The sequence below is a fragment of the Oncorhynchus mykiss genome, chromosome 21 (assembly GCF_057628025.1).
Source record: "Oncorhynchus mykiss isolate SJ-2025 chromosome 21, ASM5762802v1, whole genome shotgun sequence".
Classification (NCBI taxonomy): Eukaryota; Metazoa; Chordata; class Actinopteri; order Salmoniformes; family Salmonidae; genus Oncorhynchus; species Oncorhynchus mykiss.
In genome coordinates this window covers 43,841,582-43,902,529 of record NC_143042.1, presented here as the reverse complement: position 1 = coordinate 43,902,529, position 60,948 = coordinate 43,841,582, and the positions used below count along the sequence as shown (strand labels likewise).

General features: G+C 41.9%; 3 protein-coding genes and 1 pseudogene across 7 annotated transcripts; all 4 read left to right on the top strand.

Annotated features, from left to right (window-relative positions):
• Nucleotides 1-5,874: 5,874 nt before the first annotated feature.
• On the top strand, nt 5,875-18,992 carry LOC149973254 (uncharacterized). Of its 5 annotated transcripts, none has more exons than XM_090214715.1 (9): nt 5,875-5,986; nt 6,366-6,424; nt 12,538-12,644; nt 13,028-15,019; nt 15,185-15,345; nt 15,423-15,655; nt 16,209-16,338; nt 18,061-18,158; nt 18,243-18,992. In XM_090214715.1, exons 4-9 carry the CDS (start codon nt 13,060-13,062, stop codon nt 18,379-18,381), a joined length of 2,721 nt encoding a protein of 906 aa, XP_090070841.1. In that variant the 5' UTR covers nt 5,875-5,986; nt 6,366-6,424; nt 12,538-12,644; nt 13,028-13,059; the 3' UTR covers nt 18,382-18,992. The 5 variants fall into 5 exon arrangements, with proteins under 5 accessions (XP_090070841.1, XP_090070842.1, XP_090070844.1 ...); XM_090214717.1 differs by having other exon boundaries at nt 5,923-5,986; nt 12,533-12,644; nt 14,854-15,019; XM_090214714.1 differs by having other exon boundaries at nt 5,923-5,986; nt 12,533-12,644.
• Nucleotides 18,993-23,561: 4,569 nt separating this feature from the next.
• LOC118942941 (uncharacterized) lies at nt 23,562-30,765 on the top strand. Its single transcript, XM_090214713.1, has 5 exons — nt 23,562-25,893; nt 27,441-29,447; nt 29,742-29,905; nt 29,988-30,208; nt 30,547-30,765. The coding sequence occupies exons 2-5, from the start codon at nt 28,319-28,321 to the stop codon at nt 30,698-30,700; spliced, it is 1,668 nt and encodes a 555-aa protein (XP_090070839.1). The 5' UTR covers nt 23,562-25,893; nt 27,441-28,318; the 3' UTR covers nt 30,701-30,765.
• Nucleotides 30,766-42,623: 11,858 nt separating this feature from the next.
• On the top strand, nt 42,624-47,525 carry LOC110500618 (uncharacterized). The gene is made up of 7 exons (XM_036958079.2): nt 42,624-42,697; nt 43,094-45,075; nt 45,237-45,397; nt 45,475-45,707; nt 46,234-46,363; nt 46,462-46,562; nt 46,832-47,525. The coding sequence occupies exons 2-7, from the start codon at nt 43,935-43,937 to the stop codon at nt 46,980-46,982; spliced, it is 1,917 nt and encodes a 638-aa protein (XP_036813974.2). The 5' UTR covers nt 42,624-42,697; nt 43,094-43,934; the 3' UTR covers nt 46,983-47,525.
• LOC149973253 (uncharacterized) overlaps nt 47,467-60,948 on the top strand; it is a 17,405-nt pseudogene continuing 3,923 nt past the window's right edge.

Genomic DNA, 60,948 nt, shown 5'->3' with positions numbered 1-60,948 from the left:
CTACATTTTGAGTGCACCATACAGCAATGATACATTCAACACCAGTGGTGATCCATGCTGCGCAGAAAAACACATGGCAGTAGGTCAAAGCATGCAGGAAAACATGCAAGCGGTTTCATTGTTCCATCTCTGTCAATGTGTTAGAAAGGGAGGGAATTCAAAGATGCAACAACCAACTAAAACCTGAAAAAAATTTGAAACCTGTGAATTTCTGACTCAGTTGACAGCCTCGGTTATCTGTTTCAATAGTAAGCCTACTATTAGCCGACTTGCACAGTACAGCTTGGGTTGACCTGACTGTGAAAGACCAGGATGAGATTTAGTATGTTAGGTAATTCAGAGTGTATGTTACTGTTTCTCATAGTATGTTTCACACAGGGAGCCTTTCTTTCTCCGGGTGGGCTGTAGGAAATGTTTTGGCAACATCTGAGTAATACTCACTTCTCCAGGCACCACTACCTCATCGGATGTGGTCTATAGCCTAAGTAGAGGTGTATGCATATAAACCATCATTCATGAACTCAATGTTTTTATACAGCGAAAGAAAAATAGTTTATCAGATAACAAAATCATAGGTAGAATGGAGCCTGAGGGGATGGCTGCCATTTTATGTGCTCCTAACCAACTGTGCTATTTTGTTAGTTTTTTCGCGTTGGTTTTAACTAGTGTTTTTCCTAATTTTGTACAAATGTTGCGGCTACCGTCACTTATGACCAAAAATAACGTATGGACATCAGAACAGCGATTACTCACCTCAAACTGGACAAAGATTTTTTCTTTATTGACTCTGACGCAAAATATATTGCTTTCTCGGGAACAGCCCCAAATCCCTGTCATTTGTGTGAAGAAAAGACGGAGAAAAAGGAGGCTACCATCAGTCCTATTAGCCAACTTGCAATCATTGGATAACAAAATGGATGAGCTCTGATCAAGGATATCTTACCATCGGGACATAAAAAACTGTAATATCTTATACTTCACAGAGTCGTGGCTGAACGACGACATGGATAACATACAGCTGGCGGGGTTTTCGGTCCATCGGCAAGATAGAACAGCTTCCTCCATTAAGACAAGGCGTGGCGATCTGTTTCTATTTGTAAATAACAGCTGGTGCACGAAATGTAATATTAAGGAAGTCTCAAGGTTTTGCTTGCCTGAGGTAGAATATCTCATGATAAGCTGTAGACCACACTATTTACCAAGAGAGTTTTCATCTATTTTTCATAGTTGTCTATTTACCACCACAAACCGATGCTGGCACTAAGACGGCACTCAACGAGCTGCATAGGGCCATAAGCAAACATGAAAATGCTCATCCATGGGCAGAGCGCTCCTAGTGGCAGGGGACTTTAATGCAGGGAAAATTAAATCAGTTTTAACTCATTTCTACCAGCATGTTAAATGTGCAACCAGAGGTAAAAAAAAAACATATTGGCCACCTTTACTCCACAAACTCCGCCGGGCTAGAGAATCTGGATCCTCTCTTTCTAAAATGATCTGCCGAAATTGTTGCAACCCCTATTACTAGAATGTTCAACCTCTCTTTCGTATCGTCTGAGATTCGCAAAGATTGGAAAGCTGCCGCGGTCATCCCCCTCTTCAAAGGGGGTGACACTCTAGACCCAAACTGCTACAGACCTATATCTATCCTACACTGTCTTTCCAAGGTCTTCGAAAGCCAAGTTAACAAACAGATTACTGACAATTTCGAATCCCACCATACCTTCTCCGCTATGCAATCTGGTTTCAGAGCTGGTCATGGGTGCACCTCAGCCACGCTCAAGGTTCTAAACGACATCATAACCGCCATCGATAAGAGACATTACTGTGCAGCCGTATTCATCGACCTGGCCAAGGCTTTTGACTCTGTCAATCACAACATTCTTCTTGGCAGACTCGACAGCCTTGGTTTCTCAAATGATTGCCTCGCCTGGTTTACCAACTACTTCTCTGATAGAGTGTGTCAAATCGGAGGGGCTGTTGTCTGGACCTCTAACAGTCTCTATGGGTGTGCCACAGGGTTCAATTCTTGGGCCGACTCTCTTTTCTGTATACATCAATGATGTTGCTCTTGCTGCTGGTGATTCTCTGATCCACCTCTATGCAGACGACACCATTCTGTATACTTCTGGCCCCTCCTTGGACACTGTTATCTAACCTCCAGACGAGCTTCAATGCCATACAACTCTCCTTCCGTGGCCTCAATCTGCTCTTAAGCGCAAGTAAAACTAAATGCATGCTTTTCAATCGATCGCTGCCCGCACCTGCCCGCCCATCCAGCATCACTACTCTGGACGGTTCTGACTTAGAATACGTGGACAACTACAAATACCTGGGTGTCTGGTTAGACTGTAAACTCTCCTTCCAGACTCACATTAAGCATCTCCAATCCAAAATTAAATCTAGAATCGGCTTCCTATTTCGGAACAAAGCATCCTTCACTCATGCTGCCAAACATACCCTCGTAAAACTGACCATCCTACCGATCCTCGACTTCAGTGATGTCATCTATAAAATAGCCTCCAACACTCTACTCAACAAACTGTATGCAGTCTATCACAGTGCCATCCGTTTTGTCACCAAAGCCCCATATACTACCCACCATTGCGACGTGTACGCTCTCGTTGGTTGGCCCTCGCGTCATACTCGTCGCCAAACCCACTGGCTACAGGTTATCTACAAGTCTCTGCTAGGTAAAGCCCCGCCTTATCTCAGCTCACTGGTCACCATAGCAGCACCCACTCGTAGCATGCGCTCCAGCAAGTATATCTCACTGGTCACCCCCAAAGCCTATTCCTCCTTTGGTCATCTTTCCTTCCAGTTCTCTGCTGCCCATGACTGGAATGAATTGCAAAAAATCTCTGAAGCTGGAGACTCACATCTCCCTCACTAGCTTTAAGCACCAGCTGTCAGAGCAGTTTACAGATCACTGCACCTGTACTTACCCTATCTGTAAACAGCCAATCTATCTACCTACCTACCTCATCCCCATACTGGTATTTATTTATTTTGCTCCTTTGCACCCCAGTATCTCTACCTGCACATTCATCTTCTGCCGATCTACCATTCTAGTGTTTAATTGCTATATTGTAATTACTTTGCCACCATGGCCTATTTATTTCCTTAACTTACCTCATTTGGACTCACTCTGTATAGACTTTTTGTTTTCTTTTGTTCTACTGTATTATTGACTGTATGTTTTGTTTATTCCATGTGTAACTCCTATTTGTTGTATGTGTCGAATTGCTACGCTTTATCTTGGCCAGGTCGCAGTTGCAAATGAGAACTTGTTCTCAACTAGCCTACCTGGTTAAATAAAGGTGAAATAAAAAAAATAAAAAAATAAACACAGATGCGTACAAAGTTCTCCCTCACCCTCCATTTGGTAAATCTGACCATAATTCTATCCTCCTGATTCCTGCTTACAAGCTAAATCTAAAGCATATAGTACCAATGACTCGCTCAATAAGGAAATGGTCAGAGGAAGCAGATGCTAAGCTACAGGACTGTTTTGCTAGCACAGACTGGAAAATGTTCCGGGATTCTTCCAATGGCATTTGAGGAATACACCACATCAGTCATTGATTGGAAGAATCCTTCCGTTCCTCCTTGTCACTTTTTAACAACTCCCCTGTAGACCGATATGTTTCCACCGCCTGGGCTATGTCGTTGGCTGACAATGGGTTGGCTTGCCCCACAACCATTTTTAAGTCACTGGGTAATTCCCTCAATATCTTGTCCACTACAAGGGTCTCTATCACGTCCTACTCCCTTTCCAGGTTCTAGCCAGTCGTCAGTCGTATTAATGCAAAGATCTGGGCACGGACGGGTTGGTCAGCTGTATAGGTCCATTGATGGAACTTTACGGCCCTATCTCTGGCAGTCAGCTGGTACCGGGACAGGATCTCGGTTTTTAGTCGCCCATAATCCGCAGCTTCGCGGGAATCCAGGTCAAAATAGGCTTCCTGAGCCACCCCGGTCAAAAGAGGGGCTAATGCGCTCGCTAATGCGCTCGCCACTCTTCCATGAGGAAGGCCTCAATATCATCCTCCTTGGAGAGACGAGGTAAGATGGCGTGAGCAGCCGCTCTTGGCTTAACTCTAGGTTCTTCTCGCCGGCTCAGCTGTTGTTGCAGGAGTTCTATGGTTGTCTGCTGTGCCGTGATCAATTGTTGTAGTAGGGCGTTATCCATCGTTCTTGAATGGTTCCTCCGGGTCTACTGGAAGAATCTTGATGTACTCACTTATCCTTGTGTCACTCGTCCACCTAATGCCTGCATTCTCCACCAATGTGAGCGGACCAAGTAATTGGCCGTCACTCTAAAGCGGAAAGGTGGAATAAACGAGTCAGGAGTAGGTTTTCTTGATTGAACACAGTTCTCTATTGAGGGCATTTGGTCAACACAAACACTCCAACATAATCAATGAAAATCTCCCAAGGAAAAACATACATCTTCTCCAGATGAAACAGGAACACAATACGATTATCTTTAAACTATAACAAAAGTCACGAGATTGTCACCGTCTTAGTGGTTCTTCATGGATAGCTCCTCTGTCTCGGTGGCCATCTTTCAGAGATAGGTTCCCCTCCCCTCTCTCTGCTGGTTCCATACTCTCTCTTATAGGGGAATGAGAATATGTCAGCTGTGCTTAATTGCCTCTGGTTACCTTGTCTCCCATAACTTGTTGGTCTACTATCCATGAGCCCAGCCTGCCCTCTGGTGGTCCTTCCACAATATATATATATATATACAGTATATCAAGGGATGTAGCAACTACAGATTGCCCCTATAAGTCTATCAAAAGTGTGTGAGTTTAAGCATGTGTCCATTCGGCCTATGGATTTATTTTTATCATCATGAATTAGATTGAGCAATAAAAGGCCCACTTTTATTCCACAGGCTGGGATCCGCACTCTGCAGCTGTTGAAAGAGCGCATTTTTCACTGGCTGTCCACTGGTTTCAAAAACAATGATTGATATGCAGCTTAAACTTCTTGAATTCAACTATTATTGTATAAATACTAATTTAGATTTGTGAAAAGCCATCCACAACAACCACAATCCGTAAGACGTAAATCACTAAATGAGAGAGCAGCAGTGTGATTCACATCAATATGCTATGTAGATATGTAGACTACACCACTGCTGTCATCCTTACCTCCAAGCCTTTATTTAAATTGGATAATCTTTGGATGCCGACAGCTGTTGTACCATTGGAAGACATAGCTTGGACTGTAGCCTACAAAAGCCTATTCCTGTTTTTTTCCCTCGATCCATCAAACACATTTGGTGTGTCAAAATAGTGGTCTCTGATTGGTGGTCATCATTTGGTGTGTCATCATAGTGGTCTCTGACTTGTGGTCAGACTCACTCAGGTGGAACAAACTTAAACTTGCGTCTTTTTTCAATGCTGATTCGAATGTCATTGAGAAAACAGAGAAGTGTCAAATATATTTTTTTCATGCAAGCATCCTTTCCGAATTTCAAAGTAATCCTCGAAGTAATCATTTAGTTTTTTTAGGATCTGTAATCTGATTACAATATTTTTGCTGGTAATGTAATGGATTTTTTGTGTGTAATCCGCTACATGTAATCTGTTACTCCCTAACACTGGTGACGGATTTGATGTTCCAATTCAGTGGTTGTCCTCAAGTACTGACATAATCTCAATATCCACTACATGTATTGATAGTGGGGATAGGCTTGGTTGACTTTTTTTCCTAAAGTTGATTTGCATCTCTTTGGGTTTCCTTGTGTTTAGTACTGATGAGTTTTTGGTACAGTGTGGGAAATGTTGCTGTTTCCATGATAAAGATTGTGAAAACAACTGTAAGAAGAGTTGTCTAAAGCACTAAATATACCTGTTGTACCAGTCTAGGTTGGGTTTCAGGAAGAACTTTAAATGGTGTCTCTTCCGCATCAGTAGAGTGGGCACTGTGAGCTTCGGGCTGAGAGAGGACGTTTCTGCTCCAAGAACTCTAAGGGGTACGTACTTTTAAAGTCGATTTTTGAGAGTATTGGCACAGTCCAATGAATGCTGCTCTTTCCATGTTATAACAAATCCTAACTCTGCATTTGACATAATATAAAACAGCTTTAATAGTATTTCAGTCAGGTAAAGGCACCACACAGGTATGCACCAGAGATGTAAAACTGCAAGATTTATTTGAGTTATTACTCTCCTAATGAACTAAACCAATTGTACTGTACAGTATATTCACTGTATCTATTTAGACACTAATAACATATACATCATACACTGTTATTCAACATACAAGAGCATACTGAAAATATCATGTTTACTATGAATCCCATTTCAATATGATTTAATTGAAAAAGATACTCATGACTTTTTCTCCCGCAGATATCCAAAGTGATGAATTCAACTTTCACTTACCTACTGCAGCGAGCCAGTGTGAAACTGTAAGTGTCATTTTATGTATTTCTTTCAAGTTTGCTAACGTTAGCTAGACCTACTATAAGGGCACAAGGCAAGACCCAGATGCAGACACAGGAGGCAGATGATTAAGAGTACAAGATGTTTATTAACAATCCTAATGAGGTAGGCAAGAGAATGGTCCTGGACAGGCAAAAAGTCAAAACCAGTTCAGAGTTCCAGAGGTACAGAACGGCAGGCAGGCAGGCAGGCAGGCAGGCAGGCAGGCAGGCAGGCAGGTGAGAATGGAGTCCAAGAAACAGGCAAAGGTCAAAACCGGAAGGACTAGTAGAAGAGCATTTTTTAAAATTAAACCGCAGGAGCACAGGGAAAACCACACTGGTTGACTTGAACATACAAGACAAACTGGCACAGAGAGACATCAAACACAGGGATAAATACAGCAGGGAAAATAAGCGACACCTGGAGGGGGAGGAGACAATCACAAGGACAGGTGAAACAGATCAGGGTGTGACACCTACTAGTAGTTCTGTTGTGATAATTACTTCAGTTGTGTCAGAGTTCAAGCAGAACTGACAACGTTTCAACTACTTTGCCGATATGAAACAGACAATCATATCAGTCAAAAATATCAAATTCCCAGCTTATGCTTCAATACTGACTTTATAAGATGTTTTAAAAATAGTTTAATTTAATTTTTATTCCATGACGTACAGTAAGGCATCGTTGACAGAATAGATGCAGTTCAATGCATGATTAATATAATTCACCAATACATTTCTTGTTGGTCCCAAAAAATATTGCTATCAGGTTGTAAATCATAGCTGGCCTGGTATGTTGTTTGCTGTCTCCACCCATTCGGGAGGCACTGTTTCAGTTTCAATGACTCAATATTTTGAACAAAAACGAATGACTGAAACTAAGGCTGGGAATGTCAATACAATCAAACTAGCAACGGCAATGATCACAAGTCAGTCATAACGTGGCTAATAGGCTGGCGCACATGTCAAACACAAGGCCCATGGGCCGAATAGGACACACAAGTGAGTATAAATGAGTCAACAGTTAAGTCATCTGCTTTATGAAAATACAGCTTTCATGTGTCCCATTTACAGCGGAGAGAAAGTGTACAGACATGCCACAGTCTGAGCTAGGCTACTAAAATGTTGCAATCCGGCTTCGGTTTTTAAAGCTTGACAATTAACCAAAAAACAAAACAGCATGTAAAACAGAAACATGTAGACCCATTACAGCAACATTTGAGCAGTAGTCTAGATTGGCTACCCAACTATAAGGGCTACATTTTGAGTGCCCCATACAGCAATGATACATTCAACACCAGTGGTGATCCATGCTGCGCAGAAAAACACATGGCGGTAGGTCAAAGCATGCAGGAATACATGCAAGCGGTTTCATTGTTCCATCTCTGTCAATGTGTTAGAAAGGGAGGGAATTCAAAGATGCAACAACCAACTAAAACCTGAAAAAATGTTGAAACCTGTGAATTTCTGACTCAGTTGACAGCCTCGGTTATCTGTTTCAATAGTAAGCCTAATATTAGCCGACTTGCACAGTACAGCTTGGGTTGACCTGACTGTGAAAGACCAGGATGAGATTTAGCATGTTAGGTAATTCAGAGTGTATGTTACTGTTTCTCATAGTATGTTTCACACAGGGAGCCTTTCTTTCTCCGGGTGGGCTGTAGGAAATGTTTTGGCAACATCTGAGTAATACTCACTTCTCCAGGCACCACTACCTCATCGGATGTAGTCTATAGCCTAAGTAGAGGTGTATGCATATAAACCATCATTCATGAACTCAATGTTTTTATACAGCGAAAGAAAAATAGTTTATCAGATAACAAAATCATAGGTAGAATGGAGCCTGAGGGGGATGGCTGCCATTTTATGTGCTCCTAACCAACTGTGCTATTTTGTTAGTTTTTTCGCGTTGGTTTTAACTAGTGTTTTTCCTAATTTTGTACATAATGTTGCTGCTACCGTCACTTATGACCAAAAATAACGTATGGACATCAGAACAGCGATTACTCACCTCAAACTGGACAAAGATTTTTTCTTTATTGAGTCCGACGCAAAATATATATTGCTTTCTCGGGAACAGACCCAAATCCCTGTCATTTGCGTGAAGAAAAGACAGAGAAAAAGGAGGCTACCATCAGTTCTATTAGAAAACTTGCAATCATTGGATAACAAAATGGATGAGCTCTGATCAAGGATATCTTACCATCGGGACATAAAAAACTGTAATTTCTTATATTTAACAGAGTCGTGGCTGAACGACGACATGGATAACATACAGCTGGCAGGGTTTTCGGTCCATCGGCAAGATAGATCAGCTTCCTCCATTAAGACAAGGCGTGGCGGTCTGTTTCTATTTGTAAATAACAGCTGGTGCACGAAATGTAATATTAAGGAAGTCTCAAGGTTTTGCTTGCCTGAGGTAGAATATCTCATGATAAGCTGAAGACCACACTATTTACCAAGAGAGTTTTCATCTATTTTTCGTAGTTGTCTATTTACCACCACAAACCGATGCTGGCACTAAGACGGCACTCAACGAGCTGTATAGGGCCATAAGCAAACATGAAAATATTCATCCAGAGGCAGAGCGCTCCTAGTGGCAGGGGACTTTAATGCAGGGAAAATTAAATCAGTTTTAACTCATTTCTACCAGCATGTTAAATGTGTAACCAGAGGTAAAAAAAAACCATATTGGCCACCTTTACTCCACAAACTCCGCCGGGCTAGACAATCTGGACCCTCTCTTTCTAAAAATGATCTGCCGAAATTGTTGCAACCCCTATTACTAGCATGTTCAACCTCTCTTTCATATCGTCTGAGATTCGCAAAGATTGGAAAGCTGCCGCGGTCATCCCCCTCTTCAAAGGGGGTGACACTCTAGACCCAAACTGCTATAGACCTATATCTATCCTACACTGTCTTTCTAAGGTCTTCGAAAGCCAAGTTAACAAACAGATTACTGACCATTTCGAATCCCACCATACCTTCTCCGCTATGCAATCTGGTTTCAGAGCTGGTCATGGGTGCACCTCAGCCACGCTCAAGGTTCTAAACGACATCATAACCGCCATCGATAAGAGACATTACTGTGCAGCCGTATTCATCGACCTGGCCAAGGCTTTCGACTCTGTCAATCACAACATTCTTATTGGCAGACTCGACAGCCTTGGTTTCTCAAATGATTGCCTCGCCTGGTTTACCAACTACTTCTCTGATAGAGTTCAGTGTGTCAAATCGGAGGGCCTGTTGTCTGGACCTCTGACAGTCTCTATGGGTGTGCCACAGGGTTCAATTCTTGGGCCGACTCTCTTTTCTGTATACATCAATGATGTTGCTCTTGCTGCTGGTGATTCTCTGATCCACCTCTACGCAGACGACACCATTCTGTATACTTCTGGCCCCTCCTTGGACATGTGTTATCTAACCTCCAGACGAGCTTCAATGCCAATGCCACTGTATTATTGACTGTATGTTTTGTTTATTCCATGTGTAACTCCTATTTGTTGTATGTGTCGAATTGCTACGCTTTATCTTGGCCAGGTCGCAGTTGCAAATGAGAACTTGTTCTCAACTAGCCTACCTGGTTAAATAAAGGTGAAATAAAAAAATTACAAAAATAAACACAGAGATGCGTACAAAGCACTCCCTCACCCTCCATTTGGTAAATCTGACCATAATTCTATCCTCCTGATTCCTGCTTACAAGCTAAATCTAAAGCATGAAGTACCAATGACTCGCTCAACAAGGAAGTGGTCAGAGGAAGCAGATGCTAAGCTACAGGACTGTTTTGCTATCACAGACTGGAAAATGTTCCGTGATTCTTCCAATGGCATTTGAGGAATACACCACACCAGTCACTGATTGGACGAATCCTTTCGTTCCTCCTTGTCACTTTTTAACAACTCCCCTGTAGACCGATATGTTTCCACCGCCTGGGCTATGTCGTCGGCTGACAATGGGTTGGCTTGCCCCACAACCCTTTTTAAGTCACTGGGTAATTCCCTCAATATCTTGTCCACTATGAGGGTCTCTATCACGTCCTACTCCCTTTCCAGGTTCTAGCCACTGTTTCGTCAGTCGTATTAATGCGAAGATCTGGGCACGGACGGGTTGGTCAGCTGTATAGGTCCATTGATGGAACTTTACGGCCCTATCTCTGGCAGTCAGCTGGTACCGGGACAGGATCTCGGTTTTTAGTCGCCCATAATCCGCAGCTTCGCGGGAATCCAGGTCAAAATAGGCTTCCTGAGCCACCCCGGTCAAAAGAGGGGCTAATGCGCTCGCTAATGCGCTCGCCACTCTTCCATGAGGAAGGCCTCAATATCATCCTCCTTGGAGAGACGAGGTAAGATGGCGTGAGCAGCCGCTCTTGGCTTAACTCTAGGTTCTTCTCGCCGGCTCAGCTGTTGTTGCAGGAGTTCTATGGTTGTCTGCTGTGCCGTGATCAATTGTTGTAGTAGGGCGTTATCCATCGTTCTTGAATGGTTCCTCCGGGTCTACTGGAAGAATCTTGATGTACTCACTTATCCTTGTGTCACTCGTCCACCTAATGCCTGCATTCTCCACCAATGTGAGCGGACCAAGTAATTGGCCGTCACTCTAAAGCGGAAAGGTGGAATAAACGAGTCAGGAGTAGGTTTTCTTGATTGAACACAGTTCTCTATTGAGGGCATTTGGTCAACACAAACACTCCAACATAATCAATGAAAATCTCCCAAGGAAAAACATACATCTTCTCCAGATGAAACAGGAACACAATACGATTATCTTTAAACTATAACAAAAGTCACGAGATTGTCACCGTCTTAGTGGTTCTTCATGGATAGCTCCTCTGTCTCGGTGGCCATCTTTCAGAGATAGGTTCCCCTCCCCTCTCTCTGCTGGTTCCATACTCTCTCTTATAGGGGAATGAGAATATGTCAGCTGTGCTTAATTGCCTCTGGTTACCTTGTCTCCCATGCCTTGTTGGTCTACTATCCATGAGCCCAGCCTGCCCTCTGGTGGTCCTTCCACAATATATATATATATATATACAGTATATCAAGGGATGTAGCAACTACAGATTGCCCCTATAAGTCTATCAAAAGTGTGTGAGTTTAAGCATGTGTCCATTCGGCCTATGGATTTATTTTTATCATCATGAATTAGATTGAGCAATAAAAGGCCCACTTTTATTCCACAGGCTGGGATCCGCACTCTGCAGCTGTTGAAAGAGCGCATTTTTCACTGGCTGTCCACTGGTTTCAAAAACAATGATTGATATGCAGCTTAAACTTCTTGAATTCAACTATTATTGTATAAATACTAATTTAGATTTGTGAAAAGCCATCCACAACAACCACAATCCGTAAGACGTAAATCACTAAATGAGAGAGCAGCAGTGTGATTCACATCAATATGCTATGTAGATATGTAGACTACACCACTGCTGTCATCCTTACCTCCAAGCCGCTTGGAAACAGCTGTTGTACCATTGGAAGACATAGCTTGGACTGTAGCCTACAAAAGCCTATTCCTGTTTTTTTCCCTCGATCCATCAAACACATTTGGTGTGTCATCATAGTGGTCTCTTACTTGTGGTCAGACTCGCTCAGGTGGAACAAACTTAAACTTGAGCCTTTTTTCAATGCTGATTCGAATGTCATTGGGGAAACAGAGAAGTGTCAAGTATATATTTTTCATGCAAGCATCCTTTCCGAATTTCAAAGTAATCTTCGAAGTAATCATTTAGTTTTTTTAAGGATCTGTAATCTGATTACAATATTTTTGCTGGTAATGTAATGGATTTTTTGTGTGTAATCCGCTACATGTAATCTGTTACTCCCTAACACTGGTGACGGATTTGATGTTCCAATTCAGTGGTTGTCCTCAAGTACTGACATAATCTCAATATCCACTACATGTATTGATAGTGGGGATAGGCTTGGTTGACTTTTTTTCCTAAAGTTGATTTGCATCTCTTTGGGTTTCCTTGTGTTTAGTACTGATGAGTTTTTGGTACAGTGCGGGAAATGTTGCTGTTTCCATGATAAAGATTGTGAAAACAAATGTAAGAAGAGTTGTCTAAAGCACTAAATATACCTGTTGTACCAGTCTAGGTTGGGTTTCAGGAAGAACTTTAAATGGTGTCTCTTCCGCATCAGTAGAGTGGGCACTGTGAGCTTCGGGCTGAGAGAGGACGTTTCTGCTCCAAGAACTCTAAGGGGTACGTACTTTTAAAGTCGATTTTTGAGAGTATTGGCACAGTCCAATGAATGCTGCTCTTTCCATGTTATAACAAATCCTAACTCTGCATTTGACATAATATAAAACAGCTTTAATAGTATTTCAGTCAGGTAAAGGCACCACACAGGTATGCACCAGAGATGTAAAACTGCAAGATTTATTTGAGTTATTACTCTCCTAATGAACTAAACCAATTGTACTGTACAGTATATTCACTGTATCTATTTAGACACTAATAACATATACATTATACACTGTTATTCAACATACAAGAGCATACTGAAAATATCATGTTAAGTTACTATGAATCCCATTTCAATATGATTTAATTGAAAAATATACTCATGACTTTTTCTCCCTCAGATATCCCTGCGTAGAAAAAATTGATAGGAATTATGGAATACTTTTTTGAACATCTGGCCAAAATCTCAGGGCCAACAGTTCGTATTATCAAGTGCATTATTAATAATAATCTGAAGAGGCTGAAGAAATTGATTAGAGGCAAGGACATCAATGCATTGTACCCTTGTGTTGCGTTACAAGATGACGTAACCCCTTTAATTGCTGCTGTTGCATTTGCAAATCAGGAGATTTGTACATTTCTACTGGGAAAAGGTGCTGACCCCAACAAACCATCAAAGAGATGTTTAGCACCACTGCATTATGCTGGACTGTATAAAGTTCCAGTGAATATAGTGACAACATTACTGGAAGCAAAGGCAGATCCAAATGGTCTAGCAGAACAACCATTCTTTCCAATTCAATTAGCACATGACAGAGAGGATATTGTGAAGGAGCTTCTCAAATCTGGAGCTTTAATTTGGCTAAATCATGGCGTCCATCCTGCAATTGATCAGAAATTGGCCACAATAATTGGAAACTTTGCTGAAGAGAGTGGGTTCTTTTTCAAAATCAAGCTTTTTTTCAATTTTGCACAAGCAATAAAACAAACATCCCCAACAGATGTTTTCAATCACTATGGTCTTCACTTACTAGAGGAGAACCCACAAACCCACCTCACTATGATTGACATGTGCTTTAACAATGAAGGTGCAAATAAAGATGAATACTTCCAGAAAGCCATTAAATGGTTGAACGACTCCAATAAACTAGTTTCCTATGTTGAAGATGTAAGCAGACGTCTGTCCACAGTTCCTCTGAAATTTAGGGCAGGTGCATTGAAATCCTTAGATACACTTGTTTGCGCCATGAAGGAAATACCTAATGAGGTGTCACTTACCCTAATTCCTGAGTTAGTGAAACTGCTTTCCTCTAAAACAGAAGATTATCTCGTGCCATTGATCATTGTTACGCTCTATGGCATCACACAGAAGACAAAAGACAAGGATCGTTGGAGCAACTCTGACCTTGAGAAAATAAGCAAGCACATTGTCCCATGCACACAGAGGAAGGATTATTCCTCTGATTTGAAGATGTATGCTTATGCGTTGCTAGCAGATCTTTACACATTTAGTTGTGTTCCTGGTTACATCAGCTCTCTGGGACTGACTCTGGTACCTGAAGGACTACTTAACTGGGGAAGGGATGAAAACCTGAAAGTAAAGCTGAGAGATCTAAACATGTCCTTAGACAAACAACGTTCTGTCTCCAAGTCAACAAGTGAAGATTCAAAAGACAGTCATTTGTCAGAAACCAAGAAGAAGAAGAGGAAGAAGAAGAAGAAGAAGAAGAGGGGAACGGCAGAAAAACAAGACATACCAAAAGAAGAGACAGACGCACAAGAAAATAAAACCTGTTTAGCCTTCAATACTTCATCTACACCTGTTGAGGAATCTGGCCTTGATGAGTGTTCTAGTGTCAAGCCGTTCCACCCCACCACTGGCACATCACCATCACAGCGCAAATGGCACAAAGTCAGCAAGCGGTGGGAGACACAGTTAGAGAAGCTTGCCAACATGAATGAATGTAAAGTTTATAAAGTAGGAAACCTCACTCTTATATTTGATGATGATTACTTTCGCATAGCAAAGGGAAGTGATGGAACTGAGGTCTTCTTGGGCCTGAGGGATGATGGCACTGAAGTAGCTATAAAGAGAATGATCAGGTCAAACTATCAGTTTCTCAAGAATGAGGAAGGGTTTTTACGTCTTCCAGAGCTTGACAGTAGCGGTATTGTAAGATACATGGATTTTGCAGAAGACCGTTTTTTTGGTTATCTTGCTCTTCAGCTCTGTGAATACACTCTGGATGAGTACATTAATACACACCTGTCCAAGGACGACACTCCTGCCCTGATTAAAATCACTGAAGAGGTGCTCTGCAGTTTAAGTGTCCTTCATGGTCCAACTACCAAAGTCCTTCATCGGGATATCAAACCTCAGAATGTTTTGATAGGTGAGAGATACTATAGTATTGCACAGTTAAGCCTTTCACTCCCACTAAATCTAATACATGGCTTTCATCATTGTGTTAAAAATCCATATGCAGTATCTTAAAGTCATTTTCTAGTACCTATACTTATGAAAAACATGATATTGTGATATTATTTATCCTTAACAGATATCAATGGAAATGCAAAATTGGCAGATTTTGGCATAAGTCGCAGACTCACAGTGGAACAAACAACTCTACACACAGTCCCTGCGGGAACAAAATGCTGGATGGCCAAGGAGACGTTAGACAAACAAGGCTCTGGATATAAGAGGAGCTCTGATATACAGGTTGAGCAACGTGAAGATAGAATAAAGATTATTTCCTGTTTGTAGAGCGATGGACTGAATGATTGTTGTAATTTCAGGTGGCTGGGATGTTGGTATACTACGTCCTTTCTGGTGGACACCACCCCTTTGAAGGTCCACTTGGTGAGGAACTTGAACAGAATCGAAACATAATCAAGGGGACTTACACACTAGAACATGTGGCAGACGAGGTGGCAAAAGACCTCATTGAGTGGATGATCAATGAAGACCCTGATGACAGACCTACAGTGGAGGAGACCCTGAATCATCCCCTCTTCTGGAAACCACAGAGGTGAAAATCCTTATTTGTCACTTGAAAAGTTGTTTGTTAGTATGGCACCCTGTATAATGAATAATAATAATAATGAACTTTACTGACTTTATTGTCCCCATGGGGAAATTTTGTTGCTGTGTCATGTACATGTTTAAAGTGGCGTTTTAAATAACAAAGCAAATTGACCATACAACTTTCATAAGTTACAACCAATAAAGAGAGTAGCCTGCTGGCCTTACTGGGTCGATAGGAACATTAGCTCGAGCTATTTAGTAGGGATATCACACCACATTTCATACATTGCATTTAACACACAAACTAAAGCTAAACATAAGGAGATAAGGACAAAACATTTTGGGATCAGTATTCCAGTAATGGTGACAGAATGATTGACACAATGATAATACTGTACGTGCATAATGAAAATAATGAGTTAATATTATTCCGATGCATAGGATGCTTTAGCTTGGGCAAAATAAGAGACGATGGTAAAGTATATGCATTAAACTGAGTACACAAAGTACATGAATGTATGACTAGACATTTTTTACTGCATATTGTTGTCTTTCAGGAGAGTTGAGTACTTGAGAAGAATTGGGAATGAGAAGGAGGTCGGGAAGTATAGTGATGCTGACCAAAAACTTCTAGAAGCTCTGAAACAAAGTGCTACGGAGAGATCCTTCTGTCAGTGGAGATCCAAGGTGAACCAGATGTCATTTTATTAAATGTACTGTGGGGCAAACAAATATTTAGTCAGCCACCAATTGTGCAAGTTCTCCCACTTAAAAAGATGAGGCTTGTAATTTTCATCATAGGTACACTTCAACTATGACAGACAAAATTAGAAAAAAAAATCCAGAAAATCACATTGTAGGATTTTTAATGAATTTATTTGCAAATTATGGTGGAAAATAAGTATTTGGTCAATAACAAAAGTGTATCTCAATACTTTGTTATATACCCTTTGTTGGCAATGACAGAGGTTAAACGTTTTCTGTAAGTCTTCACAAGGTTTTCACACACTTGCTAGTATTTTGGCCCATTCCTCCATGCAGATCTCCTCTAGAGCAGTGACGTTTTGGGGCTGTTGCTGGGCAACACGGACTTTCAACTCCCTCCAAAGATTTTCTATGGGGATGAGATCTGGAGACTGGCTAGGCCACTCCAGGACCTTGAAATGCTTCTTATGAAGCCACTCCTTCGTTGCCCGGGCGGTGTGTTTGGGATCATTGTCATGCTGAAAGACCCAGCCACGTTTCATCTTCAATGCCCTTGCTGATGGAAGGAGGTTTTCACTCAAAATCTCACAATATATTCTTTCCTTTACACGGATCAGTCGTCCTGGTCCCTTTGCAGAAAAACAGCCCCAAAGCATGATGTTTCCACCCCCATGTTTCACAGTAGGTATGGTGTTCTTTGGATGCAACTCAGCATTCTTTGTCCTCCAAACACGACGAGTTGAGTTTTTACCAAAATATTTTGGTTTCATCTGACATTCTCCCAATCTTCTTCTGGATCATCCAAATGCTCTCTAGCAAACTTCAGACGGGCCTGGACTTATACTGGCTTAAGCAGGGGGACACGTCTGGCGCTGCAGGATTTGAGTCCCTGGCGGCGTAGTGTGTTACTGATGGTAGGCTTTGTTACTTTGGTCCCAGCTCTCGGCAGGTCATTCACTAGGTCCCCCCGTGTGGTTCTGGGATTTTTGCTCACCGTTCTTGTGATCTTTTTGACCCCACGGGGTGAGATCTTGCGTGGAGCCCCAGATCGAGGGAGATTATCAGTGGTCTTGTATGTCTTCCATTTCCTAATAATTGCTCCCACAGTTGATTTCTTCAAACCAAGCTGCTTACCTATTGCAGATTCAGTCTTCCCAGCCTGGTGCAGGTCTACAATTTTGTTTCTGGTGTCCTTTGACAGGTCTTTGGTCTTGGCCATAGTGGAGTTTGGAGTGTGACTGAGGTTGTGGACAGGTGTCTTTTATACTGATAACAAGTTCAAACAGGTGCCATTAATACAGATAACGAGTGGAGGACAAAGGAGCCTCTTAAAAAAGTTACAGGTCTGTGAGAGCCAGAAATCTTGCTTGTTTGTACCGGTAGGTGTCAAAATACTTATTTTCCACCATAATTTGCAAATAAATTCATTAAAATCCTACAATGTGGTTTTCTGGATTTATTTTTCTCATTTTGTCTGTCATAGTTGAAGTGTACCTATGATGAAAATTACAGGCCTCTCATCTTTTTAAGTGGGAGAACTTGCACAATTGGTGGTGACTAAATACTTTTTTGCCCTACTGTATATACCTGTACATGTATATTAAAACATGTATACACTAATGCAAAAGTGTGGGAGTGCCCTGTCCCCTGGCAGAGTGTAGAAAGCTGAGGCTACACAATTTACAGATTGTTTTGTGATCACAGCTGCCCTCTGAATTGATGATAAAGATGGATGGCAGAAAGCCCTACCCTGAGAACATGTTGGGGTTACTACGCTTCATACGCAACCTCCATGAGCACTAGTAAGTAAGACTGTTTTCCCCCGTACTAAAACGTTTCACTGTCTTACCATTTGAAGGTGGCTGAGTTTGTTTCTCCTTCTGCAGTGCTGAGGATTTAGAATTGGTTGACCTGATGAATATGTTCCCTGATCTCTTTGGATGTGTCTACATGTTGGCCAAGAAACAGAGCTGGAATTCAAGGCCTGGTCTGAAAAACGTGTTTCAGAGAGATCTAAGATCATGATTCTGAAATGTAAACTGTCATTTGAACTGATGAAATATGAACTATTGTAGTACTTTTGACTTTTTGTTGGTAGAGGCAATGATTTTAACTCTCAAGGACATTTTATATTCTATTTTCACTGATAGATCTAATATCCATTTGATTTTTATAAATAATGATCTTACATGGTTATAGCCTACATATTATGGGAGTTCATACAAAAATACAGTACTCACAAAGCTTTGGTGAAATGTAGTGATTACTTTTTAACTGTCTTCACTTTAGGTATATGGGATTTTTATTAATATAAATGATCTGTATGAGATTTCAGGGATGTCTGGATCAAAGTATTGACATGTATTTTTTTCTATCTGTGTTTTGCTTGATATGAAAATTAAGTCTGCCCAAGAGTGCATTGAAACATGATTGTATTTCTTAAATCCGTGATCTATCAATGGAGGAGCTGTGATCACCAAAATGACTTGTGGATAGAACTGACGGTTACAAATGTAGTGATGATCATGAACTTCTTTTTTTTTAAAGTTTTTTTTTTATATATTAATGGAACACCACAGTAAAATGTTAATGCACCTCTCTCAATATAATAAAGGCTATCAAAGAGCAATATAAAACTGCCATTTTTTTTGACACACCCAGACATCCCCGCCCACCTGCAACAGCTACTGTTGTAGAGTAAACAAACTAGTACGCAGTAGGAACAAAACATTGTCCTCTTTCTGGTATAAAGCCACACATCCAGCACCAGATCAACCACAATGAAAAACAGACCTCCGAGTCACCAGGAATTCTGACAGAGGGTAGTAGAACTACTGTCACCTGTGACGCCAGGTGGTCCCTTATCCCACCCGATTAGATGACAATCACCTCAGTAGAAGGTGGAAATCATACCAATCACACCATTCAGGTGAATGTGGTCGACATGCTATGTCGGAACTTAATGGCCCCAGACACAGACAATGTTATTGTTTTGACCTATTAAATTATTTATCACCCCCAAGAAACACATCAAAGCATAAGATATCGATTGTGATGTGTCCCTTTTTAATAAACACAAATTTATATATTAGAAACATATTTTTATCAAACAATTGTACAGACTAACAGACTTTAATTTAATTTGTTTATTGGCATCCCCATGATCTGGGGTCCAAAAACTATTACGTTATTACTATTATAATTGAGATCTCTTTACAGAACAATGAAACAGTGGTGGTAGCAGTAGGGCTTTTAGGTTCGTCTGGATCAAGTTAGGATCCACCAAAACATGAGGAAAAGTACTTTGCAAACTAAGCTAATGTGGATCAATTCAGGTGATAGAATCAAATCAAATTGTATTAGTCACATGCGCCGAATACAACAGGTATTACCTTACAGTGAAGGCTTACTTATGAGCCCCTAACTGACAGTGCAGTTTAAAAAAAATATGGATAAGAGATAAAAGTAACAAGTAATTAAAGAGGAGCAGTAAAAAAAAAAAAAAATATATACAGGGGGGTGCCGGTACAGTGTCAATGTGGAGGCTATATACAGGGGGGTGCCGGTACAGAGTCAATGTGGAGGCTATATACAGGGGGGTGCCGGTACAGAGTCAATGTGGAGGCTATATACAGGGGGGTGCCGGTACAGTGTCAATGTGGAGGCTATATACAGGGGGGTGCCGGTACAGAGTCAATGTGGAGACTATATACAGGGGGATGCCGGTTAGTTAAGGTAGTATGTACATTTATGTAGAGTTAAAGTGACTATGCATAGACGACAACAGAGAGTGGTGTGGAGAGGGGAGGGGGGGCAATGTGAATAGTCTGGGTAGCCATTTGACCAGATATTCAGGAGTCTTATGGCTTGGGGGTAGAAGCTGCTTAGAAGCCTCTTGTACCTAGACTTGGCGCTCCGGTACCGCTTGCCGTGTGGTAGCAGAGAGAACAGTCTATAACTATTGTGGCTGGAGTCTTTGACAATTTTTAGGGCCTTCCTCTGACACCGCCTAGTATAGAGGTCCTGGATGGTAGGAAGCTTGGCCCCGGTGATGTACTGGGCCGTTCGCACTACCCTCTGTAGTGCCTTGCGGTCGGAGGCCGAGCAGTTGCCATACCAGGCAGTGATGCAACCAGTCAGGATACTCTCGATGGTGCAGCTGTAGAACCTTTTGAGGATCTGAGGACCCATGTCAAATCTTTTCAGTCTCCTGAGGGGGAATAGGTTTTGTCGTGCCCGCTTCACGACTCCTGGTGTGCTTGGACCATGTTAGTTTGTTGGTGATGTGGACACCAAGGAACTTGAAGCTCTCAACCTGCTCCACTGCAGGCCCGTCGATGAGAATGGATGCGTGCTCGGTCCTCTTTTTCCTGTTGTCCTCAATCACAAGGGTAAAGTGATAACATTATGCCTGCATGTAATATTCACTGCATTTTAAGTATAACTTCCATTGTTACCTTATACACAACGTGAATGAAATCTATCATTATTTGAATAGGCTCTATCCATTATTCTGCCTTATTTTCTTTTTTAGTATTTTTTTCAGTGTTTGATTAGTAGTTTGTGACTAATCACTAACATTGAGTGGCTGCTGCCAACACACTGACTCATCTCTAGCCACTTTAATAATTAAAAATTGGATGTAATAAATGTATCACTAGTCACTTTAAACAATGCCACTTTATATAATGTTTACATACCCTACATTACTCATCTCATCTGTATATACAGTACTCTATACCATCTACTGAATCTTGCCTATGCCGTTCGGCCATCAATCATCTATATATTTTTATGTACATATTCTTCTTCATTCCTTTACACTTGTGTGAAAATGTAGTTGTTGTGAAGTTGTTAGATTAATGGTTAAGATTACTTGTTAGATATCACTGCATGGTCGGAACTAGAAGGACAAGCATTTCGCTGCACTCGCATTAACATCTGCTAACCATGTGTGTGACAAATAAAATTTCATTTCATTTGATTGATTTGTCAAATGTAGTGTGCCTGCTGAGAGGTGGAGGGGATGAGAGGCAAAAACATAATACTCTTCTTCATGTATAATTGCTGCTGAAGGTGCTTCCACAAAGTACTAATAAAAGGTCTGAATACTTATGTAAATGTTTTTTTTTATTTTTATAAATGAGCAACTTTTTCTAAAAACTTGTTTTTGCTTTGTAATTATGGGGTATTGTGTGTAGATTGATGGGGGGGGCGACAATTTAATACATTTTAGAATAAGGCTGTAAAGTAACAAAATGTAGAAAACGTCAAGGCCCTGTACATACAGTACATACTGTATAAATAAACATCAAATGTTACATACTACATTACAGGTAACACTTAACAAAACATTTACATTTAATCTGTAATCTATTGATGTGACTAAATGTATCTGCTGTTTGCTATTGTGGGAACGGAAACACTTTAAACATACTACATTTAGAATTGAAGAGGTCTTTAACCTCCTGAACTAGATCTGCTGGGCTCCTCCCACCCTCCTGTGGTCCAGTTGTGTTTACACCTATGAACAATTAAAATAACATGGTGCAGAATGACACTTTACATAATATAGGACAAGTATAAGCACCCACCTAATTATTATGATTATTATTATTTATGAAAAATATGCTGAGGAAAACAAGAAACGCAGCAACCACAATGTCTGGCTTTTACAATAATACTTTAGGCCAAGTGCTGCACCTCCTTTTGTCCTCAATGTTTATTCAAGATGAGGACAACAGCCTCCACCAGCACATCCTCCAAATCAGACAACTTAATAATGAGAACATTTATTAAACTACATGAGGAACCAAACATTACATTTAGAAGAAAGTCAATTTGACACTTTTTCTACTGAAAACAAATGACTGATTATATTTTCTGTAACACAATCGTTCTGTTTAAGTCATCTCTGAACCTCTTCTCTTCTTCAAACTTCTTATCTTACCCTATGTGAGGTTCTAAAACAGAAACACTATTAACCCTCACTTATCAGGCACTAATTTGCCGCTTTTAAGTAAGAGCCAATAGCTGCAGGGTTGCTGGTTCAAACGACTGGAGGGTTGCTGAAATCTAATTTAAGTGATACCTAATAAGGGTCCAATAAACAACATATGAAACGCTTCGAAACTACAAATTAGAGGCTAAAAAGTGTGGGCTAAAATATAGTGTTAGGCTGCCATCCTAACGTATGTTACTCTGAGCTGGGCTTTAAGTTGCTTTATATGGTCATCCACTCTCCTAGCGCTAATGTCTTCAGTCATCTGTCCTTTATCCCTTGACTCCCTGAACTCCTCAGTCATCGTCTGGAATTTCCTCCTCTAAACTCCCCAACCTGCCACTGAGAGTTGTCAGGTCACCTGAGATGACAATATTGTATACTGATGTCAACTATAACAGAAGATATTGTCGTGGTGAAAGTATCGTGAGCTATTGGCGTATTTCAACCATACAGGATCACCTTCAAACTGTTCATGCTCACCTACGAAGCACTGAATGCGCTGGCGCTAAACATACCTTACTGACCATCTGCACCCCTAGATTTCCGACCTGCTCACTGCACTTCTCTAACAATGGCCTCCTCATCATCCCTTGCACCAGGCTCCGCTCCATAGGAGACGTTGCTTTTAGCAGTGCAGTACCCCAAAGAAGCACACAAAAACTGATAAAAACTGGCACGAATCTCCAGTTTATTGTACAGAAGTGATGGTACAAGACAGTGGAGTGGGCACTGCACCGCAGGATACAGTTCTACCGTGACAGAGCCAAGGCGAGCACACCATTCGCTACCTTCTGGACTCTGATCTGAATTATTGACCTCTGCCTGAGACTGCCTGCCATTCGCTACCTTCTGGACTCTGATCTGAATTATTGACCTCTGCCTGAGACTGCCTGCCGTTCGCTACCTTCTGGACTCTGATCTGGATTACTGACCTCTGCCTGCTGTTCTGTACCGTTTGGACTCTGATCTGGATTACTGACCACTGCCTGGGCTTGACCTGTTGTTTTGCCTGCCCGCTGTTCTAGTAATAGGCTTTTGTTGCTTCGACACTGTCTGCATCTGGGTTTTCCCTAAAATGTGATACTTTCTAAATATGTTGGAATACTAATTGTTTTATGCAATGAAGAGTAAATGTGTAATGAAACAATTCACTTTTAAATTGTTCTCTAACATTATGGAATACCCAAGTTGACAGTTTTTTTTTGGTGTGACATGCATCACCTGTGATTGCGCCCAGGTGCATCTCGTTATTGGTGGGTGGGATTTTCCCTATCAATTCCCAGTTTTTCCCAGTGGCCAGAAGATTCTGATTATTTGTAAAAGTCAGTGTGCCTTGAGAGGACAAGAGGTGAAGGTGCCTTAAACTACATTTCCAGTAATGGCAGCCTGGTAGTTGAATCTTAAGTATGGCAAAAGTATGACCCCAAGCCAGGACCAGCTCTCCTTCTCCCTGGGCACATCTCCCTAAACCTGTGATCTTATATTTTTTTTAAGTGAAAGCTAATAAGTATATATTGGTGATAGGATCATTGTATGAGCATTAGAGCTGAAGATATTTTTAGATTATTGTGGAGCGCTGCAATAGTGATTATAGAGATGTGACTCTAATATTGGTGATGAAAGATATTGGTGCTTCAGAATAAATCTGTATTTGAAATATATCTCCGGCACATCAGATACAACTGATTGCATTAGGCTGTATCAAGGGCTTTGTGATTCGTTGGCCAGTCAATTCAGGTGTGATAGTGCCGGGCTGGATAAAAATGCTTTCTTACTGTTCATTAGGAAACACGGTATCATTTTGTACTTCCATAATAACTGCTATGTACTTAGTCTAGCAGTATTGGTTGTTAGATAACAGCACAACTCCAGCCAACATGTTTCAGAACAGTGTTGATACTGCATGTATTACTGTGTACTAGTTATATAGGATTGAGGGCAGCTTGATGTGACTAGATACACTCATTACTAATTACGTAGACATCCATCTCACAGCTGCTGAATGATTATGGATTGATAAGTGATTTGTAGTGAACCGCATAGTTTTAAGTAATAGATTTCTGAATATATTTCACTTATGATTCAAACCGTGGACCTCATTCCTGTAAATTACTCATGTGCAAAGACCTTGCTCAACAATGAATGTCACATCAAAGTTGACTTCCACTGCTATTCTGATGACAGCCAGCTCTACCACTCCACCAAACCCACCACTCCCCTCCCTCATCAGCTGCCTTCACGACACCCAGAGCTGGATGAGCATGAACCTCCTCAAATTCAACAACAAGAAGACCGAGGTTATGCTCATTGGCCCCAAATCCACCCTCTCCAAGCATTACCATAGATTACTTCCTGGTCCCTCTAAACACAAGTCAAAAGCCTGTCTCCCTGGGCAGTTCCCTCTCTTTCGAACCCCACATAAAAACCAACACCCGGACAGCAATTCACCAGCAATTGCAATTAATACATGTTTACTTCTGTTGCTAAAAAAAAAGTACTCTCGTAAAGCATAGAAGATCAGACAATCTGACATTTTCCTAGCATATAAAATGACATATTTACACCGGATCCAGAAGTTCAAACGTCGTCGCTAGCTAGAGTCAAAAATAGTGCCTCGACCCCTCCCATGGCCCCCTAGTGGGCATCCACGACACAAGGTGGACTTCCTCTCTGGGTGGAATGCAACAAAAAGAGTCTGCTGCCCCGCCAAAAACCGACTCCCCCCACATGCACACAGATCAAAGGAGGGCTCTTCTAGCCACCTTCACAAGCGTCCCAGAAAGTCTCGCCTCTGGGTTTACAAGCTCTTCTTTCGGGCTTCGCCTCTTCCTACAAATACTTTTTATAACTAAACCAAGATAGACCACAGCCTGTTTCCAATGGGAACAAATGAGTAACAGTGGCCAGAACAAAAAAGGAGATCGAATCCCCGAGCTGACAATATGCATCTGCATATTTCCGTTAGGGAACGCCTACTCAGAGTTCGCATGTGCAATAACTCAATTCGCCTTTGCATTCCTTCTAAACAAAGCGATGTTTTTACAACCTTAGCAAAGGTTAAATTCTACAAAACGTTGTCCACCTTCATAACAGATTATAGTTTTGGTTACAGAAAACTGGCTTCTTCTTACTACAATATTTGGTAGTGATTGGAAACGCCAAGCGGATGCTTCACATTTTTACATCCGGTGAAATATCTGTCTCATTGTTCTATCGGTTCTTCCTCTCTGATTTCAGGAAGAACAGTTAATGTCCGTGTTCGAGGTTAATGGCTAGAAGGGATACAGCTTTTGTCAAACGAGCCTTCTAGCCATGTATGTGTTCAAGAGTCAAAAGCGCAATGTATAATGGGTAAATTGTGACTGAGTGACTTTTTAGTAAATAATAATGAGTCGTTACTTATGATGCAAGGTGATTTGTAGATCAGTCAGTAGACAGTCGCCTGCAGTCGGTTTGATGCTCTCGAACGCGGCCGATGTTTCTTCCGCGTCAGTAGAGCGGGCACTGTAACTTCAGCTTTTCTCCTCTTAGAGGTATGTACATTTGAAATAGATTTAAGGCTATTGGCACAGTCCAGTGAATGTTTCTCTTTCCGAGTTATGTTATAGTGGAGACTACAAATCCTCCGCATTTGAAACTATTAAAATGAGCTTTTCCAATAGTCTCGCAATAGTACTGTAATGAAACAGGCTGAGTGCAGGCCTCGAACCTTCGACCTTCTAGCCCGAAATCCAACGCGCTATCGACTGTGCCGCAAAAGCATGCTCGTGTGGCAGAGTCGAGTCCAGGGTCGATATTTATAAACTGGTATATGGCCAATATACCACAGCTAAAGGCTGTTCTTTGCAAGCCTGTTCTTTCACGACCCTAGTGCCTGGATACAGCCTTTAGCTGTGGTATATTGGACATATACCACAAACCTCTGGGGTGCCTTATTGCTATTATAAACTGGTTACCAAAGTAATTAGAGCAGTAAAAATAAATATTTTGTCATACCTGTGGTATACGGTCTGATATACCACAGCTCTTCAGTGCTCGAACCACCCAGTTTATAATTAAGCAATAAGCCCCGAGGGGGTGTGGTATATGGCCAATATACCATGGCTAAGTGCTGTTCTTAAGAGCAACTCAACTTGCGGAGTGCCTGTACACAGCCCTTAGCTGTGGTATATTGGCCATGTACCACAAACCCCAGAGGCGTCTTATTGCTATTATCAACTGGTTACCAATGTAATTAGAGCAGTAAAAATATATGTTTTGTTATACCTGTGGTATACGGTCTGATATACCACGGCTGTCAGCCAATCAACATCCAGGGCTCAAACCACTCAATTTATAAAGAACCTTTTAGGTTGCCATATAGCCCCTTTGGGTTGTAGTAAAGCAACATAAGGTGTTGGTTTCATGAGCTGAAATAAAATACCCCAGAAATGTTCCATACACACAAAAAGCTTATTTCTCTCAATGTTTTACATCCCTGTCAGTGAATATTTTTCCTTTGCCAAGACAATCCATCCACCTGACAGGTGTGGCATATCAAGAAGCTGATTAAACAGCATGATCATTACACGTGCATTTTGTGCTGGGGACAATAAAAGGTAACTCTAAACTGTGCAGTTTTGTCAAACAACACAATGCCACAGATGTCTCAAGTTTTGAGGGTGCGTGCAATTGATATGGTGACTGCAGGAATGTCCACCAGAGCTGTTGCCAGAGAATTGAATGTTAATTTCTCTACCATAAGGTCTCACAACCGCAGACCACGTGTATGGCGTCTTGTGGCCGAGTGGTTTACTGATGTCAACTTTGAACAGAGTGCCCCATGGTGGCGGTGGGGTTATGGTATCGGCAGGCATAAGCTACGGACAACAAACACAATTGCATTTTATTGATGCCAATTTGAATGCACAGAGATACTGTGACAAGATCCCAAGGCCCATTTAAAATAGTTGTGTTTATATTTTTGTTCAGTATAAGTGTAGATTAGATATAAAGTTAGGCCTACTATAAGTCCCATAATTATTTGTTTTATTTCATTAAAAAGTTCAACTATACTCACCTCCTTGCTTTTCTTCCTCAGATGTCCCTGTGTAGATGACATCGTCAGGAATTATGGAACACAAGATTGATTTTCAAGAACTCCTGACCAAACTGGTTATCTCAGAGCCAACAGATCCTATTATCAAGTGCATTATTAATAATAATCTGGAGAGGCTGAAGAAATTGATTAGAGGCAAGGACATCAATGCATTGTACCCTTGTGTTGAGTTACAAGATGAAGTAACCCCTTTAATTGCTGCTGTTGCATTTGCAAATCAGAAGATTTGTACATTTCTTCTGGGAAAAGGTGCTGACCCCAACAAACCATCAAAAATACTTTTAGCACCACTGCATTATGCTGGACTGCATAAAGTTCCAGTGAATATAGTGACAACATTACTGGAAGCAAAGGCAGATCCAAATGGTCTAGTAGAAACAGGCCTACCTGTAAAACCAAAGTTCTCTCCAATTCAATTAGCACATGACAGAGAGGATGTTGTGAAGAAGTTGCTCGAATCTGGAGCTGTAATGTGGCTAAATCATGGCATCCATCCTGCAATTGATCTGAAATTGGCCACAATAATTGAAAACTTTGCTGAAGAGAGTGAGTTATTTTCCAAAATCAAGATTTTTTTTAATTTTGTGAAAGCAGTAAAACAAACATCCCCAACAGAAGTGTTCAGCAGCTTTGCCCAGAACCTTCTACAGGTGAACCCCCAAACCCACCTTACTATGGTTGACATGTGCTTTAACATTGAAGGTCCATATGCATAAAAATACCCCCAGACAGCCATTACATGGTTGAACGACTCCAATAAACTAGATTACTATGTTAAAGATGTAAGCAAACGTCTGTCTACAATTCCTCAGCTTTTTAGGGCAGGTGCATTGAAATCCTTGGATAAAGTTGTTTGCTCCATGAAGGAAATACCTAATGAGGTGTCACTTACCCTAATTCCTGAGTTAGTGAAACTGCTTTCCTCTAAAACAGAAGATTATCTCGTGCCATTGATCATTGTTACGCTCTATGGCATCACACAGAAGACAAAAGACAAGGATCGTTGGAGCAACTCTGACCTTGAGAAAATATGCAAGCACATTGTCCCATGCACACAGAGGGAGGGTTATCCCTCTGAATTGAAGATGTATGCCTATGCGTTGCTAGCAGATCTTTACACATTTAGTTGTGTTCCTGGTTACATCAGCTCTCTGGGACTGACTCCGGTACCTGAAGAACTACTTATCTGGGGACGGGATGAAAACCTGAAAGTAAAGCTGAGAGATTTAAACAAGTCCTTAAACGGACAACATTCTGTCTCCAAGTCAGCAAGTGAAGATTCAAAAGATAGTTATTTATCAGAAACCAACAAGAAGAAGAAGAAGAAGAGGGGAACGGCAGAAAAACAAGACATACCAAAAGAAGAGACAGACACACAAGAAAATAAAACCTGTTTAGCCTTCAATACTTCATCTACTCCTGTTGAGAAATCTGGCCTTGATGAGTGTTCTAGTGTCAAGCCGTTCCACCCCACCACTGACACGTCACCATTACAGCGCAAATGGCACAAAGTCAGCAAGCGGTGGGAGACACAGTTAGAGAAGCTTGCCAACATGGATGAAAGTAAAGTTTATAAAGTAGGAAACCTCACTATTGTAGATGATGCAGAATTCTACATAGCAAAGGGGAGTGATGGAACTGAGGTCTTCTTGGGCCTCAGGGATGATGGCACTGAAGTAGCAGTTAAGAGAATGACCAGATTAAACTATCAAGTTCTCAAGAATGAGGAGGAATTCCTACGTCTTCCTAAACCTGATAATCCCTACATTGTAAGATATGTTGACTTTGCCGAGGATACAATCTTTGGCTACCTTGTTCTTCAGCTGTGCGAATACACCTTGGATGAATACATCAAAGACCACTTACCAAAGGACAACCCTCGTGTTCTGAAGGAAATTGTACATGATGTTCTCTCTAGTCTGGGAGTGCTTCACAGTAAAGACACCAACATACTCCACAGGGATATCAAACCCCAGAATGTTTTGATAGGTAAGACCACATTTTATTATGTCTTGACTTAACCTCCTGTTTGCAGAGACCGCAGAAGACACACACCAATGAGCATCAGTCAGGGAGTAATGTGAAAAGCATTGAGGAGAATATGTTGTCATATGTACTTTATTTTGACTATACATTCAATGTCCGTTTTAAACAGCACTGATCATTGGATTAAAATATAATATGACACAACAATGTCATTCTATAATTTAACAATAATGATAATTCTGATATTTTTAAGCCACACATGTCATTATTAAACTGTTAGCATGGTTTTCTCATCAGATGTTACCGGCAGGGCAAGATTAGCTGATTTTGGTATAAGTCGACAATTGACCACGGGACAAACAACTGTAAAAACAAGAAGTGCTGGAACAAAATGCTGGATGGCCAGGGAAACGTTCGATGAGGACGGCGATATCAGATATAAGCGGAGCACTGATATTCAGGTTTGTGTAATGAAAATGGGTAACGTTATCATGGTTTCCATAATGTTTTTCTAATTGTTCAAATGCTTACTGTCATTTCCAGGTGGTTGGAATGTTGATATATTACATCCTTTCTGGTGGACACCACCCCTTTGGCAGAGGTCCTCGATGTGAGAGCAACATTCTGGATGGGAACTACAATCTGGATCACGTTGTAGATGAGGTTACAAATGACCTCATTGAGTGGATGATCAACGAAGACCCAAAAAAGAGACCTACTGTGGAGGAGACCTTGGATCACCCCTACTTCTGGGATGAGAAGAGGTAAGAAGAACTGCTAATACTAGTCAATCAAAAGGTTTGGTTAAAAATGGGCAATCTGGGATTAAAACAAAAATAAAGAGTTCATCCGGCTGTTTTTTTGTAAACTGCTGAGGGATGCAGCTGGAGAAATGTAACCACTCTTAAATTTCTAGATGGAACTACTGTATGTCTGCAAATACTGACCATCCATGATAACTTATCACACAGATAAAAATGGATAACTTGTTAAGATGATGCTAGGATGCTTGAGCACAAGAAGAGCCAATGCCCAAGTATATAAAATATGCAATATGTATGTATTGACTAGACATTTTGTACTGCACACTGTTGTCTTTCAGGAAAGTTGAGTACTTGAGAAGAATTGGGAATGAGAAGGAGGTCGGGAAGTATAGTGATGCTGACCCAGAACTTCTAGAAGCTCTGAAACAAAGTGCCATGGAGAGAACCTTCTGCCAGTGGAAATCCAAGGTGGGCCATGTGTCATTTTCTTAAATTGTGTTGGAGGCGGCTTATGGTAGAGAAATTAACATTCAATTCTCCGGTAACAGCTCTGGTGGACATTCCTGCAGTCAGAATATCAATTGCACTCTCCCTCAAATCTTGAGACATCTGTGGCATTGTGTTGTGTGACAAAACTGCAGATTTTAGGGACCTCTTATTTTCCCCAGCACAAGGCGCACCTGTGTAATGACCGTGCTGTTTTAATCAGTTTCTTGATATGCCACACATGTCAGGTGGATGGATTATCTTGGCAAAGGAGAAATGCTCACTAACAGGCATATAAATACATTTGCGCCCAAAATTTGAGAGAAATAAGGTTTTTGTGCGTATCGAACATTTCTGGGATCTTTTATTTCAGCTCATGAAACATGGGACCAAAGCTTTACATGTTGTGTTTATATTTCTGTTCAGTGTACTTACCTGTACACTGAGTGTACAAAACATTATGAACACCTGCTCTTACCATGACATAGCTTTCACCTGGTCAGTCTATGATCCCTTACTGATGTATCTTGTTAAATCCACTTCAATCAGTGTAGATGAAGGGGAGGAGACAGGTTAAAGAAGGATTTTTATGCCTTGAGATAATTGAGACATGGATTGTGTATGTGTGACAAAATATACACTACCTTTCAAAAGTTTGGGGTCACTCTGAAGTGTCCTTGTTTTTGAAAGTATCTGCAAAACACCAGTCCTTGCTGTCCCCAGTCCACCTGGCCGTGCTGCTGCTCCAGTTTCAACTGTTCTGCCTTATTATTATTGGACCATGCTGGTCATTTATGAACGTTTGAACATCTTGGCCATGTTCTGTTATAATCTCCACCTGGCACAGCCAGAAGAGGACTGGCCACCCCACATAGCCTGGTTCCTCTCTAGGTTTCTTCCTAGGTTTTGGCCTTTCTAGGGAGGTTTTCCTAGCCACCGTGCTTCTACACCTGCATTGCTTGCTGTTTGGGGTTTTAGTCTGGGTTTCTGTACAGCACTTTGAGATATCAGCTGATGTACGAAGGGCTATATAAATACATTTGATTTGATTTGATTTGAACAGGGAAGAGGAGACCCGGGATGCTGGCCTTCTAGGCAGAGTTGCAAAGAAAAAGCCATATCTCAGACTGGCCAATAAAAATAAAAGATTAAGATGGACAAAAGAACACAGACACTGGACAGAGGAACTCTGCCTAGAAGGCCAGCATCCCGGAGTCGCCTCTTCACCATTGACGTTGAGACTGGTGTTTTTCGGGTACTATTTAATGAAGCTGCCAGTTGAGGACTTTTGAGGCATCTGTTTCTCAAACTAAACACTGATGTACTTGTCCTCTTGCTCAGTTGTGCACCGGGGCCTCCCAATCCTCTTTCTATTCTGGTTAGTCAGTTTGCGCTGTTCTGTGAGGGAAGTAGTACACATCGTTGTATGGGATCTTCAGTTTCTTGGCAATTTCTCTCGTGGAATAGCCTTCATTTCTCAGAACAAGAATAGACTGATGAGTTTCAGAAGAAAGGTCTTTGTTTCTGGTCATTTTGAGCCTGTAATCAAATCCACAAATGCTGATGCTCCAGATACTCAACTAGTCTAAAGAAGGACAGTTTTATTGCTTCTTTAATCAGGACAACAGTTTTCAGCTGTGCTAACATAATTGCCAAAGGGTTTTCTAATGATCAATTAGCCTTTTAAAATGATACACTTGGATTAGCTAACACAACGTGCCATTGGAAAACAGGAGTGATGGTTGCTGATAATGGGCCTCTGTACGCCTATGTAGATATTCCATACAAAATCTGCCGTTTCCAGCTACAATAGTCATTTACAACATTAACAATATCTACACTGTATTTCTGATCAATTTGATGTTATTTTAATGGACAATGTAAACTGTATGTCATTTTAAACTGATAAAATATGAACTAATGTCATACTCAAGACTCTTTGTAAGTAGAGCCAGTGATCTGTGTTAAGGACATTTTGTATTCTACATTTTCACTGATAGACCTAATATACATACGATTTTTACAAACCAAGATTACATGGTTGTAGCATATCTATCATGGGGGATTTGAATGTAAAATATAACCTTGTGAAATCTAAGGCTTTTTGTTTACTTGTTTCAGTTTACTTTTTACACAAAGCATTGATATGATAGCAATGACTTGTCAAATGTATTGTTCATGCAGTCATTTTTTTTAAAGGAATCTAGTAGGTTTTGTCCAGTGTTGTCCACTTTTTTTTTTTTTTTTCCATTTTAACACAGCTGGTAGACAACAAAATATGCCTCAGTGACACTTCTACTCTAACAACTCAAACATTCATGGTTGTTTTTATTTAGAGGTTTATGGGATTTGGAATAATATGAATTATCTGGATGAGATTTTCTAGAGATGTCTGAATCAAAATGTTTACATACTATCGTTTTTTATTTTTTTATATCTGTGTATTGCTTGGTATGGACATGAAGCCCACCAAGTGTGCATTGAAACAACTGTATTGTTCTCTATTCAGTGATTCAATCAAGGAGCTCTGACGCCCTTTTGTGGATAGAACTGAGAATCATCCGTTTTCTATGAATTGAACACCAAAAGAATCCAGCAAGTCTCAATATAATAAAAGGTATAAAATAGCTAAATAGAACTGTACTTTTTTTCAACCCTCCCGTACAACCCCACCCACCTGCAACAGCTGGCATATATAACAAATCTCAGCAGCAGAAACACCAGCATCCCCACATAAACAGACCTCCTTCCCGGTATAAAGCCACAATCAGCCACATATCCAGTACCAGATCAACCATAAGAAAACAGACCTCAGAGAGTCGTCGGGAATTCTGACACAGGTTAGGTGACACTGGGTTGTCACTCCTGCATGGTGTCTGTAAACCTAAATGCCACACCTTTGTGCTTGCTATAGCTCTTCAGTATGGAAGCACAGACAACATTTGTCTTCTGTTTGTCTTTGGAACCAAGAGGTCTAGTCTGTTTTAAGAATACACACCCTTCCATTCTAATCCCCCTTGTTCCAGCACTTTATAAATTGTTTTTTTCTAAATATGACATTTCAGCCATTTGTTTTGAAAGTAGTGTTCAATTCAACAATTGTGTACTACACCATCCATTTCGTATGGTAAGTCCTACAATTTTGTTTGTGCAATTCGGAGGATATGTTACGAATTCCAAATTGTACAATATTTTACAAATAAGTTCTAAAGATCCTGGACCGCATCATTCACTTCTTGGCAGATTGCTTCAATGGCCCCGACTGCAGTGGAGGGGCCCAACACCACAGGAACTATATTGAGAGATATTACTGTTTGTTGCTTGCGTCATCCCTAAGATTCTATTTAGACATATTCAAGCCATCATAGAAAGTGAGATCGCAGCCCTGTTCTTTAGTGTCATCTCCTGGCTGCTGAGGTGGTGCACATCTAATCTCTGCTTTCCACCAGGCCTGCTGCTGGGTTCTATGAAAAGGAAGACTTTCCTTTGGCTCCAGTCTGAGACAATGGGACGGACGTGGCTCGGCACTGCACTGAAGTCCCTGCTGCAGTAATTCTGTGTTGACAACTACTTCTGCTTTCAGCACTTACTCACAGTGCTGCAGTGAAAACTAGGTTTTGACCTCATTTGCCTCTGATGGTTTCTCAGGTCTCAGCTCTTTACAGCACAACATGACTTCTATCACAGCAGTTTCACATAAAATACTGACTGTTCCTCAGATTCAAGTCTGATACAACTTTAAATCTTGAAGTACTTTGAATGGGAGTTTTAGTTTTGTTTCGTTTGAGAAGTTTCAAATGAAGGAAAGTGTCCTTTCTTAAGCATTAGGTCTAAACAGGGTGTACTCTGAAAGTATAGGACTTGATTTCAGTCAAATCAATTCAAATTCATACCTTCCTGACAGCAGGAGGTAAATGAGTATGCCTGCCCTGAATAACCCCACTTGTGTAACGGATGTCCGCCCAGCTAAAGATATACAGGAAGATCTTATATGGTCTCTTCCTCGTTAGTAGAGCAGGTACTGTGAGCTAAAGGCTTAAAGAGATTTCTCCTCTAGAACTCCAAGGGGTACTTACTTTGAGGAATAAGGTTGATTTTCTTTAGGCTGTACAGAAAGATTATGGCAAATTACTGGTATCCCATAGAAAAGTGCTGGCGCAATTGTTTCCCCATCATGACCTCATCATTGGGATGTCTATTGTTCCTGGGACTCAGTCCACCCCCTCCAATTTGCATATGGCTAAAGCACTACATGTACCAGATATCATTCTAGGTCGGCTTTCGGGAAGTACTTTTATTGACGTCTCTTGCTCAGTACAGTGGGCACTGTAAGCGTCGAGGTGAGAGGACGTTTCTCCTCTAATGAGGTACATTTTAAGAATAAGGTTTGTATTTAAGACTGTTCTGTTTAGAATATGGGTAGGGTCATCAGCAATATGTTGTGGGCATCTGTCACTAAGCATGGTGATGCTAGGGAAATTAAGCAGAGGTAATATTGTTTGATAAGCTGATTATTTTGAACTGACAGTGATCCTCCCCATAATGCAGAAGGTTAGGATGCTTTGATAGGACATAGTCAAGACAGTGTTGCCAACATTGTAAGGTCTCAGTTCTCATTAAGAATCCACCAAATGTTCGGACTTTGCTATATGCACAGCCAAACAACGGAAGTGTTGGATTCAACTTTCAATTTACTTATTGCAGCGCGCCAGTGTGAAACTTGCTAGAGTAAATTATTTGAAGTCAATTTATAAGTAATTTTATGCATTTCTTTCAAGTTTGCTAACGTTAGCTAGACCTACTATAAGGGCACAAGGCGAGACCCAGATGCAGACACAGGAGGCAGATGATTAAGAGTACAAGATGTTTATTAACAATCCTAAAGGGGTAGACAAGAGAATGGTCGTGGACAGGCAAAAAGTCAAAACCAGTTCAGCGTTCCAGAGGTACAGAACGGCAGGCTCGAAGTCAGGGCAGGCAGAATGGTCAGGCAGGCGGGAATAGAGTCCAAAAAACAGGCAAACCGGTAGGACTAGTAGACGAGAATAGAAAATCAGGCACACGGTGAAAACCACACTGGTTGACTTGAACATACAAGACAAACTGGCACAGAGAGACATCAAACACAGGGATAAATACAGCAGGGAAAATAAGCGACACCTGGAGGGGGAGGAGACAATCACAAGGACAGGTGAAACAGATCAGGGTGTGACACCTACTAGTAGTTCTGTTGTGATAATTACTTCAGTTGTGTCAGAGTTCAAGCAGAACTGACGGCGTTTCAACTAGTTTGCCGATATGAAACAGACAATCATTTCAGTCAAAAATATCAAATTCACAGCTTATGCTTCAATACCGACTTCATAAGATGTTTTAAAAATAGTTACATTTTTTATTCCATAACATACAATAAGGCATCGTTGGCGGAATAGATGGATGCAGTTTAATGCATGATTAATATAATTCACCAATACATTTCTTGTTGGTCCCAAAAAATATTGCTATCAGGTTGTAAATCATAGCTGGCCTGGTATGTTGTTTGCTGCCTCCACCCATTCGGGAGGCACTGTTTCAGTTTCAATGACTCAATATTTTGAACAAAAACGGACGACTGAAACTAAGGCTGGGAATGTCAATACAATCAAACTAGCCAGGGAAATGATCACAAGTCAGTCATAACGTGGCTAATAGGCTAGCGCACATGTCAAACACAAGGCCCATGGGCCGAATAGGACACACAAGTGAGTATAAATGAGTCAACAGTTAAGTCATCTGCTTTATGAAAATACAGCTTTCATGTGTCCCATTTACAGCGGAGAGAAAGTGTACAGACATGCCACAGTCTGAGCTAGGCTACTAAAATGTTGCAATCCGGATTCGGTTTTTAAAGCCTGACAATTAATAACCAAAAAACAAAACAGCATGTAAAACAGAAACATGTAGACCCATTACAGCAACATTTCAGCAGTAGTCTAGATTGGCTACCCAACTATAAGGGCTACATTTTGAGTGCACCATACAGCAATGATACATTCAACACCAGTGGTGATCCATGCTGCGCAGAAAAACACATGGCGGTAGGTCAAAGCATGCAGGAAAACATGCAAGCGGTTTCATTGTTCCATCTCTGTCAATGTGTTAGAAAGGGAGGGAATTCAAAGATGCAACAACCAACTAAAACCTGAACAAAATTGAAACCTGTGAATATCTGACTCAGTTGACAGCCTCGGTTATCTGTTTCAATAGTAAGCCTACTATTAGCCGACTTGCACAGTACAGCTTGGGTTGACCTGACTGTGAAAGACCAGGATGAGATTTAGCATGTTAGGTAATTCAGAGTGTATGTTACTGTTTCTCATAGTATGTTTCACACAGGGAGCCTTTCTTTCTCCGGGTGGGCTGTTGGAAATGTTTTGGCAACATCTGAGTAATACGCACTTCTCCAGGCACCACTACCTCATCGGATGTAGTCTATAGCCTAAGTAGAGGTGTATGCACATAAACCATCATTCATGAACTCAATGTTTTTATACAGCGAAAGAAAAATACTTTATCAGATAACAAAATCATAGGTAGAATGGAGCCTGAGGGGGATGGCTGCCATTTTATGTGCTCCTAACCAACTGTGCTATTTTGTTAGTTTTTTCGCGTTGGTTTTAACTAGTGTTTTTACTAATTTGGTACATAATGTTGCTGCTACCGTCACTTATGACCAAAAATAACTTATGGAAATCAGAACAGCGATTACTCACCTCAAACTGGACAAAGATTTTTTCTTTATTGACTCTGACGCAAAATATATATTGCTTTCTCGGGAACAGACCCAAATCCCTGTCATTTGCGTGAAGAAAAGACAGAGAAAAAGGAGGCTACCATCAGTTCTATTAGCCAACTTGCAATCATTGGATAACAAAATGGATGAGCTCTGATCAAGGATATCTTACCATCGGGACATAAAAAACTGTAATATCTTATATTTCACAGAGTCGTGGCTGAACGACGACATGGATAACATACAGCTGGCGGGGTTTTCGGTCCATCGGCAAGATAGAACAGCTTCCTCCATTAAGACAAGGCGTGGCGGTCTGTTTCTATTTGTAAATAACAGCTGGTGCACAAAATGTAATATTAAGGAAGTCTCAAGGTTTTGCTTGCCTGAGGTAGAATATCTCATGATAAGCTGTAGACCACACTATTTACCAAGAGAGTTTATCTATTTTTCGTAGTTGTCTATTTACCACCACAAACCGATGCTGGCACTAAGACGGCACTCAACGAGCTGTATAGGGCCATAAGCAAACATGAAAATATTAATCCAGAGGCAGAGCGCTCCTAGTGGCAGGGGACTTTAATGCAGGGAAAATTAAATCAGTTTTAACTCATTTCTACCAGCATGTTAAATGTGCAACCAGAGGTTAAAAAAAACATATTGGCCACCTTTACTCCACAAACTCTGCCGGGCTAGACAATCTGGACCCTTTCTAAAATGATCTGCCGAAATTGTTGCAACCCCTATTACTAGCATGTTCAACCTCTCTGAGATTCGCAAAGATTGGAAAGCTGCCGCGGTCATCCCCCTCTTCAAAGGGGGTGATACTCTAGACCCAAACTGCTACAGACCTATATCTATCCTACACTGTCTTTCTAAGGTCTTCGAAAGCCAAGTTAACAAACAGATTACTGACCATTTCGAATCCCACCATACCTTCTCCGCTATGCAATCTGGTTTCAGAGCTGGTCATGGGTGCACCTCAGCCACGCTCAAGGTTCTAAACGACATCATAACCGCCATCGATAAGAGACATTACTGTGCAGCCGTATTCATCGACCTGGCCAAGGCTTTCGACTCTGTCAATCACAACATTCTTCTTGGCAGACTCGACAGCCTTGGTTTCTCAAATGATTGCCTCGCCTGGTTTACCAACTACTTCTCTGATAGAGTTCAGTGTGTCAAATCGGAGGGCCTGTTGTTTGGACCTCTGACAGTCTCTATGGGTGTGCCACAGGGTTCAATTCTTGGGCCGACTCTCTTTTCTGTATACATCAATGATGTTGCTCTTGCTGCTGGTGATTCTCTGATCCACCTCTATGCAGACGACACCATTCTGTATACTTCTGGCCCCTCCTTGGACAATGTGTTATCTAACCTCCAGACGAGCTTCAATGCCATACAACTCTCCTTCCGTGGCCTCCAACTGCTCTTAAGCGCAAGTAAAACTAAATGCATGCTTTTCAATCGATCGCTGCCCGCAACTGCTCGCCCATCCAGCATCACTACTCTGGACGGCTCTGACTTAGAATACGTGGACAACTACAAATACCTGGGTGTCTGGTTAGACTGTAAACTCTCCTTCCAGACTCACATTAAGCATCTCCAATCCAAAATTAAATCTAGAATCGGCTTCCTATATCGCAACAAAGCATCCTTCACTCATGCTGCCAAACATACCCTCGTAAAACTGACCATCCTACCGATCCTCGACTTCAGTGATGTCATCTATAAAATACCCTCCAACACTCTACTCAACAATCTGGATGCAGTCTATCACAGTGCCATCCGTTTTGTCACCAAAGCCCCATATACTACCCACCATTGCGACCTGTACGCTCTCGTTGGTTGGCCCTCGCTGCATACTCGTCGCCAAACCCACTGGCTACAGGTTATCTACAAGTCTCTGCTAGGTAAAGCCCCGCCTTATCTCAGCTCACTGGTCACCATAGCAGCACCCACTCGTAGCATGCGCTCCAGCAGGTATATCTCACCGGTCACCCCCAAAGCCAATTCCTCCTTTGGTCGTCTTTCTTTCCAGTTCTCTGCTGCCCATGACTGGAATGAATTGCAAAAAATCTCTGAAACTGGAGACTCACATCTCCCTCACTAGCTTTAAGCACCAGCCGTCAGAGCAGTTTACAGATCACTGCACCTGTACTTACCCTATCTGTAAACAGCCAATCTATCTACCTACCTCATCCCCATACTGGTATTTATTTATTTATTTTGCTCCTTTGCACCCCAGTATCTCTACCTGCACATTCATCTTCTGCCGATCTACCATTCGAGTGTTTAATTGCTATATTGTAATTACTTCGCCACCATGGCCTATTTATTTCCTTAACTTACCTCATTTGGACTCACTCTATATAGACTTTTTGTTTTCTTTTGTTCTACTGTATTATTGACTGTATGTTTTGTTTATTCCATGTGTAACTCCTATTTGTTGTAGGTGTCGAATTGCTACGCTTTATCTTGGCCAGGTCGCAGTTGCAAATGAGAACTTGTTCTCAACTAGCCTACCTGGTTAAATAAAGGTGAAATAAAAAAATAAAAAAATAAACACAGAGATGCGTACAAAGCTCTCCCTCACCCTCCATTTGGTAAATCTGACCATAATTCTATCCTCCTGATTCCTGCTTACAAGCTAAATCTAAAGCATATAGTACCAATGTCGCTCAATAAGGAAGTGGTCAGAGGAAGCAGATGCTAAGCTACAGGACTGTTTTGCTAACACAGACTGGAAAATGTTCCGGGATTCTTCCAATGGCATTTGAGGAATACACCACGTCAGTCACTGATTGGAAGAATCCTTCCGTTCCTCTTTGTCACTTCTTAACAACTCCCCTGTAGACCGATATGTTTCCACCGCCTGGGCTATGTCGTCGGCTGACAATGGGTTGGCTTGCCCCACAATCACTGGGTAATTCCCTCAATATCTTGTCCACTACAAGGGTCTCTATCACATGTCCTATTCCCTTTCCAGGTTCTAGCCACTGTTCCGTCAGTCGTATTAATGCGAAGATCTGGGCACAGACGGGTTGATCAGCTGTATAGGTCCATTGATGGAATTTTACAGCCCTATCTCTGGCAGTCAGCTGGTACCGGGACAGGATCTCGGTTTTTAGTCACCCATAGTCCGCAGCTTCGCGGGAATCCAGGTCAAAATAGGCTTCCTGAGCCACCCCGGTCAAAAGAGGGGCTAATGCGCTCGCCCATTTTGTGGGCGGCCACTCTTCCAAGGTGGCCGTCCTTTCGAAGGTCATGAGGAAGGCCTCAATATCATCCTCCTTGGAGAGACGAGGTAAGATGGCGTGAGCAGCCGCTCTTGGCTTAACTCTAGGTTCTTCTGGCTCAGCTGTTGTTGCAGGAGTTCTATGGTTGTCTGCTGTGCCGTGATCAATTGTTGTAGTAGGGCGTTATCCATCGTTCTTGAATGGTTCCTCCAGGTCTACTGGAAGAATCTTGATGTACTCACTTATCCTTGTGTCACTCGTCCACCTAATGCCTGCATTCTCCACCAATGTGAGCGGACCAAGTAATTGGCCGTCACTCTAAAGCGGGAAGGTGGAATAAACGAGTCAGGAGTAGGTTTTCTTGATTGAACACAGTTCTCTATTGAGGGCTTTGGGTCAACACAAACACTCCAACATAATCAATGAAAATCTCCCAAGGAAAAACATACATCTTCTTCTCCAGATGAAACAGGAACACAATACGATTATCTTTAAACTATAACAAAAGTCACGAGATTGTCACCGTCTTAGTGGTTCTTCATGGATAGCTCCTCTGTCTCGGAGGCCATCTTTCAGAGATAGTTCCCCTCTCTGCTGGTTCCATACTCTCTCTTATAGGGGAAGGAGAATATGTCATTAGTACCGTCAGCTGTGCTTAATTGCCTCTGGTTACCTTGTCTCCCATGCCTTGTTGGTCTACTATCCGTGAGCCCAGCCTGCCCTCTGGTGGTCCTTCCACAATATATATATATAGATACAGTATATCAAGGGATGTAGCAACTACAGATTGCCCCTATAAGTCTATCAAAAGTGTGCGAGTTTAAGCATGTGTCCATTCGGCTTATGGATTTATTTTTTATCATCATGAATTAGATTGAGCAATAAAAGGCCCACTTTTATTCCATAGGCTGGGATCCGCACTCTGCAGCTGTTGAAAGAGCGCATTTTTCACTGGCTGTCCACTGGTTTCAAAAACAATGATTGATATGCAGCTTAAACTTCTTGAATTCAACTATTATTGTATAAATACTAATTTAGATTTGTGAAAAGCCATCCACAACAACCACAATCCGTAAGACGTAAATAACTAAATGAGAGAGCAGCAGTGTGATTCACATCAATGCGCTATGTAGATATGTAGACTACACCACTGCTGTCATCCTTACCTCCAAGCGTTTATTTAAATTGGATAATCTTTGGATGGCGACAGCTGTCGTACCATTGGAAGACATAGCTTGGACTGTAACCTACAAAAGACTATTCCTGCTTTTTTTCCCCGCGATCCATCAAACACATTTGGTGTGTCAAAATAGTGGTCTCTGATTGGTGGTCATCATTTGGTGTGTCATCATAGTGGTCTCTGACTTGTGGTCAGACTCACTCAGGTGGAACAAACTTAAACTTGCGTCTTTTTTCAATGCTGATTCGAATGTCATTGAGAAAACAGAGAAGTGTCAAATATATTTTTTTCTTGCAAGCATCCTTTCCGAATTTCAAAGTAATCCTCGAAGTAATCATTTAGTTTTTTTAGGATCTGTAATCTGATTACAATATTTTTGCTGGTAATGTAATGTAATTTTTTTGTGTAATCCGCTACATGCAATCCGCTACTCCCTAACACTGGTGACGGATTTGATGTTCCAATTCAGTGGTTGTCCTCAAGTACTGACATAATCTCAATATCCACTCCATGTATTGATAGTGGGGATAGGCTTGGTTGACTTTTTTTCCTAAAGTTGATTTGCATCTCTTTGGGTTTCCTTGTGTTTAGTACTGATGAGTTTTTGGTACAGTGCCGGTAATGTTGCTGTTTCCATGATAAAGATTGTGAAAACAAATGTAAGAAGAGTTGTCTAAAGCACTAAATATACCTGTTGTACCAGTCTAGGTTGGGTTTCAGGAAGAACTTTAAATTGTGTCTCTTCCGCATCAGTAGAGTGGGCACTGTGAGCTTCGGGCTGAGAGAGGACGTTTCTGCTCCAAGAACTCTAAGGGGTACGTACTTTTAAAGTCGATTTTTGAGAGTATTGGCACAGTCCAATGAATGCTGCTCTTTCCATGTTATAACAAATCCTAACTCTGCATTTGACATAATATAAAACAGCTTTAATAGTATTTCAGTCAGGTAAAGGCACCACACAGGTATGCACCAGAGATGTAAAACTGCAAGATTTATTTGAGTTATTACTCTCCTAATGAACTAAACCAATTGTACTGTACAGTATATTCACTGTATCTATTTAGACACTAATAACATATACATTATAAGAGGATATTATACACTGTTATTTAACATACAAGAGCATACTGAAAATATCATGTTGAGTTACTATGAATCCCATTTCAATTTGATTTAATTGGAAAAGATACTCATGACTTTTTCTCCCTCAGATATCCCTGCGTAGAAAAAATTGATAGGAATTATGGAATACTTTTTTGAACATCTGGCCAAAATCTCAGGGCCAACAGATCGTATTATCAAGTGCATTATTAATAATAATCTGAAGAGGCTGAAGACATTGATTAGAGGCAAGGACATCAATGCATTGTACCCTTGTGTTGAGTTACAAGATGAAGTAACCTCTTTAATGGCTGCTGTTGCATTTGCAAATCAGGAGATTTGTACATTTCTTCTGGGAAAAGGTGCTGACCCCAACAAACCATCAAAGAGATGTTTAGCACCACTGCATTATGCTGGACTGTATAAAGTTCCAGTGAATATAGTGACAACATTACTGGAAGCAAAGGCAGATCCAAATGGTCTAGCAGAACAACCATTCTTTCCAATTCAATTAGCACATGACAGAGAGGATATTGTGAAGGAGCTTCTCAAATCTGGAGCTTTAATTTGGCTAAATCATGGCGTCCATCCTGCAATTGATCAGAAATTGGCCACAATAATTGGAAACTTTGCTGAAGAGAGTGGGTTCTTTTTCAAAATCAAGCTTTTTTTCAATTTTGCACAAGCAATAAAACAAACATCACCAACAGATGTTTTCAAGCACTATGATCTTCACTTACTAGAGGAGAACCCACAAACCCACCTCACTATGATTGACATGTGCTTTAACATTGAAGGTGCAAATGAAGACGAATACTTCCAGAAAGCCATTAAATGGTTGAACGACTCCAATAAACTAGTTTCCTATGTTGAAGTTGTAAGCAGACGTCTGTCCACAGTTCCTCTGAAATTTAGGGCAGGTGCATTGAAATCCTTAGACTTGTTTGCGCCATGAAGGAAATACCTAATGAGGTGTCACTTACCCTAATTCCTGAGTTAGTGAAACTGCTTTCCTCTAAAACAGAAGATTATCTCGTGCCATTGATCATTGTTACGCTCTATGGCATCACACAGAAGACAAAAGACAAGGATCGTTGGAGCAACTCTGACCTTGAGGAAATATGCAAGCACATTGTCCCATGCACACAGAGGAAGGGTTATCCCTATGAATTGAAGATGTATGCCTATGCGTTGCTAGCAGATCTTTACACATTTAGTTGTGTTCCTGGTTACATCAGCTCTCTGGGACTGACTCCGGTACCTGAAGGACTACTTAACTGGGGAAGGGATGAAAAGCTGAGAGATCTAAACATGTCCTTAGACAGACAACGTTCTGTCTCCAAGTCAACAAGTGAAGATTCAAAAGACAGTCATTTGTCAGAAACCAAGAAGAAGAAGAGGAAGAAGAAGAAGAAGAAGAAGAAGAAGAGGGGAACGGCAGAAAAACAAGACATACCAAAAGAAGAGACAGACACACAAGAAAATAAAACCTGTTTAGCCTTCAATACTTCATCTACACCTGTTGAGGAATCTGGCCTTGATGAGTGTTCTAGTGTCAAGCCGTTCCACCCCACCACTGACACATCACCATTACAGCGCAAATGGCACAAAGTAAGCAAGCGGTGGGAGACACAGTTAGAGAAGCTTGCCAACATGGATGAATGTAAAGTTTATAAAGTAGGAAACCTCACTCTTATATATGATGATGATTACTTTCGCATAGCAAAGGGAAGTGATGGAACTGAGGTCTTCTTGGGCCTGAGGGATGATGGCACTGAAGTAGCCATAAAGAGAATGATCGGGTCAAACTATCAGTTTCTCAAGAATGAGGAAGGGTTTTTACGTCTTCCAGAGCTTGACAGTAGCGGTATTGTAAGATACATGGACTTTGCAGAAGACAGTTTCTTTGGTTATCTTGCTCTTCAGCTCTGTGAATACACTCTGGATGAGTACATTAATACACACCTGTCCAAGGACGACACTCCTGCCCTGATTAAAATCACTGAAGAGGTGCTCTGCAGTTTAAGTGTCTTTCATGGTCCAACTACCAAAGTCCTTCATCGGGATATCAAACCTCAGAATGTTTTGATAGGTGAGAGATACTATAGTATTGCACAGTTAAGCCTTTCACTCTAAATCTAATACATGGCTTTCATCATTGTGTTAAAAATCCATATGCAGTATCATAAAGTCATTTTCTAGTACCTATACTTATGAAAAACATGATATTGTGATATTATTTATCCTTTACAGGTCTCAAAGGAAATGCAAAATTGGCAGATTTTGGCATAAGTCGCAGACTCACAGTGGAACAAACAACTCTACACACAGTCCCTGCGGGAACAAAATGCTGGATGGCCAAGGAGACGTTAGACAAACAAGGCTCTGGATATAAGAGGAGCTCTGATATACAGGTTGAGCAACGTGAAGATAGAATAAAGATTATTTCCTGTTTGTAGAGCGATGGACTGAATGATTGTTGTAATTTCAGGTGGCTGGGATGTTGGTATACTACGTCCTTTCTGGTGGACACCACCCCTTTGAAGGTCCACTTGGTGAGGAACTTGAACAGAATCGAAACATAATCAAGGGGACTTACACACTAGAACATGTGGCAGACGAGGTTGCAAAGGACCTCATTGAGTGGATGATCAATGAAGACCCTGATGGGAGACCTACAGTGGAGGAGACCCTGAATCATCCCCTCTTCTGGAAACCACAGAGGTGAAAATCCTTATTTGTCACTTGAAAAGTTGTTTTATTAGTATGTCTTTGTGTATAATAGGTAATAATGAAAATAATAATAAACATGGAGATAAAACTAAATTCTAGTTACAGTTACATGATTGACACGGTGACACAATTATATTACTCTATGTGCGTAATTACAATAATTAATATTATTCAAATGTATTAATGCATTAAAGCAAATGTAATCTGTTCAACAAATTATAAACCAAGTGTAAAGGTAGTTAGCTTTCGATAAAGTTTGTAGATGCCTTAGGTTTTATCATCATGCAAGATTTGCATTATCCATGGCTTGAAATTCTTACCTTACATAGACACCTTTGCCAGAGACTTACACCTATTTGCATCACTTGAGGCTTCCCATCACAACAAGTGATGGGACGAATTATGAGGCAGTGCCATTCTTAAACTGATTAGCGTGAGACTGAGAGGAAAATTACAACATGGACATAACTTCCCCTATAATTTGTTTCAAATGTATTGATGTACACCGTTTGATCAGGAGATTGGATTACTTGATAAAAATTGGGAATCAGGAGGAGGCAGAGAACCATCGTAATGCTGACCCTGGGCTCGTTCAAGCGCTAGACCAAGGTGTTGAGAACAGATCCTTCTATCAGTGGAAATCCAAGGTTAGCCAGACAACGTTTTATTCACTACTTACCACCACAAGCCATTTATGAGAGTGTAAAGCAATGTTAACGCATACAGCAATTCTTTGTCTTCACAGCTGCCCCCTTTGTTGATCCAGAAGGTGGAAGGTAAAAAGAAGGCCTACACTGAGAACACATTGGGGTTACTGCGCTTCATACGGAACCTTGATGCACACTAGTAAGTCAAAAAACAACAATTAGTGTTAGTGGCACTGATCTAAATTTCAAATTGCTTTACATTTCAATCAATTGGGGAATTGAATAGATACTGTACTTATTTCAAGTCCTAACATGACATACCAGATATCACGCTAGATAATAAGATTTCCTCTGATTTCTGTTAATCAAAGCTGCTTCTGTAATTGACATTACAGTATGTTGAAACTGCCCAACACTGAGCATCTTCACTGACATCATAGAAAATGTGTGTTTTCTGTCTTTCTGTAGCACTAAGGTTGCGGATAAGGATGCAGATGCGGCCTGCTGTGTTTGCAAAGATCTGGTGACAATGTTTCCTGATCTCTTTGGATGCGTTTACAAGTTTGCCAAGAAACAGAACTGGAATACAAGACGACCTGATCTGAGATGTTTTATTTAATGCAGAGGAACTAAGCTCATGATGCTGACATATATGTGTTTACACACAGTCCAATTCTGAATTCTGATTTTTTTTTGCCCAATTATTGGCAATAGAGCTGATCTGATTGGTCAAAAGACCAAAAATATCAGAATTGGTCTGCCTGTTTAAACACAGACCTTTTTTTAATTTGGAAGATGCTGTTGAAATTCAATATATTTACATTCCCATTCTTTAGAGTAAATAGATTAGTGCAAATTTGACACAATGTTTTGAAGGAAAATGGTTGATTTTAGTATAATATTTTCAGGAATACTTTCTATTAGATTGTCACAAAAAATACATTATATATAGGCCAGCAGTGTATAAAAAGGGTTTGCTACTCATTATTCTATTTTAGCCTGCAGTTGTAAGCAGGCCCAGTGATTGTCATGCATTCTGAGTGGGAGATTTTATGGAAGAACACTGTTAACTGTTGCCTACTAGGGTATTTAGTCACAACTGTATGATTGTTCATGTAAGAGAATGTTTGATGCTGGAGCCATTAAATACTTTCTTCAAAAATGACTGTTAAATTGTTGCATAATTCCCAACGTAATCCCGCCTATTGAAATTGTGTGGTTATTTTGGGGCAAATGACACGCTGCAACGGTTTGGTTGACAGACCGTTCTGCCCTTGTTGTTGTCCTGATCATGGCAGAAAATGTTACTGTTATGTAACAGCCATGGTTGTTTTATTAAAAGCTTGTTATACTATTAATTCATCCCTATAAAGAAAGTGAATTGACAGCCTGTCTGTCTGAACTCTAAGCTTTTACTTGATATTCCAGTGGTCAATGCTTGGTCTCCCTACAGAGTTCAACACAATTAACTATTTAGGCTCCATGTAAGGCTTGAGGGGGCTGCCTGAACATAATGGAAACCTGGAGGGAACGAAGAGGGATAAGTCCTGGAGTGAACACAATGTAAACTGCCCACAAGAAGCCCTCACCTTAATTTAGGCTTGAGAGTTGCCTGTATGGTTCATATAACATATTATACAGCCTCAAGAGCAACCCCAAAGGCAAAAGTAAGTCAAATACCTTTAAAAGGACCTCCTCATATTCTCTTTGAGAAACTGTTCTGTTCTGAAGCTACTCGAATCACACATGACAAGTCCCCGAGCACCTCTCTCAATACACCTAGGATAAAATATCATTTTTATTGTGAACATGTCCACCCTCTGACATCCCTGCCCCACCAACAACAGCTGACGTTAGACCTAAACATAGCAGCCAGCGGAGGAGAATCTCAATTCACCTTGCTGAAAGAACACAATTGTAGCCTTAACCGATTAACGCAGGAAAAACCGTGACATCTGCGTGTAGGGGAGACGCCAAGAAAATGTGAATAGTTTGAAAAGGAGTGAGAGTGATTGGCAAGGCCTGGTCAGCGAGGTGAGTGCGCTGAAAAAACCCTGTGACAATCGGTTGCGTGAGCAATCAGTGATGATTAGCGAATAGAACTACGGTTGCCATATGGAAGGAGAAATTAAAGTCTCAATATACATATTTTGTTACGATTATGAAGCCAAGTCTATGGATTCTAGGGTTGTTTGTGTGCATATACCCCACACAACGTATTTTAACACAAAGCGATTGGTAGTCTACCGCCTGGTCCATCCAAAACAATAGACAGTATGTTGTGAAAAGTAGGTAGAATCTTAATGAGAATGATTTACAGCTGTAATGGCTGCCAAAGGGGCTTCCATCAAGTATTAACTCTGGGGGGTGGAGACATATCCAATTATTTTGGTTGTTGTTTTTTCTCAATTTGGAAAATATCTTTCTTTCACTTTGAAAATGTGGATTATTTGATCTAGATCTGTAGGATTTATTTGAATTTGATCCCTCTTTAGAATTTTTTTTTTTTAAGGCAGCAAAATGTGAAAAAAAAAGTTCAAGGTTTTCTATAGGCACTGTAGTTCCTGGTGTGTAAGTGTAACCGGTGTTATGTCCCTTTCTGTACCATCCTATATGTTGTTCCATTGTTCCTGGTGTTGAAGCATACGCTGGAGAGTAAGGAGGCCCTCCTGATCCTGTCCAAAGAGCTGGACACCGGTCAAGAGGAGAGAGACCAGTACAAGCTGGCCAACCAGCTGCGAGAACACCACCAGGGACTCAAGAAGAAATACAGAGAGTTGATTGTGAGTCTGCCTAAAGGATTTATATCTGAATTTAGTACTCCTTTTCTGCCACGTTTTGCCTTAAAGTGATAGTTCGTCCAAATGACGAACTTGACTTTGTTTTATGGCTATATAAAAAGGGTCTAAGGACCTGGAAAGTCAGTGACCCATGAATGTTTTTTATTTGATTTGCTAGAGCTTAACATTAGTATTATTGAGTGCAAAACAATGGGACCCCTGTTAGCATGATTTCAATCGCAAGCCTAAATCACCTTGCAGTAAATCTTTGCATTTTTGTTATTTCTATTAGTTCTTAAATGTGTGTTCTGTTTTGGGATGGAGATCCGTCTTTACCACCAGAAAACGCAATCAGGTAAATTGTGCTGCTGTTGGCCATTAAATTCATATTCTTAAAACTCTTGTCACTTTATCACAATGATGATGGACAAGGCTCATCTGAAGCTTTGCCAGTTCAGCCTTAAAGCCAGGCTTATTTTTTGGATCTGTGACTCTCCCACTCTTTCACTTCCATCTCTTTTTGTTCTCCATCTATCCCTCTTTCTCTCCCTCTATCTCTCCCTCTATCTCTTCCTCTATCTCTCCCTCTATCTCTTCCTCTATCTCTTCCTATATCTCTCCCTCTATCTCTTCCTCCTCTCCCCAGGTGAACAACACAACAGGACCAAAAGCATGTGGACACCGGCTGGTCGAACATCTCATTCCAAAATCATGTGCATTAATATGGAATTGGTCCCCCCTTTGCTGCTACAACAGCCTCCACTCTTCTGGGAAGGCTTTCCACTAGATGTTGGAACATTGCTGTGGGAACTTGCTTCCATTTAGCCACAAGACCATTAGTGAGGTCGGGCACTGATGTTGGGCGATTAGGCCTGGCTCGCAGTCGGCGTTCCAATTCATCCCATAGGTGTTCGATAGGGTTGAGGTCAGGGCTCTGTGCAGGCCAGTCAATTTCTTCCATACCAATCTCGACAAACCATTTCTGTATGGACTTCACTTTGTGCATGGGGGCATTGTCATGTTGAAACAGTTATTGTGCTGACGTTGCGTCCAGAGGTAGTTAGGAATTCTATAGTGAGTGTTGCAACCGAGGACAGATGATTTTTACGTGTTACGCACCTCAGCACCTGGCGGTCCAGTTCTGTGAGCTTGTGTGGCCGTTTTTGCTCCTAGACGTTTCCACTTCACAATAACAGCCCTTAAAGTTTCCCGGGGCAGCTCTAGCAGAGCAGAAATTTGACGGACTGACTTGTTGGAAAGGTGGCATCCTATGATAGGACGTTGAAAGTCACTGAGCTCTTCAGTAAAGCCATTCTACTGCCAATGTTTGTCTATGGAGATTGCATGGATGTGCGCTCGATTTTATACACCTCTCAGCAACGGGTGTGGCTGAAATAGCCGAATCCAGTTCTGTCAGGTTCTTAGTCACCGTCCTGACCAAGGCCCTTCTCCTCCGATTTCAAGTTTCTTAGCAAATGGTCTGAATACTTATGTAAACAAGTTATTTATTTATTTTTATACATTTGCAAAACCTGTTCTTGTCATTATGAGGTATTGTGTTTAGATTAATGAGAAAAATAAATAATTTGATAGATTTTACAATAAGGCTGTAATGTAACAAAATGTGGAAAAAGGGATTGGATTGTATGTATGTATGTATGTATGTATGTATGTATGTATGTATGTATGTATGTATGTATGTATGTATGTATGTATGTATATCTCACCCTCCTCTCCCCAGGTAAACTTGGCTCAACTGTTGAGAGACACGAGGGAAGGAGGTGAATCAGAGACTGGCTGATGCCCAGGGGGATAACAAGGTGGGGCATCACACACGCGCATACATACATACATACATATACACACTCTCACACAAACATGCATCTCTCTCTCAGGCAAACTCAAACTTGTAAGTGAATCTGTCCCTTGTTCCTCCCGTCTCTCCCTGGTCCACAGCTGCTGAGGATGACCATCACCAGACAGAGGCTGGGGGATGCGGAGGTGGCACACCACTTCCCAGCCTGTGTGAGAGAGAACCTGGTCCATCAACTGGAGAAGGCAAGGTTACAGGGGGGATGGGACCTTGTCCAATGAGATTGCTCTTTTTCATATTCCTTTTTCAAAACTTTATGCTAAATCGTGCCCTGATGAACACGACCCAGTGCCTCTCCTTCATCAGCACTTTGAGAAGGCTGATAAGGAGAGGCCTCCGCTGCAAGTACTGTAACCTCGTCTGTCTCTCTCTCTCCTCTTGTTTTCCTCTCTCTCTCTCTCTCTCTCTCTCTCTCTCTCTCTCTCTCTCTCTCTCTCTCTCTCTCTCTCTCTCTCTTTCTGTCTCTCTCTCTTTCTGTCTGTGTGTTCAGATGGAGGAGCTGGAGTACAGTGTTAAGGCGCTGACTGACGAGCTGCAAGACGTTAAGGCGGAGCACAGCAGAGGCCGAACGGCTCAACCTGGAGCTGAACCACATCCTGGGTAGCCATGAGACGCGCATCATTGCCGTGGACGCCCTCTGTATGGAGAACAGGTGAGGGGGTCAAAGGTGGTGGACTCTTCTCTGCTATTATTACATTTGACATTACAGTTGATTCATTTAGCAGACACTCCTGTTCAGAGTGACTTACAGTCAGTGCATTCAACTAAGGTAGGTAAAAACAACGGCATGCCACATATCACACAGTTGTCATGACTGTCATGATCAGGTATATTTCTCTCATGTACTTTCTTTTTTCTCTCTCTCTTTGAAATACCCATTTTGGGTAACATGCACCATAGTGTGTTGGCCCGTTATACTAAGTTCTAATCAATAGCCTAGAATGTGTTTTGTCTATGTGTATCTTTTATCATTATTTTAGCTTTTTAGTAAATAAATATTCAACTAAGATTGGTGTGGTACGAACTCATTGGTGAGACCCGGGTCCGTGCAGATTCACGGGCTATACGACGTTCAGAACGAGATGGTAGAGGTAACTGGTGAATTAGCGGCTGTTGTAAAATCGATATTGTGATATTCTTTGAGTTAATTTGGGAAATAGAAACTCAATAAAAACTAGTTTTCCCATGGTGCCCCAAGTTAATGAGTTAATAATTGGTTAACAGGTTAATGAGTTAATAATGGCTTGATTCAGTTAATCACGCAATTAGAAACTTTTAATCATTCGATGAACAACAGTCACATGAACTAATACAACGTCACAACACAGTATTAAACAGAATGAAATGAGCCCCAGCAGACAAACAATGTAACTACTGTACACTATAAAATGAGACATTTTCATACACTGCAAGGTTGGCACTGCTTCAATATCATGCTATTCCAGCTAGCCATAGGGTGTTGTGTGTGACCTCCTCTTGGACTTGGTTGAACCTCTCAAGTAAATACCTGACAAAGGGCTAAAATAGCCTTCATCTTTTCAGCTAACAGCAACAAGAAACAATTCTTCAACTTCAAACACACACAGAACACCCTAGCTGGAATAGAATGACACTGAAGTAGTGCCAACCTCGCAGTGTATGAAACTGTTTGTCCAAGTCCAATATCATGAAATACAAGGTAGAGGTGTCATCCTGTCTGTCATCCTGTCTGTCTGTGACAGTGGACTCAATTTGATCCAACCCGCATTGCAGTAACAAGTAACTTTCTTTACCATCAGGTAGACTCCCCTCATGGTTCAATACTTTGTTTGTTTGTGTGTGTGTGTGTGTGCGTGTGTGTGTGTAGGCAGTAAACAATGGCGGTGTGTCAACATTGCATTGCAATTACATTGAATTCTAGCCAGTGTCTCTTGACAGTCCCAAAGAGAGTTAGAGTTGATAGAGGTGACAGCTGATAGGGGGGAGATGGGGGGGGGGGGGGGGGGGGGTGTTTTGCAGACTGTGTCAGAGACGAGGTAGAAATCCAAAGTGTCTGTGAAGTCCAACAGCAGTGCTCTAACAGGAGTCCTCTCTGCCAGACAAGGTACACCACCCTCACATACAGATACATCCAGCGACCACATGGCAGGTCCCAATTCAGACTGGCAGCTTGCTCTGCGGTGAATAAGATAAGGAGGCTGGTCAGAGCAACGGATCCCAGAACAGAAATGAGGAGCTATCTAAGTGATCTCCTCTGTCCGTCTTTCATTGCAGCTAGGTGATGCATATAACAGTGAGTATAAACACAGCTACTGAGTTGCGATGATGTCACCTTCCCTGACACCTGAAGGATCTATTCGAGGACCTGTATAGGAGGTATTGTAGTGTGGTAGTGCAGGTTGCATTACAGTCTACAATAGCATGCTGATGTTGCGTAGATGTCGTACCATTCAAAGGGCACCCTCAATTTATTTTCAGCTCTTGTGAAGGCAAATCCTATTTTTTCAACCAGACCAGGATTCCAGTTTCATACATGAAAGCACCTGTAATCCCCATTCTGTCTTAAGCAGACATCCTTCATTAGAGTTATGTTAAGACTCTGGTGCCTAACTTTCGAAAAAAAAAAAAAAACACCTGATCCTCGTCCTAATTTGTATTCTGAGTTCTGGCAGTGAGACAAATCAGAGGTCTTGATTGACAGGTGTCGGGGGAGCCAGCAGAATAGGACAGCAGTTAAAGCTAGAGGGAGCAGCGAGGTAGTATATTGTACAGACAGCTGTTTCTATCTCTCTGTCACTCTTTCACTCACTCTCTCGCTTTTGCTTTCTTGCTTTCTTTTTCAGACCTGTGTGTCACTCCTGTCTATATACTGTTTCTCCTACATTATTTGTTGCTTTCTTTTTGTCTCTGTCTCTCTCTCTCTCTCTTTGTCTCTCTGTTGCTATGTCTCTCTCTTTCTCTCTCTCTCTCTTTGTCTCTCCGTCTCTCTTTTTGTCTCTGTCTCTGTCTCTGTGTCTCTCTGTCTCTCTCTTTTTGTCTCTGTCTCTCTCTCTCTTTGTCTCTCTGTCACTATGTCTCTCTCTTTTTGTCTCTGTCTCACTTTGTTTCTCTGTGTCTGTCTTTCTCTCTGTCTGCAGTGCAGGAGTGGTTGTCTGAGGATCAGGCCTGCAGTCTCCTGGCCACGCCCCAGTCCATTTCTGACCTCAAGTCTCTGGCCACAGCACCAGAGACGCAACGACAGGCACACACACACGTCTATAGTACACACCGGCCTAGACACACACTCCACCACAGTCCACACACAAGTTCATATACCACGCCACACAATGTCCTCCCCTCCTCCTAGTTGGTTACAATAATGAGTTTAAATTATGACATTGGGCTTCTGCCTGGTTTGATAGTACTAGATTTAGCTGCTAGCTAACTCTACAGAGAACACAGCACCACACCATGAGCAAACACACTGTGTCTACCAACATTTATATGCAAATGCCTAGTTACAGTTTTTCTCAAATGCTAAAACACAATTCTGGCTGGTTTTATCAAAATACTTAACACAATTCACAAAACCACACACCCAAACTGCAAAATACCTCATATATCCTGCAAAATACCTCATATATCCTGCAAAATACCTCATATATCCTGCAAAATACCTCATATATCCTGCAAAATACCTCATATATCCTGCAAAATACCTCATATATCCTGCAAAATACCTCATATATCCTGCAAAATACCTCATATATCCTGCAAAATACCTCATATATCCTGCAAAATACCTCATATATCCTGCAAAATACCTCATATATCCTGCAAAATACCTCATATATCCTGCAAAATACCTCATATATCCTGCAAAATACCTCATATATCCTGCAAAATACCTCATATATCCTGCAAAATACCTCATATATCCTGCAAAATACATCATATATCCTGCAAAATACCTCATATATCCTGCAAAATACCTCATATATCCTGCAAAATACCTCATATATCCTGCAAAATACCTCATATATCCTGCAAAATACCTCATATATCCTGCAAAATACCTCATATATCCTGCAAAATACCTCATATATCCTGCAAAATACCTCATATATCCTGCAAAATACCTCATATATCCTGCAAAATACCTCATATATCCTGCAAAATACCTCATATATCCTGCAAAATACCTCATATATCCTGCAAAATACCTCATATATCCTGCAAAATACCTCATATATCCTGCAAAATACCTCATATATCCTGCAAAATACCTCATATATCCTGCAAAATACATCATATATCCTGCAAAATACCTCATATATCCTGCAAAATACCTCATATATCCTGCAAAATGAAGCACTGCAACCAAAACTACATATAGGATTATCAAAATCAAACATTTGCACGAAATGGCACACACTTCATTCATATTACCAGATGTTTGTCTAACCAACTACAACACTGTTGGGGCGGCAGGGTAGACAGGGTAGCCTAGAGCGTTGGACTAGTAACCGGAAGGTTGCAAGTTCAAATCCCCGAGCCGACAATCTGTCATTCTGCCCCTGAACAGGCAGTTAACCCACTGTTCCTAGCCCGTCATTGAAAATAAGAATTTGTTCTTAACTGACTTGCCTGGTTAAATAAATAAATAATAAAAAGCACTCTCATCTTTAGTATGCTTTTGCCATAATACTAAAATAGTTCAAATTGTAGAAAATTCTTCAGATGCACAGAAATATTTGCAAACACACACATGCTGTTGAAACATTTTATTTTTCACCAAACAAGTCAGTGCAACATATGCACAGCAGATATATTTACATTGGACTGAACAAAAATATGCTCACAAAAAAAGACAGTAAACTGAAAAAGTAAATTGCAGAAAAAATGTGCAGAAAAAATATATAGAAAAAAAGAGGCAAGAAAAATAATTAGGCAGCATCTTGCCGCACAGCTGGGTCTGGCCACAACGCCTCGTCTACATCACAGCTGGGTCTGGCCACAACGCCTCGTCCACATCACAGCTGGGTCTAGCCACAACGCCTCGTCCACATCACAGCTGGGTCTGGCCACAACGCCTCGTCCACATCACAGCTGGGTCTGGCCACAACGCCTCGTCTACATCACAGCTGGGTCTGGCCACAACGCCTCGTCCACATCACAGCTGGGTCTGGCCACAACGCCTCGTCCACATCACAGCTGGGTCTGGCCACAACGCCTCGTCCACATCACAGCTGGGTCTGGCCACAACGCCTCGTCTACATCACAGCTGGGTCTGGCCACAACGCCTCGTCCACATCACAGCTGGGTCTGGTCACAACGCCTCGTCCACATCACAGCTGGGTCTGGTCACAACGCCTCGTCCACATCACAGCTGGGTCTGGTCACAACGCCTCGTCCACATCACAGCTGGGTCTGGCCACAACGCCTCGGCCACATCACAGCTGGGTCTGGCCACAACGCCTCGTCCACATCACAGCTGGGTCTGGCCACAATCCAGTGAGCGCTTAGTGAGCGCTTAGTCCCCTCCTGTAATCCCTGTTCGTGCGTGGCTGCGCACGACTCCAACACATCACTCAGTTTGCTGACGACACGACGGTGGTAGGCCTGATAACCAACGATGATGAGACAGCCTACAGGGAGGAGGTCAGAGACCTGGAAAGGTGGTGCCAGGACAATAACTCTCCCTCAATGTGAGTAAGACAAAGGAGCTGATCGTGGACTCCAGGAAATGGAGGGCCGAGAACGCCCCCATTCACATCAACGGGGCTGTAGTAAAGCACGTCGAGCGCTTGAAGTTCCTCGTTGTCCACATCACTAAGGACCTATTATGGTCCAAACACACCAACACAGTCATGAAGAGGGCACGACAATGCCTCTTCCCCCTAAGGAGGCTGAAAAGATATGGCATGGGCCCTTGGATGCTCAAAAAGTTAAACAGCTGCACCATTGAGAGCATCTTGGCTGACTGCATCATCGCTTGGTATAGAAACTGCTTGGCATCCGACCGCAAGGCACTACAGAGGGTAGTGCGTACGGCCCAGTACATCACTGGGGCCATGCTCCCTGCCACACAGGACCTCTATACCAGGCGGTGTCAGAGGAAGGCCCTAAAAATTGTCAGCCACCCAAGTCGTGGACCGTTCTCTCTGTTACCGGAAAGCGGTACTGGAGCGCCAATTCTGGTAACAAAAGGCTCCTGAACAGCTTATTTCTACCCCCAAGCCATAAGACTTCTGAACAGTTAATCAAATGGCCACCCTGACTATTTGCATTGACCCCTTTTTATGCACACTCACTGGACTCTACCCAAACACACACACACTCTACATACGCTCACACAAACACACAACACACACACACATGCATATTGACGCCACACACACACACTCACACTTTCACATATGCTGCTGCTACTCTGTTTATTACCTATCCTGATTGCCTGGTCACTTTTACCCCTACCTACATATTACCTAAATTACCTCAGCTACCTCATACCTCTGCATATTGACTTGGTACCGGTACTCCTTGTATATAGTCTTATTGTTATTTTATTGTGTTACTTTGTCCTTTTCTTTCTGATTTGCTCATCTACAGGAAAAGGCGTCTCGAACAGGCCCCATTAACATAGACTGTTCTCTCTGCTACCGCACGGCAAGTGGTACCGGAGCGCCAAGTCTAGAACCAAAAGGCTCCTTAACAGCGTCTACCCCCAAATCATAAGACTGCTGAACAATTAATCAAATGACCACCAATACTATTTACATTGACATGCCTGCCTTGTTATTGTTATTTTTATTATGTTACTTTTTATTTTACTATTTTTATTTTATTTAGTAAATATTCTCTTAACTCTCTTTCTTGAACTGCATTGTTACTTAAGGGCTTTTAAGCAAGCATTTCACGGGAAAGTCTACACCTGTTGTATTCAGAGCATGTGACAAATCAAATTTGATTTGGTTTGATCTTTTCTTACTTTTTAATTCTGCATTGTTCTGCAAAGTCTACACCTGTTGTATTCAGAGCATGTGACAAATCAAATTTGATTTGGTTTGATCTTTTCTTACTTTTTAATTCTGCATTGTTCTGCAAAGTCTACACCTGTTATATTCGGCGCATGTGACAAATACATTTTTATTTCATTTCACTAATGCCACCTCATACCCACCGTCTTGATGCCAGCTCACACCCACCGTCTTGATGCTAGCTCATACCCACCGTCCTGATGCCAGCTCACACCCACCGTCTTGATGCTAGCTCATACCCACCGTCCTGATGCTAGCTCACACCCACCGTCCTGATGCCAGCTCACACCCACCGTCCTGATGCCAGCTCACACGTCCTGATGCCAGCTCATACCCACCGTCCTGATGCTAGCTCATACCCGCCGTCCTGATGCCAGCTCATACCCGCCGTCCTGATGCCAGCTCATACCCACCGTCCTGATGACAGCTCATACCCACCGTCCTGATGCCAGCTCACACCCACCGTCCTGATGCCAGCTCATACCCACCGTCCTGATGCCAGCTCATACCCACCGTCCTGATGCCAGTTCATACCCACCGTCCTGATGCCAGCTCATACACACCGTCCTGATGCCAGCTCACACCCACCGTCCTGATGCCAGCTCACACCCACCGTCCTGATGACAGCTCACACCCACCGTCCTGATGCCAGCTCATACCCACCGTCCTGATGCCAGCTCACACCCACCGTCCTGCTGCCAGCTCACACCTTGTGTATTCACGTCAACTGTTGGGATCTTCTCACCGGCTGTATGTAGTCACTTGCTTAACTTCTGAACCCAGAGCAACAACATCATGCCCACTGTCCACCTACTCAATTTGGCTACTCAATACATAACATTTGTGTTAACAGTTTGTCGAGAGTCTACTGACTGCTCCCTTTTATCAAAATTTTAAAAAATTGTGTATATTTCAATGTAAGTACAAATACAGTCTCCAATACTGGGATGTTCATATGCTGAGATAGGACAAATGCAAGCACCCACCTAATTATCTATGTCACACGTGCTAATTGGAATTGGAATTTTTTTGCATATCCCACTCCCCCTGTGAGTTGGGTCAGAGCCAGGGATCAGCCATTATTGATGGCGACCCAAGAACAGTTAGGGTTAAGTGCTTTGCTCAAGGGCACATCGGCAGATGTTTCAAAGAGTCGACTCTGAGATTTGAACCAGTGGCCTTTCAGTTACCAATGCTCCTAACCGCTATGCTACCTGCCGCCTGGCCAGAGCAGTGTCGATGATCATTGAATGTCAGATTAGCCTCTAGCAACAGGTGTTTCATGTGTGTTAGGATTTACACAGGATATTTCTAGATCCATTCACTTATATGGGAAGGATGGATGGTCTGTGGAACTCTGCATTTGTCCGTGTCTCATGCATTAGGGTAACTTTGGGATGCGTTCCCAAAACTAGCTGTGATGAATTGCAAAGGTAATTTGGGGAGATATTTCCCCCGTAAGCACGCGTCCCATAACAGCATCAAGTCAGGGCTGTCGAAGGGGTCGTTCCCGCTGCTCAGTAAATATTTAAAATACCAATGGCTTAATTCTTAATAACATTACTTCTTAATAACATGATTACTACCTGAACTAGTTTAACACGACTGTTCTCAAGTCAGGAATACATAGTGCCATTAAGAGATAAGGCAGCCAGACCTGAGATTATGAGACAGTACGTCCAGCATGCACCAGAGGGGGGTGTTGGTCTGTATTTAAAGTGCACTGGCAAGATTTAGGTGGCGAGCAGTGGCTCGATGAAGCTCGCCTGTCATGAGACTGTCATTCTCCCCGCCATAAAACTGACAAGCATCCATTACTGAAAATGATTGCCCACATTACAAACACATTTAGGGGAATGTGCTGTTATTAGGGAATTTGGAGACGAGGCCCAAAGTGCCACATGACTCTGTCCACCACCACAGTCGGCGTGGGGCAGAGAGAGGGAGAGATGGCGAGAGAGATAAAGAGAGCGAGTGAGAGAGAGAGCGGAAAAGAGAGAGTGGCCATGTCAAGATGGACAGACGACGGGGCGAAAATAAAAAACGAAAGAGGTGCCGATTGGGGGCACGCCCTGAGTCAAAACATTAGAGGTGCCGATTGGGGGCACGCCCTGAGTCAAAACATTAGAGGTGCCGATTGGGGGCACGCCCTGAGTCAAAACATTAGAAGTGCCGATTGGGGGCACGCCCTGAGTCGAAACATTAGAGGTGCCGATTGGGGGCACGCCCTGAGTCAAAACATTAGAGGTGCCGATTGGGGGCACGCCCTGAGTCAAAACATTAGAGGTGCCGATTGGGGGCACGCCCTGAGTCAAAACATTAGAGGTGCCGATTGGGGGCACGCCCTGAGTCAAAACATTAGAGGTGCCGATTGGGGGCACGCCCTGAGTCAAAACATTAGAGGTGCCGATTGGGGGCACGCCCTGAGTCAAAACATTAGAGGTGCAGTGCGTTGTTCCCGAACGACAAGTAAAAAGGGAGGAAAAAAAACACTGCGACTCACTCAAATAGACTCGTGATTGACTCGACTACCCAAAACCCCCCTGGGAGCGATCCCCTGTTGAATGAGCGCTGGAATACACACTGAAAGCCTGTCAGAGCGCATCAGCCAGACTCGACGGCAAAACGAGGCGAGACTCATAGCCGACCACACTGGAGAAGAAGATACAGGGTCCAATGCCCTGATAGATAGACATATCATTACCAGGGTCTATTTGAACCGAGCTCCCTCTCTCTACCCTGTCGCTGCTGCCGACCTCTCCACGGATCAACGTCAGGGATGGTGCGGGCCGGCGTCTCGTGAAGACGGTGTCTCGGTTGTGACAGAACCTGCCACATTGTCAAAATAAGAGGGATATAGGCTTACTGTATGGGGTTTTATCATTTGGTTGTCAGTTTAAAGGTGGATACATGGCTATTTGTGGAGGTGGTACT

Excerpts from the sequence above, each read along its gene's own strand:
- LOC118942941 (XM_090214713.1), top strand. The coding sequence starts at position 28,319 with ATGAAGGAAATACCTAATGAGGTGTCACTTACCCTAATTCCTGAGTTA. Across the intron at positions 29,448-29,741 it reads ACCCCAGAATGTTTTGATAG|ATGTTACCGGCAGGGCAAGA; the intron begins GTAAGACCACAT and ends TTTTCTCATCAG. Across the intron at positions 30,209-30,546 it reads TACTTCTGGGATGAGAAGAG|GAAAGTTGAGTACTTGAGAA; the intron begins GTAAGAAGAACT and ends GTTGTCTTTCAG.
- LOC110500618 (XM_036958079.2), top strand. The coding sequence starts at position 43,935 with ATGAAGGAAATACCTAATGAGGTGTCACTTACCCTAATTCCTGAGTTA. Across the intron at positions 45,398-45,474 it reads AGAGGAGCTCTGATATACAG|GTGGCTGGGATGTTGGTATA; the intron begins GTTGAGCAACGT and ends TTGTAATTTCAG. Across the intron at positions 46,364-46,461 it reads TCTATCAGTGGAAATCCAAG|CTGCCCCCTTTGTTGATCCA; the intron begins GTTAGCCAGACA and ends TTGTCTTCACAG.
- LOC149973254 (XM_090214715.1), top strand. The coding sequence starts at position 13,060 with ATGGAATACTTTTTTGAACATCTGGCCAAAATCTCAGGGCCAACAGTT. Across the intron at positions 15,346-15,422 it reads AGAGGAGCTCTGATATACAG|GTGGCTGGGATGTTGGTATA; the intron begins GTTGAGCAACGT and ends TTGTAATTTCAG. Across the intron at positions 15,656-16,208 it reads CTCTTCTGGAAACCACAGAG|GAGAGTTGAGTACTTGAGAA; the intron begins GTGAAAATCCTT and ends GTTGTCTTTCAG.